This window comes from Bactrocera tryoni, chromosome 2 (genome assembly GCF_016617805.1).
Source record: "Bactrocera tryoni isolate S06 chromosome 2, CSIRO_BtryS06_freeze2, whole genome shotgun sequence".
NCBI lineage: Eukaryota > Metazoa > Arthropoda > Insecta > Diptera > Tephritidae > Bactrocera > Bactrocera tryoni.
In genome coordinates, this window is record NC_052500.1 from 49,238,551 (window position 1) to 49,310,639 (window position 72,089).

Genomic DNA, 72,089 nt, shown 5'->3' on the forward strand with positions numbered 1-72,089 from the left:
GCGCCGCCCACTTATAGACCAAAAACCATATCTCAGGAACTACTCAACCGATTTCAAGGAAATTCGGTATATAATATTTTCTTAACACCCTGATGACATGTACGTAATATGGGTAAAATCGGTTCACAACCACGCCTTCTTCCAATATAACGCTATTTTGAATTCCATCTGATGCCTTCTCTGTATATACATTAGGAACCAATGATGATAGCGGAATAAAACTTTACACAAATACGGTATTTGAAAAATATGTAAATGACGGATAATGAAATCTCGATTATGAATTTATCATGCGAGAGTATAAAATGTTCGGTGACACCCGAACTTAGCCCTTCCTTACTTGTTTACATTTGTAAAACAATTTATGAAACGCAGCTTAGATTAATCTTCCTGCAATTTCCCGTTGTTCGACGATTTGCAACGCCCACATCGGCTTCAGGGCTTTTAAAAGAACGTGGTGTATCCTCAAGATCGATTTTTCCCTAAAAAATGCTGCTTTCGGTCTTCCATCTTCGATAAGGCACCAAACATGAACTATACCAAACATGTAAGCTTAATTCAGGCGTAACCGAACATTTTATACTTGTCACATATTAGGTTGTCAAGTATCTCCCTAGAGAAACGTTCCGTAAGATTAATGGTGTCTTGGGGGATGGTACTCTATCACTTTGAACTGCGGAGGAAAGGTTTCGACGATTAAGAGCGGGTGAAAACGACACCATAGACAAGAAAGCCGGCGGAAGACCTGTAAGGACGAATACCGATCAAATCGTAGAAAACATCGAGTTAGATCAGTATGTGGCATCTCGTGACATCGCACAGAAGATGGGAGTTAGTCATCAAACCATTTTGAACCATCTGCAGAAGGCTGGATACATAAAACCGTTTGATATTTGTGCGCCGCATGATTTGACCCAAAAAAACCTTCTGGACCGAATCAACGCCTGCGATATGCTGCTGAAACGGAACGAACTCGACACATTTTTGGAGCGGATGGTGACTGGCGACAAAAAATGGATCACATAGTACAATATCAAGTGAAAACGGTTGTGGCCTAAGGCCGGTGAATCGTCCCAAACAGTGGCCAAGCCGGAATTGACCGCCAGGAATATTTTGATGGGTGTTTGGTGGGATTGGAAGGAAATCATCCACTATGAGATACTCCCATATGGCCCATATGATGTTTAATTCTACCATGTACTGCAAACAACTGGACCGCTTGAAGCAGGCGATCGACCAGAAGAGTCCACAATTGGCCAACAGGAAGGGTGTAGTGTTCCACCAGGACAACGCCAGACCACACACTACGTTGATGACTCGTCGGAAGCTACGGGAGCTCGGACGGGAGGTTTTATCACATCCACCACATAGCCCGGACATAGCGCCAAGTGATTACCACCGGTTTCTGTCCATGGCTAACGCTCTTGTTGGTGTAAAGTTGAATTCAAAAGTGGCTGTCCGAGTTCTTCGCAAATAAGGAGTGGGGCTTCTACGAGGGGGGTATTATGAAGTTGCCGTCTAAATGTTGCCGTTGACTGTATTATTTTTTATAAAGCACTGAATAAAGAACAAAAAAGCGGAGGGGAAATATTTGACAACCTTTTATTAAAAGCATGCTCTCTGGGTTTCATTAAGGTACCTCACATACGATCGCCAATCATAGAGACTAAAGTCAGTCAATTATAGTACTGAAAACCAAATATTCGGTACCTATCGGCTTGAACACTTTTTAATGGATTTGGACAATTTTTGGTGAAAAGGTGGCATTAAAAAAAAAATAATTAGTGCAAAGTTTGCACTGTTGTTTCAATTGCTTTTTGATTTGTGTACTGGAAAGTGAAAGAATCAAATTGAATTTGAAATTGTGCTGTGACACAAGAATGTAAGAAGAAGGTCACGTACCAAATTTAGTCGAAATGGATATGGTATTTGACCTACAAGTGGGCGATGCTACGAAAATTGTTCTATTTTTACCCATTTATGGGCTGCCAATAAAGCAATTTCCCATCTCGAGTGTATATCTCTGGAGAATTTCAATTTGCTCAAGTCAACCGTTGTGTCGAGAATTTTCTCAGCGACTCTGAGACTTGGTTTTCGAGAAAAACGCGCTTAAAGTTTTAGAGACCGACAAGAAAATTTTTACAATCTTATATCTCCGAAATCATTTGCCGGATCACCATTAAAATAGTCACATGTCTTATATATGAGCCCTTGATTTTGAAAGTGGTATAAGTCAAAAAATTTGAAAATCTTTTTTATCAGCTATTATTTATTAAATCTTTATAAAATAACATAATCTGAAGAGATTAGCAGCAAATTACTTCTTTAAAATGTGTTTATTTTTTAGTTGTTAACTGAAATACAGATATTGTTCGTTTTGATAGTGGTATAAGTCAGTGTGTTCACAAAGTAATTTTGTCATGTCTTCAGATAGGGGTTCAGGTATGATGAAGTAAAACTTTTAATGTAAAAACCTACTATTTAAAGTTAATTGTAGACATTTTACGGCGAATAAATATAAGTTATGCTCCCAGGAAACGGAAACGAATAAGAATGATATCGTCTTCTGATGAATTAGCTCATAGTTTAAAAGTGAATTCGGAACCTTTACAAATGGAAGAAAGCAAAATGAAATCAAGAAAGAGGACACGCAATCAACAGAATTATGCACAAGATATCGTGCAGAGGAATATGAAACAAAAAACTCTAAGCCCGTGAGTGCTAAACTTTTCGAAAATATAGATTGTTCCAAAGAGTGTTTAAATGGAATCGGATATGAAGACAGAAAAGTTAATTTTGATAATTTTTGGAATTTAGCAAGTTTCGAAACACAGAATATGTTTCTGTATGGTTTGATTAAAAAAAATCCATAAAACAAAAACGCCCCAGAAATCACAAAGGATATATGAGAAAATGGAGTCTTAATTTCATCTATATGTAAGTATGAGTTCGGAAGTTTCTGTTTGCAAAACTTTTTTTTTGGATACTTTCAAAATATCTAACGGAAGATTAAGCCGTGCCTTAAATTCTGAAACACCTGGAATGGATGGTCATGGCAAAATGGCTAGTACATCTAGAAAAACAGATGAAGAAAGAATTAAAGTAGTACGAGATCATATTCTGAGTTTTCCAGCATGTGAGAGCCATTACACACGATCACATCACACCTCAGGTCGAAAGTATCTAAGTGCTGACTTAGATATTCGAAAAATGTATGGGCTATATGTGGAAAAATGTGACGAAAATAATACATCATGTGTAAAGGAGTGGACTTATAGAAAAATATTTAATACTGAGTTCAACCTTAATTTTGCATACTCCTCGTAATGACACTTGCCAAAAGTGTGATTCGATAAAACTAAAAATTGAAGCATCCAGTAATGAAGACGAGAAGTTGCATCTTATGGAAATTCATGACTCACATCTTAAAAGTGCCGAACAGGCTAGAAAAAGTTTAACAGATCACATACAAAAAACAAAAGATAACCCGAGTGAAAATTGCGGATTCACATTTGAGCTATAGAAAGCGCTTCCTTATCCAAAACTTTCTGTTTCGGTAGCTTACTATAAGCGCAACATGTATGTATACAATTCAGGGTTTCATAATTTCAACAATGGAAATGCTAAAATGTATGCATGGGATGAAACAATCGCCTCAAGAGGATCACAGGAAGTTGCGTCCTGCATCTTAAAGCCATTACCACTCAAAAGCATATAATAGCTTACAGTGAAGCCTGCTCAGGACAAAATCGAAACATTAACAGAGCTTTAATGTGGTTAAAAATTGTTCAGTCGTCTGATAATAATGTTGGAAGAATTGATCATAATATTATGTTATCCAGCCATCTTTTTTTGCCAAATGATCGCGATTTTGGTTTGATAGAAAAATCGAATTATATATACAACCCTGAGCATTATTATAATTTAATAAAATCATGTAAGATGAGAAACCCATTTTCGGTAGTACAAATGGATCAAAAAGATTTTATTTCTACAAGACAACTAAAAGAATCAACGAATAATAGAAAGAAAAACATCAATGGAGAAGCTGTGCCTTAGTTAAAAATACAGTGGATCAGATTTCTAAAAAATGCCTCATATAAGATGTTTTATAAAACTTCCTTGGATGACAACTCCGAATTCAAAGTATTAGGCCTCTCACCTAAAAAAGGAAAACCTAGAATATACGGAAATATTGATTTACTTCCATAATACACAACCATTAGACCAATAACAAAAGAAAAACGTAAAGATATGATGGATCTACTACCCTATATTCCACCAATTTTTCACAAACACTTTATTTCCCTAAATACTAATGAATAATTTACTTAGTCACAATGAAATGAGTTTGAAAAAAATGTTAATTACTTATAGAAATTTTTCATTGGTGGTGTAAGTCATTTATAAAGTCATGCAGTTGATTTTGAAAGTGGTACAAGTCATTTAAACCTTTCAAAACCACATTTTCTTTTAAAACTGGCTATACATTTCACAATCATAATAAATACTTGTTTGTTGGGACTATTTTACTGTAGAAAAATCATAATCTATAGTGCAAAACTCTAAATATCTCGAAACAAAAAAAATATGACTTATACCACTTTCAATATATATATTATATATTATATATATTTCATCATGGGCACATATCTTATAGTGAATATTTAGATATAACTTATGACTAGCGCTTTCTCTTTACTTATCGCACGACAGTCCCTTTATCAAATGTTGTAATTCTCCACTCCTCCGGTAAAGGTTTTTAGGTAAAAGAGGGCTGTACTTCGCAACCGTTATCTGAAATTAAGAACAGGTTAGTTCGTTTTCGATATTTAGGTTAAAGGAGAGAAGAAATTGTCTCCAACTTACTAATTTTGACTATTAGCGATAACTTACAATTCAGTCAGTTGGTTCACCTGCTTATTATTCACAAGTAGTCGCCTGAAGCAAAGTAACCTCTTCAGCTAGTTTGAAGCACTGATTATAATTAAATAGTTTGATGAAATAAATCATAAATAATTAATAAAGTTGGCAGTGTTGTTCAATATTACATTATTACATTGAAGTATAAGTTCTGTAAGATTACGCAAAAAAAAGCAGTTTTAAAATACATTATTAGTTTGCCTTTCACAAAATATGACCCACACTTTGGTTTGCATACTCATAGATTAGTTACTTGATTTGATGACTGGCGCTCATTATCTTTTGTATACACGAGGTCGTTCCGATAAATATTTAGCTCTGAAAAGAAAAACGAAAATTTTGGGAAAATGGAGATTTGTCTCAACATAGATTCCCTTAGCTTGAAACAATGATGCTCCCACTACTTTAATCCGTCTAATATGTTTTCTGGAGGTCTTGTTAAATAGGTCTCCGTGGTAGCGAGAAGAGGACCCAAATATCTATCTCACGAACGAACTTATTTTAATAATTTGGGAAACAAGTAAAAGTCGCATGGCCAAGTCTGGAGAAGGATGTGGCAGGCACTTTTTCTTCGCCAAATGAACTTTTTCTTCTTTGAATCAGCCCAATAATTCGGCATTGTCGAGCCATCATTTCATTCCTTAAACTGTCGCCTGCAATTCTTGGATTACAAAGACTCAAAGGTTCGAAGCATTGTCTTCATTGATAAACAAGACATTCTCGACGCGTTTTCTGAAAACTCATAATCGAGAATTCATCGTAATATTGTAAGCCGTCTTCGATCGATTGATGATGATTATCTGCAAAAGCTTTTGTAGATTTATCAAGGGATATCTTCGTTAGAAAATAACATTTTTAGTTCTTTTCCGGTTATTGCCTTTAATCAGCGTGTATATTCCTCCTCTTTTAGTATTTTAGTATGAAAATTGCTGGTAAAACTTAATTGAAATAAATTTATCGAAGCTGAAGCGAAAAGTACACTCAAAGCAGCAAACTACTGAACATAGCCTATTAATCCAGGAAGCAAACAGAAAAATAGTTAATTGGCATACACCTGAGTTTCACCTTTAGTTCATTTGAAGCAATCGAAATTCCTAATCGCTCATCAACTCCATAAAAGTTAAATGTAAACCGAAATTCAATTGAATAGGCAGGCACCCAATTGTGTTGAACTTCACTGGCAACCACCGAGCAAATGCTGGGGCATGAACTTTTCGGCTTACTGACGAATGCCTATGTGTTGGGAGCAAGCAAGAAATATGTGTTGGATAAAGCTACCAAAATCCAACAGGCAATTGTTTTTACAATATAATGCTTACTCTGCATAGTTGTTGCATTTAAAAAGTTTTTGTTGGTTTCCATTGAGTTTTGGGTTTTCGATTTAGCGTAGAGTGCTCCACATGACCCCTTTTACCCATATGTAGACGCATAGTGTGAATTGAGGCGTTAGTAGAGCACTGCTAACCGCTCGCCTTCTTCTTTTGCATTTTACCCTTCTTCTGGCCGCTTATCATTGCATTTATTTTTGCGGCCAAACTTTAATTGAGTTTTAGCCCGTCCATTTCATTGCAAAGAACTTTTCGTTTGTGTGCCACCTCTGTCAGCTGCATGCATTAGGCAGCGCCGTGTGTAGCTGACGTCGGGTAACCTGGGCTACACGCCCGGCTCGTAGCTCAGCATTCGGTTGAGCTGCATGCTAAGTATCTTTTGTTGCTTGTATAATTTCACTACTAACTACTTTTGCCACTCGATTTTGCATTTTATATAAACTTTGCCAGTTTCCGTTTTGATTTTGTTTTTGCCAATTTCAGGCTCATTTAATTTGTTTGGCAAAACATTTTTTCGGGGGTTAGTCCAAAAGCACAGTTAGGCGTGCGCTCTAATTGTCGAAGTTTTTTGGTATGCAGTGGGGAAAAATGCAACTCAAGGATTTTGTTCTAGTGCCATTGTAACAGTAGTTTGTTTGCGGCAAAAAGCAAACCCTTTACAAACGAAACGAAAATACACGGGTTGAAGTAAAATTTGTGGAAGGAAAGTAATGCCAATCATGCCGATTTGCGTCGAATTCGATTCACAGATTCGCGTTGCGCCATTAGTTTTGTAATTTTTGGAATTTTGCTTTATTCAAAAACTTTCACTTAGAGCAAAATGTTTACTTGCATTGTGGTCATGCACGTTTCACGGAGGGTTGGTAACTCTAACAATGTTGTTGGGCATTTCAATCAGAATTTTCACCAATTTTTATTAAAACCTAATGCCGAAATTGGAAATATTTCATTAGAAGATATTTTTGGAACTATGTACATGGTTTTCAGATGAATAGACGTGCGGGTGACATACTTTATTACAATGTACAATACTGTAGTCAGTTCGTGTATTGAATAGAAAAATTTCACAAAAGAAAACGGTATGGACCAAACTTAGAGAATCCTTCTAGAACTACTTCTGCAGTGACTTCAATGTCATGATGCGTGTGCAGCAACGCCAGCCGATCAATCTAACTTGAAGCATGTTCTTTTCTTTGAATCTATCTATCAAGCAGTCAAAAAGATTTTCCATTTCTTTGGTTTTCAAAATATAAACTTTTTTTGGAAGCAGCAAACTTAGTTGAAGTCCATCCAATACTTCTCGAGAAAAGTGCGTCTTGAAATCTTACTATATAGTCACGGTACGTACCAGGCCATCACTGCCTGGGTGAACGTCAATCACACGTTCCATACGCCAAACCGACGGTGGCAAATTGGCACCACGTATTAGAACTACGTCTCCACGGTGAATATTGAGTTCCCATCCAGTCCATTTGTTCTGTGAACGAAGAGCGTTTAGATATTCGGATTACTAGCGATGCCAGAAATGCTCCAACATTTGCTGGAGGCGTTGCCAATATCGAAGACGTTTTACTGGAGCTTCAGGCAATGGGGATCTGGACGACAATTAAGTGGATGGCCGATCAGGAAGTCACCCTGTGTTACAGCTCTGCCTCCTTCATCATCATCGTAGAGAGCTATCACTGGTTTCGAATTTGAACACGCCTCAAAGCGAGTCAAAAGAGTAGACAACTCAATGTAACTCAATATGTATACCACAACGTAAGCAAAATGTATGTGCATCAGCGACTAGTAAATAAAATCAGCCATGACTCTACGCGGAATTATACTTTGATGTCGCTGATCTTCATTTACGTCGGAGTTTGTGAGACGACCGCCTACTCTCATTATGCCGTCTGCATCCAGAAAAGGATTGAGTGCAATGGCTTTAACTTCTGGTTTAAAATGATTACCTTGTGTTTGTCGAATATGCAGAAGTAACGCCCAGTGCTGATCTGCGACAGAAGCTATATCGTTCCTGTAATCGCGATATTTCGGTAGCCATCGCCTTAACCAAACAGTGGTATTTTATAAACGACTCCGTTAAAGTAGGTAAACTAGTTTTGTCTCCCACGCCATGATGAATGATCTGCTAAGACAGCGGGAAGACAAAACCTTCTGCTTGGTATGCATTCAAGTGTCCTCAACTATGCCAACCTTGAAGAAGACCTCGTCGCTCACTGGACCCAATACCTTTGTTGTTGAGTGGTACAAGTCCAGTTCTGATGCAGAAACTGTTGTACCGGTTATCGCAAATATTAATTGTCCTTGCTTCATAATAGTCGCTATATCTTGAGCACGGGTAATGGCTAGTTCGTCGCTGTCGACGCTATAGTCATCAACGTTGATATTATAAAGTATGCTATGACTCGCTGCGGCAGCACGACTTGGGTCAAAGATGACTTTATAATTGTCATTCGCACATTCACGCAGTGCGCGTATTGCGTTGAATGGGCTACAAGCCATTCCATAAGTCACCGTCTTCACTTGAAGAGGTTCATTTGGCGATTCACGCCAAAGTATTCGTTGTCATTTACTTTGCCGTCTGTCTACCAGTATTTATCGAAACATCTTCTTAATGTCTGCAGTAATCCCTACGTTCAGTTGCGGAAACGATGAATGATGTCGACTATATTGGCATGTATTTGTGGTCCAGGAAAAAGGGTATCTTTGAAGGATGTCCCTTTATACGTTTTTGCGGAAGCGTTGAAAACTACTAGAAATTTTGTGACTACCGCATGATGAGGTATGAAGTACTAATTTTCTTTGTTGGTAAAAGCTTGCTTGCTAACCGCCTTGTTATCAAGAGCAATATATCCTCGCATAAATGCGATGTGAACTGCCGATTGATGAGATTCTCTAAGACCAGAAACATCTGGTCGAAATAATATTTGCACCTGGTACCTGCCGTCTGAGGTACGGCTGACTGAGTCGTCGAAGATCTTCTCACAGTCGTCTACGTGAATTTCGGATGATAGTATGGGCTCTTCGAGTTCCCAGTAGCTTCTAAGTAATGTTTCTAGTCGTTGTTCGTTAACGCCTTGCGCAGTAAAAGATGTGTGTAATGTGGAATGAGCAGAACTCGTGACAGGTCCAAACACAACGCAACCAAGACGGGTTTTTAAATCGCAAACTTGCTCTGGAGAACCCTGTATGAAACCCTCCTGAACTGAAAGAGACCCGTTAGTATGTCAGCACCAAGTAGCAGATCCACCGGACTCGGAGTGCCAAATGTTGGGCGGTAAATTCCTTAAATGGCTGCAGGTTTCTGCGTCTATATGCGTATCTGGCGTTACTGAGGTTATTGTCAGCATGACATAAGTCTCGAGTTCGAAGTTACTTCTGTTATCAAAGGCAGCTTGCATCTGTACTGTTTCATGACTCTTACTGCAGACTGCAGCGCTAGAACCAATTCCTTCAATTCGTATCTCCCCGGGGCGTTTACGAAGACGCATACGTTTTGTAATGAGACTTACCTGAGAGCGCAATGCGCGAATTGTCCTTCGTTGTGATCAATGATGACATTCACAGTTGCTAGTAAAATGGTCCGGTCCATTAATCAGAAACGACTGGACCTTCGTCAAATGTCACTGTTATCGTGGATATACCTGCGCCACTTGTGTGGAAGGTGTGTCCACAGCTATATTCCGATCGGGCATGTGACTGTTGGTTTCTCCCTCCATAGGCAGTGAGTTGTTCGTAACGTTGCATTTGCAAAGCATAGTATGATGCCGATGATGACACCTTAAGCAATCACGCGATGTACAATCGCGAGATCCGTGATCACATCTAAGGCAGTTGAAACATAATGAAAGCCGCTTAACTGTATCCCATCGCTCCGGCATTGAAAAACTGTTAACATTTGTGTATTCGGTGTCCGTTAACGCAAAGTTGGCAAAAAAACGGTAACACTTTTCAATGAATGTAACGGCTGAGATGAGTTTATCGTTGCAACGTGAGCCTTAACGGAACGGGATGATCTCTGATGAAGAGTTTTTGTACCATTCGTAGCTCCTTGAGGCAAATTGTTCGCACGCTTTTCAGTAAATATTAAAAAGTCCTGAGACATTGGTATATTGTTCGTATGCAGGCTCATCCCTCATTCATACCTGGTGGTTGTTGGCAATTTAGGTAGCAGAAGTGATTTACCGGAAGGCCAACAACACTTAGTCGAAGCAAGCCCTTCTGGCATTCGACGGGTTGATTGCGCAAATTCAAGATACGCTGCACGTGAGATTCCACTAACAAACGTGGATTATCAAACCGCCATTTTATCTCTTGCCAAATGTCCTCATAGCCACCTGTGAAAAGTACGCTGTCTGCATGTCTGTCTCCAGATCCTTTCGATTGTGAACTAGCGCCTCGAACAAAGTTTTTAAAGGAAGCCAATGCTATGGATCACCATTGAAAACAGGAATCTTAACTGAATCTAATCGCATGTGCAATTGATTCGCTACACAATTACCACTTTCACCAGCGCCACATATACGACGTAGTCGAATACATATTTGGATATACAGCAACTCGGTAGCGGCCAAGAAGTCCTCAATTCACACCACGTCCATATGATACTCCATTAACTTTTCAAAATGTTTGTCCAACTGATCACGAATCACATCTCACTCAATGCTTTGCGGATCGTAATTAGCTGCTTCTGCCAAAGCGCAATATTGCAGCACTCGCTGAAGTATGTAGATTTAAACTAGCCATTTTCCCCATTTACCCCTCTGAGTCCGCCACTGGATATATATTATTGAAGTTCAGGGGAGTCTCATAAAATTGGGCCAATACTTTCTCTAGCCCTCATATAATTAATATAAACAATAAAGCGAAGCTAATATACCCTTCACAGGTGCATTTCTTTTAGTAACTATGTGTTCAGTTTGTATGGAAGCTATATGCTATAGTAATCCGATCTGAACAATTTTTTCGGAGATTATGTTATAACCTTAAGCAGTAATCCATGTCAACTTTCATGAAGATACCACGTCAAATGCGAAAGTTTTCCATACAAGCCCTTGATTCCGATCGTTCAGTTTGTATGGCAGCTATATGCTATAGTAAGCCGGTCTGATTGATTTTGTGATTTTTTCAGAGATTACATTGTTGCCGTAGAAAATAAGCCGTACCAAATTTCGTGAATATATCTTCTCAAATGTGAAAGTTTTCCATACAGTTTTCCGATCGTTCGATTTGTATGGCAGCTACATATGTGTTATAGTGGTCCGATATCGGCAGTTCCTACAAATGAGCAGCTTCATGAAGAGAACATGACGTTGCAAAATTTCAAAACGATATCTTAAAAACTGAGGGACTAGTTCGTATATATACAGACGGTCAGACAGACGGACATGGCTAAATCGACTCACTTCAACATATGGATCATTTATATATGTACTTTATATGGGTGTTATAAACTTCGTGGGCAACTTAATATACCCTGTTCAGGATATAAATATTCGTTAAAGACCCGATATAATTGTTTTCGACTTTATATATACATACTTGTATATACTTTAAGCCATTTATGTTAGTCAATGTACATATGTGATCTCACAAAGTTTTTACAAATATAAAAAGAGAAGAATTGATTTCAAAATTTCTTAAAGACCCCAACAAATACAAACCTTCAACTTGACTTTAATTTAAAACTTACAAATTAATGGGGTTTCCACTGCATTGTTTCATAATCCACTTCAAATCAAACACAAATTTTCGCTATGTGCAATTCGATAATAATTACTCGAGTAATTATATACTATATGTGTATATATTTCCCTTTATTGAATAGTATCATATAACTACATATATACATTTTCGTATGATAAATTTGTGTAAATATTCTTGATTGGATTAAAGGAATGTAAATAGAGAGTCTAGTCACAATAAGCACTTGGAATAACATACAAATGATGTCTTAATGCAAATGGAAGAACTTAAAAGCGATCTTGTAGGTGGGCATCCGTGGCATAAGCAATACAACTGCAAGGATGTCCTATAAAAATGAAACAACAAGTTGTGTATTAGATTCGTATGGTATGCTTTATTGAAAATGTATTGCTTAACAAAACTACAACAAAGGAAATGTTGAGAGTGGTATTAAATACATACATATATATTCGTAATCGCATATAAAATTTTAAGTACTTGAGTTTTCATACAAGGTAATAAGGATTAGGAGCATACATAAGTGATTACTTTAAAGTTTCTGCTTATTGATTGAAACAACAATAATTAGTGTATAATAATATTATATAAACATATGTATTTGTATTAGTTGGGGTACATACATATGTACTTAAGTACTTATGAGCTTATAATAACTTCAAATAACTTATCGAACTGAGCATGTATTAGTGTGTAATTAAGGACAATTAAGTAATTGTTTACATATTCCAAACATATATATTTAGAAGTGTATTTTCGAGTGATCGCCCGCCGCAAATTGTGCTCACACACACATACATACAGTGAAAAGTTTGGTACAAAGTGTATTTTCTTGCTAATTTTCAATCTAAGTACATTGGGAAACGACTCCAAACAACCTGGCCTATGCTATTTATAACAACTGCAATTGAGATTTCCGAAAAAAGAAAGGACATACAAAAAATTTAAATCAATTAAAACAAATTAAACGAAAAATGGAACACAAAACGTAACTAAGTGATGAAAATGAAGATTACATATGCATGAACTTTTTTTTTAAATACACATGAAAATAAAAATCGAAATATGTGTGATTATGTATACAAGTATTACTATAAATTACAAAAAACAAATAAAATAACCAGAAAAACGTTAACTGCTGCTGCACCGAAGCTGAAGGGTACTACAATTACAAAAGATTATGATCGTTCAGTTTGTATATCAGCTACATGTTGTAGTGATCAGATCTGAACAATTTCTTCGGAGATTACCCCACCGTCCAGGGCAATAATCCACATCGAATTTCTTGAAGATATCTCATCCAATTAAATAGTTTCCCATACAAGCACTTGATTCCGATCGTTAAGTTTGTATGGCAGCTACAAGCTGTAGTAATACGATATGAAAAATTTCTGCGGAGATTGTGCCAATAATCCATACAAAATTGCTTCAAGATAGCTCATCCTGTTAACGTTCCATACAAGGACGTGAGCTCGAACGGTAACTTTGCATGACAGCCATATGCTAAAGTTGTCCGATATCGGCTGTTCCGACAGGTGAGCAGTTTCTTAGAGGCAAAAAGAAGTGTGTAAAATTTCAAGTCGATATCTCAAAAACTGAGGGATTAGTTCGCGTATATACAGACAGACAGACGTACTTGAGTAATTCAACTCAGCTCCACACGCTGATCATTTATATACATATTTTATAGTGCCTCGAATGTTTTCTTCCTACATGACAAATACCATATTCAGGGTGTAACAAAATATTCTGCTAATATGTCTATAATATCTAACTTGCCACAATTATATTTACAGCCACTGAGTTAAGAAAATACATAACATCTCAAAATTCAACTACAGTTATTGCCAGTGTATGCATGTTTGTGTATGTATGTGTGCCTTACATGTTTCTAGTTAAGTGTGGCCCTAGTCATAGCGGTCTGAAGCCAACACCCAATAAATGAAATTGAAACATTTCAACTTGCCTCGCGGTTTGCACTGCAAATGCTCTTTTATGTACTGGCAGGGACACTGAAATTGTCCACAATGACGTCCCGGCTCCAGTGGCGTAACATCGACCAGACCACGTAACGCCTCCATGCCCCAGCGTGAGGCATAACGCAGGAAAAGCTGTGTACCACGCTCCTGTCGATTTAATTTTCGGAATTTTTTTCATTTCATTATTGGTAAATACAATAGTAACAAATTTATGGTAGTGTGGTATGTGGATGAGCAGAGAGTTTTAAAGTGTGTGCAAAAATGGTGCGTGCAAAGTAATAAACTTTTATAAGTTTAATATAATGTTATATATTTAAAAATTATGAAACAAAGCTATGATTTTCTACAAAATGCAGAATGAATTGTATGTTAAATTATGTGTATGTGTGAAAAGAGCACAATTCCTTAGCGATCTAGCTGCAATTATATATAGAATGGACGCCGAACCAAGCGCACCCATGCCGTCATTTATTTATTTAGTAAAGTCTATGAACAATGATTCTTACAGACTAATGAAAAACTAGGATGCATATTAGAATTCTAAAATAATAAAATTACAATAACAAGAGTAGATAACTTAAACTAAAAAACAGAATTGAGGGTATTAATGAAGGATACCCTAGAGTGAGAAAAAGTCAAGTAGAACTTTCTCGGAGATCGAGTTAAACTCCCGCATAGCCCTCTTGAGGGGAGCATATTCAGCAAAATTAGTACTTTCCTTTTTGTAATAAAATGGCGAAATGGATCTGAGACAACGCTGGGGAGTATTGAAGTTGAGTTTCCCTAATAAGTAGGGACAGTCAATTTCCCCGTTAATTACATTGTAGACAAATGAAAGTGAGAGAACGGACCTTCGATTTTCCAGCGATTTAAGATGTAAAAGCAATAAACGCGATGTATACGATGTTATTGGGTCAACAAACTTTAAGGAGCGGAGAGCATATTTAAGAAAGATCTTTTGAACACGCTCGATCCTGTTAATTGACGATATGCAATATGGTCTCCAAATAAACACTGCATACTCCAAGATGGAACGCACAAAACATGTGTACAGTAATTTTAATGTGTAAGGGTCGGAAAAATTTGTAGAATTTCGACGGACAAAGCCAAGTACAGAAAAAGATTTTGAAGTGATATAGTTGATGTGATTACTGAAAGAAAATCTGTTGTCAAAGATTACCCCAAGATCTTTGATTTCCGTAACGCATTTTAGGACGCAATTAGAAATACTGTAGCTAGAAGATAATATGTTGCGTCCCTACCATAGGAGATCTGTGAGCATTTATCTACATTCAGAAAAAGTTTCGATTTCAGGCACCAATTATGAAAAGTATCAATATCACATTGAAGTTTGAGTACATCTTGTGTGTTATTGATTAATGCAAAAATTTTTAAGTCATCTGCATATAACAGAAAGTTGGCGAAAGAGAAGCAACAGGAGATGTCATTGATAAACAGCACAAAGAGAAGTGGACCCAAGACGCTTCCTTGTGGGACTCCCGAAGACGCAGTGAATGAATCAGATGACACTCCATCAACAGTGACTACGCATCGTCTGTTTTGCAAATATGATTTAATCCACATCAAGAAGGCCGAGTGAAATCCTAGTGATGATAATTTTTTAATTAGAATATTATGTGATACCTTATCAAAGGCTTTAGAGAAATCTGTGTAGACACAATCTACTTGAAATCCAGCGGAGAATGCAGACATACAATAATCACTAAAAACTGCTAAGTTTGACACAGTGGAGCGCCCAGGGACAAACCCATGCTGATTGACATTAATTATTGATTTTACTGCAAAATATAATTTATTTTTAACAGAACACTCAAAAATTTTCGAAATAGTAGAGAGTTTAGAAATAGGCCTGTAATTGCAGACATCATCCTTTCTACCACCTTTATGAATAGGGGTAATGCATGTCAATTTCCAGTCAGAAATGAAATCCCCGGTGGCGAGAGACTTATTGAAGATAAGCATGAGAGGATATAATAAGGCAGTGCAATTTTTTATAAATACGGGCGGAAGCCCGTCTAAATCCAATTTGGACGAGGACTTAATGTCACAAATAGCCTTAGCAATATCGTCCTGTGAAAGACACAGTGAGCCAAAATTTATGGATGGGAAGTTATCAGCTGAAAAAGTGGAACTAGTACCAGGATCATCTTGAACATAGTTCGATTTGAAAAATTCAGCGAACAAATTGGAGATTTCGACCGGAGTGCATGCCGACTTATCACCCCAGCGTAAAGCAGAGGGAATGGCCGAACACGCTCTTTTAGATTTTACAAAGTTCCAAAAGAACTTAGGGTTTGACTTAATTGTAGACTCCGTATTATTAATAAACCTTTTGTAGAGGAACTTATCCAATTCATTAAACAGTTTTGTGTAGTGCTGATATTGAACAAAGGAAACATGAGATTTAGTTGAAGAGAATTTTCTAAAATATTTATTTCTAAGATTTTTTAGACGTTTAAGGTCCTTAGTGTACCAAGGCAACTTATATGGTTGTATGTGTTTCAGCGGGATATTATAATGACAGAATTCCTGGATTGATTTCTTAAAAATGGAGAAACTATTAGCTGTATCAAGTCCCGATAGTAAATCATCCCATTTTATTTCAAAGAGCTGATTGTTGAGCCGTTCAAAGTCGCAAAATGCAAAATTGAAACCAAGCCCATCAATTGGTTTGACAGGGGCGAAAAGATAAGTATCCACCTCAAACGCTAGCGGTGAATGATGGATGGTGGCTGGAGTAATTGGAGAGAATCCATCAAGAATCCTAAATTTTAAATTATCACTAAGAAAGACTAGGTCAAGAAATCGATCGAGACTATTTGAATATGAGTTGATTTGTATCAGATTGAGACCAAGCAAGCTATCAATGAGAAATAACTCCTGAGAAGACGAAAAATTTGAAGGAATAAGAGCAGGACTATAGGAACAACCAGACCAGACGATATTGCTTAGATTAAAGTCACCCAAAACACAAATATTATTCTCTTTCACCTTGTTTAATACCAGCGAGGAAATATTATTTGCGTGCAACTTGTACAACTCTAGCGGACTATTAGGAGGGATGTATGAGACTGCAATGAACAGAGCATCATCGACACAAAAGTACATATTTACTGTAATATTAGTCGTAATCGATTCGCCCATTCCGTGCTCGCTGACTTTGGGCTCTGCTCTCTCTGCTCTTATACTTTGAAACGGCAACCAAGTTGGCTAGTCGAATTCTATTCCAGAGAGTAAGTGCATACCTCATTAAAGTGGTATAACCTCTTACGCTCTAACGCTTGGCGAATCGAAGACAACAATTTGAGATTTATTTTGTATTTATATATAACTATAATATACTTAAGGTTGTTTGACACATTTTTATTGTTTAAATTTTTTTTGTTTCATGTAAATATATACAATTGCCAAAATATTTAGTATGCAAATAGTGATTATTAAAAATGTTTAGATTTTTATGTATTTACAAAGGCTTGATTTTATTGTTAGATCTTCTTCAAAACAGCATTCTTTACTTTCGATCAATTTTATTTCGCAAACACAAATAGTTAACTAATATACATACACAAATAAAAATTTATGTTTATGACAGGATTTATTAAAAAAATAAAGGAAAAATCATGTAAGTATCATGGTAAAGAAGACACGGGATGTGACCCATACAAATTTAAGGTTCAGGTTACATGTTATGATCTATTACAAACAGGTTCTCAATGTAACAATGCCAGTGTTGTTTTTAAACATCGCCCTGTTGTCAAATTCTAATTTTTTCAATCATAACACATTGTACGGATAATAGCTTCCAGTTGAGAATCTGTTTTTAGGTTTCAACCACGGAGCAAGCCGAAACAACTGAAGTTTAAACAATTGATATCGTGTGTTTTTAATTCCAAAAAATCGCTGCTTTTTTGGCTGTTACACTAAGTGTGCTCTTTAAGGGGTTTTATACAGTTAAAATTTTCAAAAAACCGATTTTTTTATATTTATTTTCTTGGTGTACATATACTTAAGAATACATACAGAAAATTTTATATCGTACTGGTGAATATTTTCGAAGTTGCAGAATACTTGGAAGTATAAGGCCGAACTTTAAACGCGTTTTTCTCAAAATGATGTTTTCAATGTTGGTGACCTACATTGCACGAAAACGGCTAAACCGATTATTCTCAAATTTTAACACATTTTATTTTTTATTTCTTAAAAATATTTTTTAGAAATTAATTGAAGATTTTTTTCACCGATAAAATTTTTTTTCTAAATAATTATGAAATTTGGTTCAAAAATCGATTTTTTTTGTGAAACCGCCATTTTGTCAAAAAAATTTATTTTGCTTATTCCTTTCAATGCTTTACTAGACATGACATTACTTTAGTGAATTTTTTTTTCGTTGCTTAATATCAGAGGGTATAGTTCAGAGATATGTATAGTGGTAAATCAAAACGTCTTTTATGGGAGGAGCTCACGGATATCACCTGTAGTTCTTTCCACATAATTGTATTTGTGCTAATGCTAGGTCGCAAAATATAGTTAAAGATACCATGAAGTGTGTACAAATTTTTGGATCAATAAACATAAAAGTTTTCTCAGAAAAATTCTCAAAATTCGCTTTTTCAACTGTACACTACCATAACCCCTTTACATAAGTTGTATAACCCCTTAACAGTCGATTATGCAAGGGGACAGTTTACATATAAGGTTGTCAAATATCCGCCTTTTTGTCTTTTGAATTTCGCAGCTATGTATAAAGCGCTACAGAGCTCGTATCTGATAATACTATACATCTTTGAAAGGTCTTGACATAACCTACATAACAACGCTATGCATGATTAGTTTGGTTTGATTGGCGGAGGAATGGTTTCGACGATTCAGGTGCGGGTGAAAACGACACCATGGATAAGCCAGCCGGCGGAAGACCTGTGACGACGAATATCGACCAAATTATGGAAAACATTGAGTTAGACCGGCATGTGGCATTTCGTGACATCGCCCAGAAAATGGAAGTTAGTCATCAAACAATTTTAAACCGTCTTCAAAAGGCTGGATACACAAAAAAGTTTGAAGTTTGGGTGCCGCATGATTTGGCGCAAAAAACCTTCTGGACCGAATGAACGCCCATTTTTGATGCGGATGGTGACTGGTGATGAAAAATTGATCACATACGACAATATCAAGCAAAATCGGTTGTGGTCGAAGGCAGTTGAATCGTCCCAACCAGTAGCCAAGCCGCGATTGACGGCCAGGAAGGTTTTGCTGTGTGTTTGGTGGGATTGGAAGGGAATCATCCACTATGAGCTGTTCCCATATGGCCAGACGCTTAATTCTACTATCTACTGCGAATAACTGGACCGCTTGAAGCAGGTGATCGGCCAGAAGCGTCCAGAATTGGCTAACAGGAAAGGTGTAGTGTTCCACCAGGACAACGTCAGACCATACACTTGGTTGATGACTAGTCAGAAGCTACGGGAGCTCGGACGGGAGGTTTTATCACATCCACCATCCACCATATAGCCCGGAGATATGGCCAAGTAATTTCCACCTGTTTCTGTCCATGGCGAACGCTCTTGTTGGTGTAAGGTTGAACTGAAAGAGGCTTGTGAAAAGTGGTTGTCCGAGTTCTTCGCAAATAAGGAGGGGGAACTCTACGAGGTGGGTATTATGAAGTTGCCTTCTAGGTGGAAACAGACTATCTAACGAAACGGCGCATATTTGAACCAAATCCGATCACTGTAACACTTTTTGTAAAGCATTGAATAAAGAGCAAAAAAGCGGATGGGAGATATTTGACAACCAATATATAATACACGTACTAACAGTTATCTAACCAATACTTCAGTATTTTGTATCAACAAAGCTGACTTTTTTCCGTTGTAAACTTGATAAAGACACCAATTACTTTTAAAAATTTGCTTAAAATGGCTTGAAATTTTCAGAGTATTTTAGGAAATGTTGGGACTCTAAGACGAGATCTTTCTTTTAGGCTACGCATACTTTTTAGTCCGTTAAGTACGCTTGTTTAGCAAAGTATTTTCTAAAGCAAAGTCTGTCGCATTTTTTCGGAAATCACAGTTAAGTGAACATAATGCCATTTTACTGCTTTAAACTTGTCTCTTCGTTTCATAGCTGCCTCGACAGTGGTGTGTGTCTATGCTAAGCCGCTTAGACGCAAGTAATGCTGTTTTGATAGCAGTGCTTTTGATTAGTCCTTCTAAGATTCAAGCTGTCTAAAATTAAATAAGGTTTACTTAATGGTGTCAGTACCATGTCTGCGGCACTTAGTATGTGATGTTTGGTGTGCAAATATGTTATAAACATTTTCGAAAATAACAATTGTAAATAAATACATATATAGTTATAACGTATAATACACAAATACAAGATTTATTATTACTATGTTTTTTTTTTGTTAATTTTTTTATATTTTTTATTTATGCCACACTGTTAAATATAATTGCTTGGTGATGTTTTCTACAAACTTATGAATGGGGCATAATATTTTTTACTGAAAGCAAATAGAGTATATACAAAAATATGTTTTTTTAATTTTTATTTTTTTTTCTAATTTTACGCCTACGTTCAATGTCTACAAATCGTAGATTTTAAATATGTCTTTGCACATTTTCATGTTTTGAGCCAACTTGAGTTTCAACAACAACACGATTTTTTGCTTGCGCCGTCGTTTAAGCGCGTCTAAAGCCAGCAGCCAATGCAATTAATGCCACAACACTGTTTGCCTCGCAACTGTATTTTGATTTTGTTGCGCAGCAGCTCCTCCTCGTACTGACACGGGCAGATGGACGATTGCAAATGGCGTGGAGTCTCGTGTACGCCCGCCTCCTGCACGGTCCAGTCCAAGCGACGACGCAGGAAATCCTTGCCCCAACGTTGCAAATAGCTGAGGAACAGCTCCTGTGCTACAACCTAAGTGAAATGAGCGGGCAAAGATACCCAAGTGTAGTACTCGTAGAGAAAGAGTTATTTGCATGAATTCATTTTTATACATATGTATGTGCGTGTGTATGTGTTTGTGGCAAGTGTGTTTTTTCGTGTTTTTGTGCACTTCAATGTGTTAATTGTGAGACAATACAGATGTGATTGCGAAAAATTGTTAAAAAATGCGAAAATTTCAAGTGTTCAACGCCATCTCCCCGCCGCCGTTGCACTCACCTGTTTGCGCGACAAACGCACCGGATTATTGCCTTGTATGACAATATCATTCACATCAATATCTAATTTGCGCTCCCAACCGGCCTTGATGGCTTCACCGCCATTTTGTTCGGTGTGTTCGAGAAATTCATTTAGGAAACTGACACATTGCGTCGCATCGAAATACATGAAGCACAAGTTCACTTTGTGGCACGAGATGCGTCCACGGTCGTCAAGTATGAGTAGAATTTTGTGCTTCATTAGCTGACGATTGACGCGCGCTAAGCATTTCTCCAGGCCACGTGACAAGCGAAGTTTTACCCACATGCAGAGGAAAATGGCGGCCGCATTGAGGAATAGCCAACCGACGCCGAGCGAGAAGAGCGCCACGCCTTGTAGGCCAGAGAAGAGCAACGTCAGCAGCACTGTGAAGGCTAGCAAAATCCAGCAGACAAGTATGCGCTTATAGCAGATGTTGTAGACGGTGAAGCGGTAATCGTTGACCAATGTCTCCATGGCGTTGACATACTCTTCGACGGTGAGCTGTAGTGAGAGGCGCGGATATGTTATATAAACAACAAGTAAGGAAGGGCTAAGTTCGGGTGTCACCGAACATTTTATACTCTCGCATGATAAAGTGATAATCGAGATTTCATTATACGTCATTTACATATTTTTCAAATACCGTATTTTTGTAAAGTTTTATTCCGCTATCATCATTGGTTCCTAATGTATGTACTCGTATTATACAGAAAAGGCATCAGATGGAATTCAAAATAGCGTTATATTGGAAGAAGGCGTGGTTGTGAACCGATTTTACCTATATTTTGTACATGTCATCAGGGTGTTAAGAAAATATTATATACCGAATTTCATTGAAATCGGTAGAGTAGTTCCTGAGATATGGTTTTTGGTCCATAAGTGGGCGAGGCCACGCCCATTTTCAATTTTTAAAAAACGCCTGGGTGCAGCTTCCTTCTGCAATTTCTTTCGTAAAATTTTGTGTTTCTGACGTTTTTTGTTAGTCCGTTAACGCACTTTTAGTGATTTTCAACATAACCTTTGTATGGGAGGTGGGCGTGGTTATTATCCGATTTCTTTCATTTTTGAACTGTATATGGAAATGCCTAAAGAAAACGACTCTGTAGAGTTTGGTTGATATAGCTATAGTAGTTTCCGAGATATTTACAAAAAACTTAGTAGGGGGCGGGGCCACGCCCACTTTTCCAAAAAAATTACGTCCAAATATGCCCCTCCCTAATGCGATCCTTTGTGCAAAATTTCACGTTAATATCTTTATTTATGGCTTAGTAATGACACTTTATAGGTTTTCGGTTTCCGCCATTTTGTGGGCGTGGCAGTGGGCCGATTTTGCCCATCTTCGAACTTAACCTTCCTATGGAGCCAAGAAATACGTGTACCAAGTTTCATCATGATATCTCAATTTTTACTCAAGTTACAGCTTGCACGGGCGGACGGACAGACGGACGGACGGACGGACAGACGGACGGACAGACGGACGGACAGACGGACGGACAGACGGACGGACAGACGGACGGACAGACAGACATCCGGATTTCGACTCTACTCGTCGCCCTGATCACTTGGTATATATAACCCTATATCTGACTCTTTTAGTTTTAGGACTTACAAACAACCGTTATGTGAACAAAACTATAATACTCTCGTTAGCAACATTGTTGCGAGAGTATAAAAATGTTTAAAGGTGTACTCACGGTTAGACCTTGCGCCATCAGTTCTTCGGGTACCAGTTCAGGACGGAATATAGCTGGCGTTATCCACGGCCACTTAGTGTTGGCAGGCAGCAAGGTAACTATAACATCGCCATTAGCTAGATAGTAGAATATAATTAATATTTACTTTTTTACACGGTTACACAATCATTGATAAATGACAAAAAATTGTGAATACTCTAATCATTTCACCTATTATTTCTCCCCTGTGAAAAGCCATATAATTTAGGGTTGTCATGTAACTACCAATAAGCATTAAGGGATTATATCCGTAAAGTCAGACAAAATTCGCACTTTAACAACGAAGTTCACTCTTTTGACTAAATTAAGATTCTCTTGACACCGTAGCCGATCTCAAGGAGATTCTAAGAAAAAATCTCTGGCGGGGAGGAATTTTTTTCTGCTTGAAATTAACTCATATACAAAAACTGAAAAATTGTATTATCGCTATACGTAGATAAATATAGGTAAGGCTCGAAGGCCTAATCGAAGTTTTTAACAAAAAAGTGGAATTTTGTACAAACAAGTTTACCTTTTAGAGTTTCTAAGAAATCGAAATTCGTATCAAATGTCTTATTTCTTCGAAATTACCAAACAAATATATCTAAAGAGATCGTGAGAAATTTTCTGTTCGTTTTAGTCAAACGCTTGAGATAAATTTTTAACACCGACTCTGAAAACAGCGTTTCGAGAAAAACACATATAAGGTTTTGTGTACCTCATGTATCTGAAACTATTTGCTTGATCAAATTCAATTTTCGGAGAATATTCTCAAGCATATATAGATTTGCTAAATATGCAAATTCAAAAATAGATTTTGTGAAATTCACAAGCTGATAACCCCTTAAATACATACTTCCAGTCAGAAATTATTAGAGCCTTTGAATACCGTTTTCCAGTCAGAAATTTCGATTAAAAACTGCACAGGAAAACAGGAACAGGTATAGTATCTGAGAATTTTGAGTAATTTTATAATTCCAAGTCAGGATTCCTGGCACAAAAGTTAAATAAAAAATAATATAAAAATAAAAGAACTCAATATCACAATTTATCAAAGCGCCATGAGATTATGAGTCAAAAACTTAGTCAGACATCTAGGATTTCGAATAGTGTCGTTCTGAAATATTGTGTTGATGACAATGTGAAAAATAACTATTATTTTTCTGATTTATGGAAATATTTACAAATCCGATTTCAAAACCGAAAATCATTCTTTTAAGTTTTTATATTTACTCTTTCAACCTGATTTCGATGAGGAAAATTGAGCAAAACTCTTGAAATTTTACAAGAAAATCGTCTATGCTACAGAGTCAATTTGCATTTCTGAAGACAGAATGTGTAGAAAAGGAAAAGAAATATAAATGAATATTTGAAAATTTAAAAAAGATTTTATGAGATTTGGCTTGCAAAACCAGCAAATCCAGAACGATCGTTTCCGACTTTAAGAAGAATGAAATGTTTTCTTCAGAAGTCGTCAAGAAGATGGAATAAGATGTTCAAAACCCGAAAGCCACCGTATATCCGCCACTGATTGTAGATGGCGGCAAAACCACTAAGGTACTAAGACCGGAGAGATGCCGTACAGTGTGCAGAGTAAAGAAGAATACTCGAATAAGTCTATCCGCCATCGCATCCAACGATTAGAGTTGTGCCTCTCCACTTTATGAAAGGTTTTGCTGAAATTTCTTGGCTTGTCGGCTCTGACCCCAAAACGGGATGGCCCCGACCCCGATTTTCAAAAGAAATTTTTTTTCAGAGATGAAGCTCAATTTCAGTTGAAAGGATATGTTATAAAATTGTTGCATTTGTCCATAAGTCATTGTTGAGACGCCGTTACAACTTCAAAAAGTCATTATTTGTTTTCTTTCTACCACCATGGGTAGAGGGAATCATTGGTCCATATTTCTTCAAAACAGAAACCGGCATTAGTTTTACATTCAATGGGACTCGCTAAAGAACCATGATAAACGACCTTTTCGTGCCTGAGTTGGATGATTAGTATTCTTGTGGACAACCTTTGGCTTCAACAAGACAGCGCTTCATGTTCTGCAGCCAACGAAACAATCAATTTATTGAATGATACTTTTAGTGAACGCATTATCTTACGTCGTGGGACTTTAGCGTGGTCTCCAAGATCGCACGATTTAACACCACTGTACTATTGTTGTGAGGTTAGGTGAAGTCTACGCAGATAAACCCGAGACGATTGACGTCTTAAAAGATAATATTCGGCACGTTAATGCTGACACAAGTTCTCTATTGATGCAAAAGTGGTCGAATATTGAAACTATTAGCTGAAATTTATTCGATTTAGCTTACTAAAAACATAATGTGTCTATACAACGCAATTTTTTGGGATTAAAAAAGCTACAGTTTTGTTCATTGCTGGCTTCTTTTGACAATTCACTATATTTACAACAAATTTAAACTCGACACTTTGAAATTATATTAGAAATTCATAACTCGAGTTTGCTGCTGGAGGTCGGATACCAGTATTAACTTCAGTTTGATTTTGGTGGTTGCTGGTTCTGTCTTGGATATTAAAAGGTTTACTAAGAAGAGTGTGGTAGCCTCCTAGTTCTAGCTAATTTAATGCAACTCCTCCAAATACGATTAAGTTTGATATAGTTGTTGAAAATTTTGTAAGTTTTGGAGGAATGCCACTACTGCTACTTCTGAAAGGTTGGGTGGAAGTTTCGCACTTTCTTATCTCAAAAGGAGTGATGGCAGCAACAAAAGAGCTTCTCTCTCGCAAAGCTACCGAGTTGTTAAAAATTTAAATTGTTTCAAACCTATTTATAATTATTTATTTTATCATTTTAAGCCAATTGCAAAAGTAAACCTCTCATAATACCCATAAATCTATGCGTAAAATAGACTAAATACCCCACAATACTCCAGCAGACTTACCGAAACCTTCACGTATGCGACCCGTCGACAGTTCAATGGTACGCATCGGTGGCACCGTTTCGACGGGTATTGATACGCTCGATGTTGTTGTCGCTGTTGTTGTTGCTGCCACTTTATGGCTACTACCATTCGATGGCGATGTGCCATTGTTATTTTGATAATGCTGTTGATGTTGTTGTTGTTGGTAGTGGTGCTGCTGGCCAGCACTTGCGACGCCAGCCACATTGGACGGTGACAATTTAGCCTTTTGCTGATGTTGTTGCTGCTGGTGCTGTTGCCCGCTTGGCTGTGCAGTGGGTGTGTGATGTTGTTGTAGTTTCGGCTGCGAACGACCGGATGCATTCAAATTGACATGCGTACTCTCCGTGTTCAAAACAGCGGGTGCTACATCCGGCCCTGGCGCTGGAGGTGAAGCGACGGAAACCGTTGTTCTTGCTGTTGCACGCTGTAAATGGCAATAAATGTTTTGCATATTGAATAAAGAATTGAAAAAAATGAGAAACTCTACGAGCTAACATGTGCACTTATAACTATGTAGTATATTTGTGTATGTAAATATATGTAAGTATGTATGTGTTTTGTGTATAAATTCCATAAATACCCTCCAACAATAACTTTTACCGCGCGTCTGTAGGCAAATATTGGCGCCGATAGTCGAAAATTTTAAAGTCACGTTCACTTGCAGTAATTTAACGGTACCTTTTTCGCTCGAACACTTTCAGGTTGCGCTTCTCTTTTGCTAGTTTCAATCTTATTTTATTCATTCTGTGTAATTTTTTATGTTTTCCGCTGCTTTGCCATGAACTCGGCTTTCTTCATTGGTTAATGACTTTGGTAGCACGTGCGTCAGTCATGCCTAACTTGTGGTGCTTGTTGCTTTTTTACAACGTTCGTACACGTATGTGTTTTTCATGTGTTTCCCATCTGCCTACTTATATTTTGCGCTTTTATTTGTAGGCCTACAAAGCGTTTCAATTCGAGAAATTATGAAATCAATATTATTGATTGTGTTCTCTTTCGCTTTTCGCGTGCTGAAGCTGCCACAAACATACATACATATTTACGATGTATGATTCAATAATTTTTTTCTACAAACTCGTTACATTCTACTTATACGTGTGCTAATTGCATCATGTGAGCTACGCATTTGTGGAATGCTGAAAAACGCTGGCTTATTTGGAGCGCAAAAACAAGTTGCTTGGAATTAAGCGTGCAGGGCCTTGACCACAAATAATTATATGAGAGTTGAACACAATTGCATAACTGCAGATACAGCAGTTAAACACAACAGAATAACAACAAGAAAGCGTTGTAGCGTTAAATTTTGAAAATGAGAAAAGGAAACATTATATATAGAGCACTTTAGAGTTAAAGACTATATGTAAAGCGGTATCATTAAAACATTATGCATAGTTTTGCGTAATGTATGTAATGTATACATATAATTAGTTTATGCTATAACAATTTTTCTGCAAGTATATGTACATTAGAGTGATTCAAAAAAAAAATTTTTTTTTTCGTTTGGTACTCGGAAAAATAGGTTCCTATAAGAATGAGGACCTTCCCGTTACAATTAAAAACTCATGTTTGGAGAGGCTTTCTTAGAGGTGTCTAGGAACCTATTTTTTAGAGTACCAAACAAAAACATTTTTTTTGATCCACCTTAATATGCATTGATGTTTGACGATGAATATCTCGTAAACGCTTAGCTTAATCGAAAAATCATATGAGACCATTTTTATAGAGCAGTAAATTTCCTACAAAACTATAAACTTTATCATTCATAATAATTTTTTTTCATTGAGTTATAAAATTCATAAGAAATAAAAAATGTTCCCAAAAATAATCAAACTTTAACTGTTAATATCTTTTAAACGTTTGGGTTTACGAAAAAATCATAATAGACCTTTTTTGTAGAGCATTCAATTTCCTGCAAAATCTAAGGAACGAGATATTTTATCAAGTAGTTGGAAGCGAGGTATAAATTTTTCTATCTGATAACACTGTGGAACATTTTTGGGGTTATTGTTTGGGGGGTGAGAAATTCCAAGTCAGGGTGATGGTACTAGGTCAGTATAGTAAAACCTTTTTTTTAATGACCTTTTAAATTTTTTCCTTATCTTGATGTTTTTTCGCTTAGTTGTAACATTTCGGCAAAAACGTAGTTTAACATAACTCGCGAACCACTATTATCTATTTTTCCAATCCATTAGACGGTTGTAGCAGCTTTTACACACTATATTTGGTACCCAATTTTCGTTCCCTATAACATTTAAAAGATCATAAAAAAAACTGACTCATACGAACGCCAAACCCTTTGAGGGTTTTACTATACTGACCTAGCACCATCACCCTGACTTGGAATTTCTCACCCCCCAGATTAGCTTTTGTACTGTGTAATAAGAAAAAATAGAAAACTGTATGTAGGAGGACCTTCCCGTTACAATTAAAAACTCATGTTTGGAGAGGCTTTCTCAGAGGTGACTAGGAACCTATTTTTCTGAGTACCAAACGAAAAAAAAAATTTTTTTTTTTTTGAATTACTCTAATGTACATACTTGGGTCTAAAAGCCAAGCCAAAATTCTCACTTTTAAATTATCCAAACCTGTTTTTGGCACTTTTGGAGCATATTCCCCATATATAGTATGTGTGAGATGTCCACAATAATTTCAGATTTATTATAATACAAAATACTGATACAAAGTTGATGATTGAAAATGAAAATGAAATGAAGAGCGAAAACGATGAAGCGTGCTAGCAGTCGGGATGATGCGCCAAGAAGAAGGAAAGATGGCGGTTCGTCAAGCTGACAGCTTATCCAGTTTTTGGGTTGCCATATCTATGCTTTTTGCAGAGTTGCATTTGGGGTTGCCACATATGTATTTATATATGTATGTACATATGCTAACTTCCGATGACTTTCGGCTGAGGTTTTCTTCACGTTGCAGTAATGAAGAAAACTCCCCGCAAAACCAATATTTTAGGCACAAAGTTTGACATATTTGAATAAAAAAAAATTTACAAATCCCAAGGACAGCACCTTATCAACGCTAATTCTGAATATTCTGAATAATAAAATCATAATCAAGCTACGCAATTTCTTGGTCCACTACACGAATATTGTAATTTCTTTTTTTCTTTTTGGCGCATTTCCTTTTTACTGACGTAGACATCGCTTACGCGGTTAGAGCCCAGTAATCAACTACTCGACAGTAGTTTCATCTTTTGGCTATTTGGCACCAATTGGAATTGAATCGATGAGTATCAGTTAGGAATCTTACTGTCATCGAAAGTGGAAACCATTTTGAAAGATAATTTGCGCCTAAGAAAAGTGAAAGAACAATTGGTTTCAAAATAACTAAATTATTTCGAAAAAAAGCATCGCGATAGCGTCTGCGAAACAATGCTTTTCGACTACCAGGATATTATGGCGATGAGTCTTGGATCTATGCTTACAACCTGGAAACAGACGATCAATCGGCCGAATATCGTGGCAAAGGTGAACCGATGCGGAAAAACCTCGTCAAAGCAGGTCAAAAATAAAGATTATGTTCGCAATTTTCTTCGATTATGGAGGTGTGGGCCAAGGAATACTATTTAAGTGTTATGCGCCGTAAAAAGGGGAAGGAATTATGAGTCGACTTCTGATTTTTGCACCACGCCAAACTTTCAACCAATACCGTGCAGCAACCAGCGTGTTCATCTTCTTTAGCTCCGTCTGACTTTTGGCAAATTCAAACCATCGCTCCGGGGAAATCTTTTTGAGTAAATTTAAGGCATTAGACGTGATTACGCGCATTGAAGACTGTCCCGGAAAGAGACTTTAATAACTGTTTCGAGGATTGGAATTTCTTTTAGTAACTATGTGTTCAGTTTGTATGGAAGCTATATGCTATAGTGAGCCGATCTGAACAATTTCTTCGGAGATTACATTATTATCTTAGAAAATAAGCTGTGCCAACTTTTGTGAATATATCTTGTCAAATGTGAAAGTTTTCCATACAAGAACTTGATTCCGAACGTTCAGCTTGTATGACAGCTATATGTTATAGTGGTCCGATATCGGCAGTTCCGACAAATAAACAGCTTCTTGAAAAGAAAATGACGTTTGCAAAATTTAAAAACGATACCTTATAAACTGAGGGACTAGTTCGTATATACATATACAAACAGACGGATAGACAGACGGACAGACAGACAGACGGACATGGCTAAATCGACTCAGCCCAACATACTGTTAATTTATATATCTACTTTATAGGGTCTCCGATGCTTCCTTCTGGGTGTTACAAAACTTAACATACCCCGTTCAGGGTATAAAAATCGGCCGGTAGGGCGTTTGATAAAAAATTTTACTGTGTGTATTTTTATATCAAAGACTTTTCAACTCTTGTAGTACATATTTGCGACAGCATCTAAAATATTAATAAATAAAAAAAAAATTAAGGACGGGCTAAATTCGGCTGTAAGCAAACATTTCATACCCTTGCAACTTCCAAGGATTAAAGGAAGGTAAGTACCTACAGGTACATAAAGCTTTGTGATTATATAGAGTCTAGTGAAAGTTTTCACCCGTTTTTATTCCCTCTGAGCACAGAGATGCACCGTTATCAGAAAAACACGCTCCCTCAATTTTATTGAGATAACTCACACATTGCCCGACATATGCTAAAGCTTTTAACACACAGACATATTATGATATATTGCTTCTTGATTCTTGTACAGAAAAGTGAAAGCGAATTCAGCTGAAATCGATCGAGCCAGTCCCGAGAGATCAGCCTAAAGAAAGGCGGTGCCATGTCCTTAGTGCAATTTTGACCCCGGCTACTTTTATGTCTCTTTTACATAGTTGTTAATTTATCGAGTTTTTAGTAGTTCTTGCCAGTTTAGTTTTAACTTAATATTTGTTATTTCAGCTTTCTGTTCCGATGATTTTTATTCTACAAAGATTTTTTTTTGTCAAAAATTATCTACCCTGGTCTAATCACCTAACACATTAAATGTTCAGAAGCTCATCCTGATTTTCCATTTGTAACAAAGAGATCTGTATTACGTAACTTAAGCTTTGCAATTACCGTTTCGCTATCGTCTCAAAAAGGTAGAAGAGAAATAATAGTATAGCCAACAGACAATTACTGTAAGGGAAGCTTGCTTTACCATTTAAGGGTTTCTCTATTTCGGTGAGATCCAACACTATATCGAATAATAATAGACTCACCAATTCTCTCTGCAAGAAAATTACTCATATAATATGAAGAACTCACTGTGTTTTCACTGTAACACTAATAAGCAACTCTGCGATATAGTGTCATTACTTGATGCGTTCTGAGGAGTTTATGGCAGCCGTAGCAGAGATTGTGTGATATATATATATGCCATCGTATATTATATATTTGAAAACTTTTTCTCCTCTTCTCTTCCTCTTCTCTTATTATACCGTGAACAAAGTGTACAAGTAATAAGTTTGCCACAAAATCCAGAGGGAAACGTCGGAGACCTTATGAAGTATAAGCGCAACGAACCGAGTCTATTTAGCCATGTTTGTCTGTCTGTGTATATACAAAGTAGACACTTCTTCTTCTTCTTAATTGGCGTAGACACCGCTTACGCGATTATAGCCGAGTTAACAACAGCGCGCCCGTCGCTTTTCTTTTCGCTACGTGGCGCCAATTGGATATTCCAAGCGTAGCCAGGTGCTTCTCCACTTGGTCCTTCCAACGGAGTGGTGCTCTTCCTCTTCATCTGCTTCCACCGGCGGGTACTGCATCGAATACCTTCAGAGCTAGAGTGTTTTCGTCCATCCGGACAACATGACCTAGACAGCGTAGCCGCTGTCTTTAATGTCAATGTCGTCGTATATCTCGTACAGCTCATCGTTCCATCGAATGCGATATTCCCCGCGGCCAACGCCCAAAGGACCATAAATCTTTCGCAGAACTTTTCTCTCGAAAACTCGCAACGTCGACTCATCAGTTGATGTCATCGTCCAGGCCTCTGCACCATATAGCAGGACGGGAATTATGAGCGACTTATAGAGTTTGGTTTTTGTTCGTCGAGAGAGGACTTACTTCTCAATTGCCTACTCAGTTCGAAGTAGAACCTGTTGGCAAGAGTTATCCTGTGTTGGATTTCCAGGCTGAACTTGTTGGTGGTGTTTACGCTGGTTTCCAAATATACGAAATTATCTACAACTTCAAAGTTATGGCTGTCAACGGTGTCGTGAGAGCCAAGTCGTGAGTGCAACGACTGTTTGTTTGATGACAGGAGATATTTCTTCTTGCCCTCGTTCACCACCAGACCCATCTGCTTTGCTTCCTTGTCCAGTCTGGAGAAAGCAGAAAGCGGTGTTGAGGCCGTTGATATCAATAGCATACGCCAGCAGCTGTACACTCTTATAAAAGATTATATCTGCTCGATTAAGTACACACGTAGGCACTTACTTTTTATGATATCGATCTGAAATTTTTCAAACAGCCTTTTCTTCCCCGAGAAGCTGCTCATTTGTCGGAACCGCCCTTATCCAACCACTATCTCCTATAACTACCTTCAAACTGATCGATTAAGCTCAAGTCCTTGTATGGAAAACTTTTTTATTCAACAATATATCTTCACGAAATTTAGCACAGATTATTGTCCGAGGTAAAGAGACAATCTCCAAACGAATTGTTCAAATCGGGCCTTTATAGAATGTATTTATCATACAAACTTAACGATCAAAATAAAGATAAAGATCTATGTAAAGATATTTTTTTCTTATTAAGTAAATTGATTTGATCTTATTTAGTTATACAATAGGAGCTCTCAGTATTATATAGGAGTATATAACTATAGATAACGGGTGATAACGGATTTATTTCAGTCTTTTTTAAATGATTCGTTATATAAATATAAATATAGTCACAAGTAAGCAAGACTTTAAACGGACAAAATAACACTTTATTAATTCCCCGATTTTCGTCTAAAGGAATATATAGTAAAGTCTGCAACTCTCCATGCAAATAGGGAAACAATAAAATATTTTATGAAATTGGTCTGCCAACAAAGGCTGTAGATGATATACTATACATAAGTATCTGCCCGTTGATGGTATGTATTATAAAACATGTTATTGTGAAAAATGTTGAAATGGCACCTGCTTATTGTTTTTTGTGTTTTCATTAACTTTATATTTATAAATCATATTAATTATGGTCATGAGGGCACTAAGCGCCATATTAGCGCTTTCTTTACGATTTTATCTAATATCCAGTTTTGCTCGCGAATCTGCGTTGCGAACTCTCAAAGCCAAGCAGAATACGTTTTTTGACTTGGATAAACACGAAGATTTGTTTGTTATTTTATTTTAGTAGACATAAAGAGGAACATTTAAATATTATGTAATGTAATAATCGTTTATAACAAAAATGGCCGCAACTTGTTCATTTAAGGATTGAGTAATATGACGAATAGTGCATTTAGCTTTACTTATATATAAGTACATTAATAAAATAAATACAATAACTTTAGAAAGTTTTAAAGTTAAGTGACTTTTGCTGATTTCGGAATATAATTTACACTCGTGGCCACGCAAACCTTACCACTAAAATTTTTCAAGTATTGTGCGTATTTGACTTATTTAGAAATAAAAACATGTTATTAATCAAAATTTTTAAAAATTAAAAACAAAACACATTTAGCAATAGATAAAACAATTAAAAGATAGTAAGCTTTACAAAATGAGCTCGAAATGTAAAAGACTGACATGCGATAAAAATATATTATTTTTTATTTTTTTAATTTAACTTCATTTACACAATAATTGAAATAAATATTTTATTAAATTTTTTTTAATTGAAACACGAAGTTTAGTCGGTGTATCACTTTAAAAACAATAAAATTAGCCCCTTTTGTATAGGCACATAAAAGCTTATTTTTGTTTTACTCATTGAACGTAATAAATTAGAAACTATAATTATAATTAGGTAATATAATTTAGTTTACTTATGCTTACTAAAAACATAAAATAAACAAAAGTGAAGAAAATCCCGAAAGAACGAAAAATTCCAAAAAAAAAATTTAAGAAAGTATAGTGGTAAGGTTTGCGTGGCCATAAGTGTATACAAGTATGGTTATGAACCAAAATATTGGCAACACTTTCTTTGCATATTTTCCCCATTAAATAACTGCTTGATTAAACCCATTGACCTAAAGGAGCCAAACCACATTCAACTTGTATGCAAACAATTCAGATCTGTGATGGAGCTTAAAATCTGGGTTTCTCTCAAACTTTGACTTTTATAACTAGCTTTAAGTCTAGAACACAATTCAAAACTAACAAAATCTCTTTACGACAATTAAAAACAACATTTTTAGCTGCATGTATACATTATCATTTACAATGTTGCTGGCAGTTAAATTATCCACATTTCAATGATCCGTTGTAAACAGGTACAACAAAGCGAATTTACCTTACTTAAAAGCACAGCTGTTGCAAAAATATATTTTTCCACTTTATAAACCAGACATTTTGAATAAACTTTTATTATATTCTGAACTCCATGTGCTTATAAATAAATCTGATATTGTTTATGAGTTTAATTACGCTTCACATTGTCGTCAAATTGACTATATTAAGAAATTTCAGCTCAAGTTAAATGGTAAAATATAATTTATATGGTAAGTATGCCATACTTGTCTGAAGTAAGGTCTTATTTAATGCTGATTGACGTATGCGTTATATGTACAAGGTGCTTTCCAAAGTAAACAGGACTTTTTGAATTTAGCGCCCACTGGTGGCGCCATCTATATGTCGACGGGTGCGTTAGAATCTGCTGTCTTTATCTATTGTCTAGTGAGAATTTCATGACATTTCATAAATTGGAATTGAAGTGTCAGTATGTTTGTGTCATCGGTGTGAAAATGAGCTTCGAACAAAGAGCCAACATTAATTTTTTTTTTAAATTGGTAAAACTTTTACTGAAACGTTTCAATTGATGAAACAAGTTTATGGCGATGATTGCCTATCCCATAGCAGATTACACGAGTGGTTTCAACGTTTTCAAAGTGATCGTGAGGACATAAATGACGACCAGCATGAGGGCCAATCAAAATCCATGATCACCGGAAATTCCACCGAAATTGTGCGTGAATTCATCAAAAATCAGCCAAAATCATCATTGAAATTCATGTGAATGGAATTGAACATCTCCAAAACATAGATTTATCGCATTTTGACCGAACATTTTGGCTTACGAAAGGTGACTGACGACCAAAAATTGCTCAGAATCCAACATTCGATTCGACGCTTGTGACCGATTATTTGACCAAAAATCACATTTTAACTATTAACTACTCCCCGTATTCACCTGATATGGTACCGTGCGACTTCTTCCTTTTCGAAAAAATGCATTTGCCCATGAAAGGAGACCTTTATGCAGACGTAGAGGCCATTCAAAAAGTTTGGACCGGCATACTGGCGGCCATACCGGCCAACGAGCTAAAACACTCATTCAACATGCTTCTGGACCGTGCAAAAAGCTGTATTGAAGCTGAAAGAGACTATTTTGAATGAAATAAATTGATTTCGCCGAAAAAACCATTTGTTCTGTTTTTTTTTGAGTCCTGTTTACTTTGGAACGCATTTTGTAAAGTAATATACTATATACTGGCATACTGTCCGTATTAAGGCTAAAGGCAGTCTATTAAATCCCTTTAGATATTTCAAGTCTCGTTTCGCATACGGTCAAAATTGTCTTGAACAGAAGAGCAGCGTTAGAGACTGATTTCACTTTTACAGGATGCCAAGTCTCAAAGGTATCTAGAGTAATGACATATTGGACGAGTTTGCACTAAGTGTTGTACGGGTATTATGCGCAATCCCGTTTAAATTCGCGCCAAACGCTAACATCCTAAAGGATCGTCATGGACTACGAAAGGGCAATCCAGCTAGTATCGCTGAGAACCAAAACTGGTCTATTTGTAACTTATTAATGTGGCCTATGATATATTAGTGGCCTATGATATATTAGATGCCATCAGTAAAAGTTCTCTGATGTTTTAAAAATTGGTATGTTGATGCTCCTAACAGGGTTATAAAGTAGTTCAGCTTAACTAACAGGTAATCCAAGCAGGTACTTTTTCATTAGCCTTTTTTTCCAACTTGAGACCCAGTATTCATTATTGGATATTCCACCGAATAAGCCACATCCAGCACGCAGTGAAGAAAATATAGCTGCCGTAGCTGTCAGTTTACAGGAAGGTGAGTACTCGATTCGGCGCTGTTTGCAGCTACTCGAACTGAAATATGGAAGGAATTGGCGCATTTTACGTCGAGATCTTAAATTGAAAATGTTCAAAATACAGCTAGTGCAAGAATTGAAGCCGCTCGACATTTCCAAGCGACATCGCTTCCCTCACGCAATCTGAAAAGATTTAAGAGCTGTCATTTCGTCCAAACAAACAACGGTTTGGTGTGGTTTGTGTGCCGGCGAGAACGTAACCATCGATGGCGACCGTTAGTGCGCCATGATAACCGACTATTTGGTGCCTGAGCTTGAAGCTTGTGATCTAGGCCAAATTTGGTTTCAACAAGCTGGCGCTACTTCCCACTCATCGTTGAAATCAATGGATTTATTGATTGTCTAACAAGATGATGTGATATCGCCCAGCAAACTTCTTCCTGTAGGAATATGTAAAGTCTAAAGTCTATGCGGTCAATCCCGCTTCGATTTAGGCCTCGGAGGAAAACAGCACACGTGTCATTCGCAGTTTGTAGTCAGAATTCTCGGACGAGTCAACGAAAATTAAACTCAACGAATGGATTATGCGAGACGTAGCCGCCGTCAACATTTAAAAGATATAATCTTTAAAAAATGAATGCGAAAATATGTCCTTTCGAATGATAATAAACATTCCCCATTAAGTTTTAATTTTCTATGTTTTTTCTTTAAAAAAGTAGAGAACCTGAAAATGGATTTCTCTATAAATAAATATTGATATCTTTATTTATCCTTATTCGTCTATTATTCCTATCCTTTCATATATGTAACCCCAAATCTTATGAACTCTAATTGATATTTTTTAATACATTGCTTTCTTGTATTTGAAGAAATCGAATGACCAGTACACATTTTTATTAAGAAACTTTTTACGGTAATGCGTTCCACATATATCTCTTCAACTTCTGAAAACCTGTCATGTATGGTCCAAACCTTTTGATTCTTTAATTTATATATGAAGCTAACAATAAAAGTTCATGAAAGATATTAGGAAACATATTAAAGTCTTAAAAAAAATATATTTTTTTCTTAGCCTCAAGAAATAGCAATAAATTATAAAAAGTCTTCTTGGTAACCCGATCAATATATAGTAGTTATTTCGCTATCTGATTTGATGTCGTTTTTTTCATTTCCCAGCATCAAAACAACAAAAGACGCATCTTTTGCCTGAATGAAATGCCGCTGGGCAACTGAAAGATGAATAAAAATTGTGCGATATCTCGATGTAGTAGAAAAAAAATATTCATTCTTAATTCTAAACAAATTACCTGCTATGAACGGAGTAAGTTTACTAGAATGCGAAAAATCACACAAAAGCAAATAAAATAATGAGTTGAGGAAAGATAAAACACATGGAAGTCTCTACATATATAATATTAGTAATATATGTATATGTACTTATTCATAAAAATGTAAATGCAAGTGGCGCGATACAAAAAGCACGAACGAGTCACACTTGGTGCAATCGAAAGTGGTTAACTGACATTAAGATGCGTGTATGTATTATAGAGAGACACACACTCGCTAATCCGGTAACAAGCTACTATCGTCGTAGGAGAATTTGTGCGATTATGCGCTCCCGAAAGCTCTACGCGTGGCAGTGCAACAAAAGAGCTTACGACAAGCTAACTGTTCTCACTGTAACGTTGAGAATAAAGCGCCAGAAAAAGAAAACTTCGAAATGAAAGTTGTCATTGTTTGATTACTCACCTGAACAGGTGCTGGTGCTGACACGATCGCTTCGGCACCGCTTGCACTCTCTGCGCCGCTGAGTGGTGAGCGCGGTCGCGCTATGGCTGCTGTTGTTGCCGTTGTTATTGGTATTGACGCGGTAGCCACAGATGTTTGCTTACGACTGGGCGGCGCTGGTAGTAGAGCGGCGGGGGCTGACCGGTTTGCCGGTGTTGGCGTCGTCGTTGCTAGTTCTGCAGCCAGCGCGTCGCGGCCGCTGCTACTGACGGTGGTAGGGCTAATGCGTGTGGCATTTCCTATGTTGTCGTCGCCGTTGGTGTTTCTGTTGTTGTTGTTGGCATTTTTATGGGCCGCCTCGTCATCGTCGAATCTAACCCAGTTTTGTTTGCCACCGGCAGCATCGTCCGGCACATCCAAGGCGATATCCTGCAGGGGATGTGAGACGGCGGCCGGTTGTGTGGGCGCTTGTTGTTCACCGTTATCGGACATGTTCGGTAGTTTGTTGGTTGTGTTGTGTAATGTATGGTGAATGTTTTTATAGTTTTGCTGTGTACTTATTTCGTATTTTCTTAATTGTTGCTTTGGTTGTTTATGCGTTTTGAACTGTTTTCTTTTCTTGTTTTTATTCGCTTCGGTTTCGCAGTTTCAAGCAGCTACTACGGTTATAATAGCATTCGAAAACAACTTGTGCTATTTCATTTTTTCACTTCTATTTGCTTTTGCTATCTGAAATATTTCATACACAGAAATATTTATTTAACCTTTTCTTTTCTTTTCTAGATAATTGTTTTATCTTATTTGTCTCTGCATGTGCGCATAGACATCTGAGATAATTATTTTTTTTTTGTTTTAAATTGCTTTCTTCGTTTCTATTCTCCGCACTAATAACTACAGAAAATGTGTAAAGAAAAATTGCCAGTTTCTAATTCCACTATTTGAATAATTTAAATTTCATTATTTTGCTTTTAAAAGAACCATTAACCTTTAGTGATCTACCCGGGCGTCTAGTATTAAATGGAAAACTCACGAGTTCTAACTATTAGGAATAAAAGGTTATGAAATACTTGGTGAATAGACTGCAGATCTAATCTGAACTTAACCTTGAAATTGTAGTTATTAAATATATAGGAATAGAAGAAGCATAAAAAACATCATATCTCGCAGCAGACATTCAAGCGATTCTAGTTTATAATAATTTCGAGATTCTTCAATTACTTATTAAGACGTCTAATACCAAGCCAATTGTTAGGATTCTAACAAGTCACTCTTACAGTTGTTTCAGCATAAACCTTTAAAACCAAGTTATCTTCTACAAAAAGTAGTCTGGAGTCAAATTACTTGCGTGGTCAGTAGACAACTCTCAATAAAACGATGGTTTCACGTACTGTGCGACTTCTTGTACCGGCCTGCTGAAATAATTCACGGTTTCTCTTAAAAGATTGATATTGACGCGGCAAACCTTACAAGCTTAGAATTATATCCTTCATATACTACATATCGTTAACTATTGAGAGTTACGTTGACTCTCTCTTCAGTTTCAAAAAAATATGGAACAGTACTGACTTCGGCATGCAAGACGATCTACAGGGTTTTTTATCACTGGCGTGCTCGGAGTGCTCCGTAAGTTTGCAACAGAGAAGAAGATTTCCATTGAATTTCAGCCAGCGTTTCGGTACTGTCTTTGCCGAAAAGATGTCTTCTCTTTCGCAATTGTTTTGACAGATTTCCCATGGTGAAATTATCTACCTAAAAGCAACTGCATCCTTTACTAATGTACTTAAAAAGTTGAATAATTTAACTGAATATAGTTACAAGTTAACACTTGAAGAGTTTGTAATTACGCCTGGTGGAGCATTTCATAGTTTAATGAAAGCAAAAATGTAAGTGGATACTTCTCATACTGTACTCGTTATTACGTGTATATATTATCTCTCTAGCCAATTAGTATGTTTATTAAGGCGTAAAATTATATTCATATTATTCATATTTTTATGAACTTTATTGTTAAAGCTTTTAGGAAAACAAATATACCGAAATGAAGCAGCAACGCCTATTTAAGATTAACATAATCTAATTGATATTCTCATTCTTTCTATTTAGAAATAATCAGCACTATTTAACAGGTTAATCGCAAAGTCCTAGTCTTGCCATAGTAAAACACATTTTTTGGCAAAATTCAACGATGGTACCCTGATCATAGTGACCATTTTCGTTACCATTTCTGTTGTACGATTTGTCGCTTCCGCGATCACCCGTTCATTCGACGAAAATTTCTTTCCATAAAACATTTCTTCGAGATCTGAAAACAGAAAATAGTCGCTGGAGACCAGATTTGGAAATACGGTGAATGCGAAAGCAATTCGGAGCCCAACAGATGCATTTGTGCCATTGTTTTCACTGATTTGTGATATTGGCTTGATGAAACCGCACTTCCTTATTCTACAAATGCGGCTGTTCTTCGGCGATTTCGTTCTTCAAAAGGTCCAATAAAGACATGTATGATTCTTCCTTTTTAAGGTAGTCAATAAATAGTGCGCATTTCAAAATACAGACAACATAACCTTGGCAGCCGACTGTAGTCTATGCTTTGGAGCGGGTTCATGGTGTGTAGTAATTCACTTGGATAACTGTCAATTGAACTTCGGGGTGAAATGATAGAGCCATATTTCATCCCTTGTCACATGTAGTCGCAAAAACTCGGGTTTATTACGCTTGAAGATCTCCAAACACTGCTCTGAATCATTAACTCATCGCAGTTTTTGATCAAAAGCGAGCACGCGCGGCATCCACTTTGCACAGAGCTTTCTCTTACCTAAATATTCATGGATATTATGGTGTACGCATTCAATTAATATCTTCAGAGCGCCTGTGATCTTGGTTTTTTTTTTTTGTTTTCTTCGGTAACATCTTCTTTTGGACGTCCATTCCATTTACCGTTCATTTATCGTCATTCAATTATACAATATTGTAATGTTTACAACAATAGCATAACTTCATAAAGACTAGTATATTTGGCGGCTTCAGATGAGATCAGCTAATTATAAAAAAACGCAATATCTCTTAAAAGTCTTTACTTGTATACCCTGTACAGACATATTAGGTAGTCGAAAAAGACTTTTCGTTTTTCTAATAAAACTGCAACTTTTCTTTATATTTATAATGAACTTTAATGTACCAAATATGTACCATTTTGGTCGACCACGTTTTGCTATTTTTTCGCTGGAGACATTATTCCATCATGGTGGATGCATCAAAACTTCTCAGCCAAGCTCTCCCAATTTTTGCCTAGTCATCAAAGATATATGTGGTCTAGCGTTGTACTGATGGAAGACGAAGTCCTTTCTGTTGATCAGTTCCGACCGTCTTTTCGATTTCTTGTTTCAATCTCATCAGTTGTAGACACTAAAATGTAGAATCAATCGTTTAACTAGGCTGCAGTAGCTCATAGTGGCTGATTCCTTCCCAATCCCACCAAACACTCAGCATAACTTTTTGAGGCGTCAGTGCTGGCTTTGCGACCATTTGACGCATCTCATTCAGCCAGCCATTTCTCCGACAGATGTCATCAAAAAATTCCGAAAAAATTTTTTTATACACTCCACCTCATGATATGTGCAAAAAGTGCCATTGTATGTAGAATAAAAGTTTCTATGAAATAAAAAATGTAAAAAATACAGGCCAGATTACCCTACTGACCCCTTAACGAAGTCTTTATTAGAAACGTATGGGAAGTCCCTATACGATTCATAAACACTCTGGCAAGCTAGCCAGTTATAGTTAATTTCTTCTCTTCGGCTGACCGCAAACGATAATTGGACGTACATATGTTTATCTCCTATATTGAAATTGTTATGAGTTATTATAATACAATATTCAGCTCGCTACCTAAAGCAATATGAAAAGTTTCGCAGAACAATGTGTCTGAAACCTACACATTGTAAGAAAATAATTGTTTAGTTAATGTTTCAAGAAATTCTCTTTGCCAGAGACTTTCTTCCTTTTGTAGCCGCGGCATTAATATAAAAAACCTTTTGATGGGAATACCAACACTCCGGGTTCTGACATAGTTTGGCGATCGATAATAAAAACTGTTGATTATCATTATTTCGAAAAGGATTGGGTTAAGTTTTTCTTAATTTATTGTATAAAAAAAGAAACATTTTTAATGTAAAATGTAATTTTAATACAAATTAATGTACAATTAAATCTTTTTAGAAATTATTTCCAATACTTTTTTTAATCACGCATTTCCCTCCATTTTCCTATGTGCACAACTTTCATTATACATTTGTGAATAAAATAGTAGATTTCACTTTCTGAAACTCATCGAAATTCTTTCAAGCTATTACCTGTTAATTTTATTGCTAGTAGAGCTTGCAGCATTGTATCTAACTATTTTCTCAACCTTCATTTCCATACACAGACCTTACTAAACACATGCGCACTGTCGCTTTGATCACATCATACCTAACTATCTGGTATTTTTTTTGTTGTAATATTTCTATACGCTTTTGCATATATTCACGCTGTTTATACACGTTTTGCTTCCACAGATTATCAATATTTTCACATCCACGTAGGCGCTTCGAACTCAACTACTAGTATTTTGTAGTTTACACTTTCGAATAATATTTTACCCGTTTATATTTCTTGTACAATTTGTTATACTTGCTTATATAAGCTTGCCTTGTGGCCTGACATTTGTGGCATTTTCGAAATAAATTTATGAAAAACGAAAACTCGCACAAAAAGCAATTAGAATAAGCCACGAAAGGGAAATGAAATAAAGGTATATTCAAAAAGTGATAGACGTTAAGTGACGTACGCACACGCCGCCAAAAACCGCTAGACAAAACGCTTTTCCGAAAAGTGGTACGCGTTTAAGCCAACAAAGCTGAAGCACAACTGAGCGCGACAAATGTGGCCGTAAAGCGGCACACCCAGCGCACACAAAGTCAAAAGCGTTGCTCTGCCATTCCAGCCAAGCGCTCAGAAGCTCACCGAATCGTCACAAGTTTAATATTTACATTTACATGGGCATTGGAAGTGCCGCCACGCTCGCAAGCCTCTTTTGTGCGCGCTCTCCGATTCTCAGATCTTTGAATGACACACCACACCTTCGCTTTAGTTTTGAACGCAGTGCTACGCCAATTCATTTGCGCTAAAAGCACGACCAACAGTTTATTATGCGACTCACTTTATTGCTACCGCTCAGTGCGAGCAGTCTACCAGCTTACCTTAGATGTTAGCATTAAATTAAGTTTACTTTTGTTTTTGAGCTGCTCATTTACCAGAGCGTGCCGCCACAGCCTTATTCACCTACTGCCGGCTAAGCTGATCGTTTACCTGCTATGTAATCGACGTTCCGCTACATGTGATCGGCACTCGCTCTTTCGCTCCATTATTACTTCAATGCGAAGGTAGCACTCGTTCGACGTGGTAACAAGCACGAGGCGTATTGTTGCATGAAAGTTATTTTGATTGTTCCTCCACTCGTTTGTGAGTGTATGTACTTAGGCGTATTTAGCTATAGATATCGGTCATTGAACGAAGTTCAGTCACAATTCTGCATTTCTTTTATTATTGAAATATCTTTTGACCAATTCTTCGGAAATTAGGTCATACGAATTGAATGTTTCTGCGGGCACGTTCAGTTTTGGATACACATACATATAGATATAATAAGTATACGGGTGTGTTTAAAAAATAACGGGAATTTTCATTTCTTATTTAGCCAACATTAATGTTGTCACCTTCAAAATAGTCCCCGTTCGATATCATGCACTTATGCCAGCGCTTCTTCCAATTGACGAAACATCTCTCAAACTTGATCTTTGGAATAAACTTTAGATGTTTCAAGGATTTCAGCTTCTTGTTAAACGGCAGCTCTTGTTTTTAGCCAATAATTCATGAACAGCAACAAACTGTGAGCTTTTAATATTGACGATGGACTACTCTCACCAGCGAAATTGTGTATTATTTCTCCCTTCCGTCTTTTTGTCTTTTGAATTTCGCGGCTATGTATAAAGCGCTACAGAGCTCGTATCTGGCAATACTATACATCTTTGAAAGGTCTTGACATAACCTACAAAACTCCGCTGTGCATGATTACTTTGGATATAGCGTGTAACAGTTATATACGTGTAAACTTGGAGTTCACTAACGCCGAAATTCGTGCCATTTTAAAGTTTTCCTTCGTTAAAGGCAAATGCGCTAGAGAAACGGTCCGTGAGATTAATGGTGTTTTGGGGGGTGGTACTGTATCACTTTGAACTGCGGAGGAATGGTTTCGACGACTCAGAGCGGACACGACGCCATTGATAAGACAGCCGGCGGAAGAGCTGTGAGGACGAATACCGATCAAATCATGGAAAACATCGAGTTAGACCGGCATGTAGCTCTCGTGATATCGCCCAGAAAATGGGAGTTAGTCACCAAACCATGACGGAACTAGATGGACGGAAGAATTAGTGAAGATGATGTTAAATTATACAAATGCTATTCTACACCCTAATTGTGGAATACTACTGAATCTGAATTACAGTTGTTGGAATAGTCATATTTGCTTTGTATACAGTAGCAGAGCTTTGCCAGTTTACTTTGTGGCAACCCCAAAGTAATGTGGCAACCACAAATGCAACTCTGCAAAAAGCATAGATATGGCAACCCAAAAACTGGATAAGCTGTCAGCTTGACGAACCGCCATTTCTCCTTCTTCTTGGCGCATAGTCCCGACTGCTAGCACGCTTCATCATTTTCGCTCTCCATTTCATTTTCATTTTCAATCATCAACTTTGTATCAGTATTTTATATTTTAATAAATCTAAAATTATTGTGGACATCCCACATATTGGTGACCCCGACGTGATCGAAAAATTACGCAAAAAGAAGCGGTAAACCAGGTAATACAAAATTTGCAGCATCGAGGCCAATTGGCAGAGGACATCCAAACCCGCAACGTGGAAGTGGCCAAACTTTCCATCAGGATCCCACCATTCTGGCACGCAAATCCAGAACTGTGGATGGCGCAGGTCGAGTCACAAGTCATCGTTGCAGGTATAACGAGCGACAAAACAAAGTACCACACCGTCGTGGCCGCGATCGAAAGCAACGTGCTACCTCAAATAAGCGACATAATTCTTAATTCACCGAACAGTGAACTGTATACCACGCTAAAAAATCGTATAATAACACAATTCGCGGACTCGGAGCAAAAACGTGTAAAAAAGCTACTGCAGGAACAAGAGCTTGGTGATATGCGTCCATCACAGCTCTTGCGCGAAATGCGAAGTCTAGCCGGCAGCGAGATCAACGATAATATACTAAAGTCCATTTGAATGAGTCGGTTACCTTCCAGCATGCGACTAATAATTTCCATTGGCAACGAACCGCTCGACAAAGTTGCCCTGCTCGCGGACAAAATATGTGAGTTTAGCGCCTTCCCACAAGTACACGTGGTCGAAACTCCAAACACAGCAAAACCCAATCAATCTAGCATCGAGCAGCAGCTAACCGAAATCACGAAAGAGATAGCATCAATAAGGCGAACATAAATTGTCGGCCTAGAAGTCGCAGCAGAAGCCGTCCTCCGTCACGTTCCGGTATGCAAAACAACAATTCGAATGGTTTTGTGCTGGTAGCATCACAAATTTGGTGACGATGCCAAAAAATGTCGTAGCCCTTGCGCAAAAAAGTTAAACTAACTAGTCTGTCGTCAATGGCGATCGACGACAGGCTCAACGACAAAAACCGCCGCTTAATCGTTCGAGATAAAAAATCCACAATAAACTTTCTCATCGACACGGGAGCTGAAGTCAACGTAATTCCACCGACGCAACAAAAACGTAGATGCCCGGACAAAAACAACTATCGGGTGATTTTTTTGAGGTTAGGATTTTCATGCATTAGTATTTGACAGATCACGTGGGATTTCAGACATGGTGTCAAAGAGAAAGATGCTCAGTATGCTTTGACATTTCATCATGAATAGACTTACTAACGAGCAACGCTTGCAAATCATTGAATTTTATTACCAAAATCAGTGTTCGGTTCGAAGTTCGAATTGGCAGAAAATCCGCTCTTTTATCGACAAATTTTGTTCAGCGATGAGGCTCATTTCTGGTTGAATGGCTACGTAAATAAGCAAAATTGCCGCATTTGGGGTGAAGAGCAACCAGAAGCCGTTCAAGAACTGCCCATGCATCCCGAAAAATGCACTGTTTGGTGTGGTTTGTACGCTGGTGGAATCATTGGACCGTATTTTTTCAAAGATGCTGTTGGACGCAACGTTACGGTGAATGGCGATCGCTATCGTTCGATGCTAACAAACTTTTTGTTGAAAAAAATGGAAGAACTGAACTTGGTTGACATGTGGTTTCAACAAGATGGCGCTACATGCCACACAGCTCGCGATTCTATGGCCATTTTGAGGGAAAACTTCGGAGAACAATTCATCTCAAGAAATGGACCCGTAAGTTGGCCACCAAGATCATGCGATTTAACGCCTTTAGACTATTTTTTGTGGGGCTACGTCAAGTCTAAAGTCTACAGAAATAAGCCAGCAACTATTCCAGCTTTGGAAGACAACATTTCCGAAGAAATTCGGGCTATTCCGGCCGAAATGCTCGAAAAAGTTGCCCAAAATTTGACTTTCCGAATGGACCACCTAAGACGCAGCCGCGGTCAACATTTAAATGAAATTATCTTCAAAAAGTAAATGTCATGAACCAATCTAAAGTTTCAAATAAAGAACCGATGAGATTTTGCAAATTTTATGCGTTTTTTTTTTAAAAAAAGTTATCAAGCTCTTAAAAAATCACCCGATACCTCTACGCAGTAAGCAAGCCCACCATAAAAACTTACGGCGAAAAAACTATGTTCCTCAATCTGGGTCTACGCCGCCAATATTCCTTGAATTTCATCATTGCCGATGTGTCACAAGCCATCATCGGAGCTGATTTTCTATCGCATTTCAACTTAGCAGTCAACCTACGACAACGCAAACTCATCGACGACGTCACAAACACCAGCAAACTATGTTCAATATCAACAAATAAAAAAGTAGTTTCCAATTTATCTTACACCAAAGATTATCAGCCGTTCCACGATTTATTGAGGGAATTCGAAGACATCACGATGGATAAGTCTACAGTCAAAAAACCACAACACTTTGTCACTCACCATATCGTCACCAAAGGACCACCAGTCTTCTCTAAACCTAGACGCTTATCTCCCGAGAAGTTTGAAGCCGCAAAAGCCGAGATACAACTCTTGCTGAACGCAGGCATCTGTCGTCCATCGCGCAGCCCATGGGCAAGCCCGCTGCACATGACAAAGAAGAAAAACGGCGAATGGAGGTCTTGTGGGGATTTCAGGCGACTAAACGTCGTCACCGAGCCTGACAGGTACCCCCTGCCACACCTGCACGATTTCACTCATTCCCTGCATGGTTGCAAAATTTTTTCCACACTTGATCTGCCTCGGGCCTACCACCAGATTCCTGTGGAGCCAAACGACATACCAAAGACTGCAATTACAACGCCATTCGGCATGTTTGAATTTCCGTTCATGTGCTTTGGTTTGAGGAATGCCAGTCAAACGTTCCAAAGATTCATGGATCACATCTTCCGTGAATACGACTTCGCCTGGCCATACCTCGATGATATTTTGATATCATCGAAGGATATGAATCAACATCAGTTAGTATTTAAAAAGCTACGCGAGTACGACCTTGTTATCAACCGTTCGAAATGCACACTTAGTCAGCCGCAAGTTGAATTTTTAGGTTTCCAAATAAACAGCAGTGGAGTTTCACCCACAGAAAAACGAGTACGGGCAATTTCTTTCTCGGTATGGTAAACTTTTTTCGCAGATTCTTGCCTTGCGCCGCAGAAAGGCAGATGACACTATTCAACCTCATAAAAGGGAACAAGAAAAACGACACATCGCCAGTTGATTGGACAGTTGAAGCAGAGGAGGCTTTCAACAATGCAAAAACGACTTATGCAAAGCAACTTTACTCGCTTACCCAAAACATAGGGCGCAACTCAGTTTAACGGTTGATGCATCTGGAGCTGCGGTAGGAGCTGTACTACAACAACTCGACAACGACCAGTGGCAACCACTAGGTTTTTATTCCGAACGCCTTACTGAAACACAAACAAGATACAGCACTTACGATCGTGAACTATTAGCGGCATACAAAGCAGTCAAATATTTTCAACATATGCTAGAAGGAAGAGAATTTTTCATCCTCACTGACCACAAGCCATTGCAGTACGTGTTCCAGCAAAAGCTTGAAAAGGCATCTCCGCGTCAAATGCGTCATTCGGAATTTATCGCACAATTCACAGCAGACATTCGGTACATCCCTGGAAGAGAAATCGTAGTAGCTGATGCAATGTCACGTATTGACGCTATTCATACTCCAAGCACCAACGATTTCGCCAAACTTGCGGAGAGTCAAAAGTCTGACTCAGAGCTCAAAAACTTACAAGACTCGAATATCAGCCTATTAATCAAACCTTTCACGATTCCAGGCACCGCTGTAGACATCTTCTGTGACGTAAGCACCAGCGAAGTCCTCGAAGACATGACGACAGAGACCATTGCTTTCAATTTCTACACGCACTGGATCACTAGATTGGGAGTACCGAGTAGAGTAACAACGGATCAAGGCAGACAATTTGAATCTACACTATTCCGAGAACTATCCAGACTTTGAGGCATCAAGCACTTACGTACCACTGCGTATCACCCCGCGTCAAACGGAATTATAGAGCGATGGCACAGATCATTAAAAGCAGCGATAAAATGCTACATGACAGACAACTGGGTCGAAGTTCTCCCACTCATCCTCCTAAGTTTTCGTTCCTCATGGAGAGATGATTTGAAGGCGACACCCGCAGAGATGGTTTATGGAAATACACTTCGATTACCTGGCCAATGGTAATCGAAGTCCCAATGGGGGGGAGTGATGTGGCAACTCCAAATTAATGTGGCAACCACAAATGCAACTCTGCAAAAGGCAACCCAAAAACTGCATAAGCTGTCAGCTTGACGACCGCCATTTTTCCTTCTTCTTGGCGCATCATCCCGACTGCTAGCACGCTGCATCATTTTCGCTCTCCATTTCCTTTTTAATCATCAACTTTGTATCAGTATTTTATATTTTAATAAATCTAAAATTATTGTCCCACAACTTGAAAACCCAAATAAAAAATTTACTTTATATTTTTGGGCAGCACTGTTTGTATTTTTTCTTAACATTGCTCAAATTTATGACAGAAATAGTAAAATGAAATGTAAAGAAACAGAAATCAGTCACTTTCATTAGTATTTAAAATTATTTAGTAGATTTGAATTAATTTTTACGTTCGTTGTTATTTAAAAGGTTGCAGCGTTTAGGCACAATTAATACAATTATAAATTTGCGATAATCATCTTAATGAGTCAACAAACAATGGAAATTATTAAACAATTGTTATTATGAGGAGTAATGGGGTATAGTCATGCTTCTGGTTAAGCAGGTACAGTCGTAGGGCTATCCTAATTCCTACTCTTGCATCCTCGCCGCGCACCCTGTAAACTTGAGTTACCCTTGTGTAAGATGCGTTAGCCAACCCGTGTGGAGGTTGAAGTCAAGGCTAAACGAAAGGAAGCTTCAGCGGTGCCACTCCAATATATTCAGTTTAAAGATGCATTGAAATTTAATTGCAGCGTCAGTTCACCAGACGTGCGGCTGCGAGCGGGCGTCGGTCTTGAAGCAAGCGGATCGCTATATAAATGTTCAGGGTTTAGAACCTGCCACGTAGAAATCACTTCCAATGAAAAAAGAAATCACAGCCTCGAGTAAAAGACCTCATTTTTGATGACGACCAGAGCAAACTTAATAAAGAATATTATTAAAGAGCATCATCTCGAATGTTCGGTCCATAAATTGGGAAGGTGCGATGGACGTTACAATGATGGAGACGTGTAGATCCTTCTGACGTTTACTACAGCGGCCAAATAAGTGAACGCGAATTCAGTGTGGGATTCGTGGTGGGAAAGAGACTCCGACGAAGTTCTTCAACATATCGCTGATTGGCGCCCAAGCCCCGATGAAAGAGAAAGACGATGTGTGTTCAAAGATGCCTTTTATGGCAACGGGGCAAAGGAGGCATGGAAGGCATTTTGTACAACAGTCGCGAAAAAATCGACACACACTGTTTCTTTGTCGATTTTAAAGCCGCCTTCACCGGCACTTTGGACTAAATAGCAAGTGAAAAGTACAGTCCTCTCTTGCCGAACAAAGATCTAACTCTACAAGCCCCTCAACATTGCCGTATGGCTATATGGTGAGGAGGCAAGGACAATGACACCATTTAATGTGCCTCTCTTAAGAGTATTCGTACGTAACAGCGAATTCCGCAGACAATGAGCTGTACGATATAACTAGGCTATAACCGCGTAAGAGGTAACTATGCCAGTAAAGAATAAGAAGGCGTTATTATGAAAAAGTGTGAAACTAAATATTAAATGAAAAAAGCGAAAGTGTTTAAAGATCAACCAATCGAGATAGATATAGAGTTATACAAGTACACATACTTATGTGTATTTATTTGATCGCGATGACAAGACAGGTTGAATTCGAATAACGTGGTCACGACCTCGCCCCTAATGGGTTTTATTTAAAAATCTCCGGAGCTGATAAAGCTAAATCAACCAAATACACTTGATTCATATTTTTATCATCAATTCCGACAGCAGAAAAATCTATGAAATCAGTAGATAATCGCGCCCAACTCCCATATAACAGTTATGCTGAAAACTGCTAGAAATTTTCCATCTAATTTGTTGCTCAAATTTATCTTAATGTTATGTTTTCACGAAAAAATTAACCAAATCGGACAACAAGCACGCCCACTACCCAAATATCACAATTTTAAATTCCACTTTCCAATCTATGAATAAAGGTAAATAATGAGTGTGTCATATTCTCTTAGATATACAAGTATTAGTACAATTTAGAGCGCATCTCTTCCTGATATCAGCTTGATTTGAACCAAAAGCGGATACAAGCAAGTCAAAACTTCCCCTAGTCTACCTATACCTCATATATTTTCGAACTTCAGGATGACTTCATACTGTACTATATATCTGATAAAATTAAGGCAATACTTCTCTTAGCTAATATACCTAATATAAGGATATTTAATCATCCGTTTGACTTAATTTGTCGTGTCCTCTGTAAATGTCAATTATACTCGTATTATTATATCGATATTCCTAAGTATTAATAAAGATTTCGAGATCGAAATTCAAAAAGATGACGGAATTTGAAAGTTGAAGTATAGAAAATTGTTGTAATATAGTATCAAAGATTTAAAATAGGTTCTTAATATGACTTACAAGTTACACTAGAATGGTTTTGTTGCCATGGGTATAAGATCAATCCTTATTTTCATTTCACATCAGAACAGTCAAAAAACATGAACAAAATAGTTTTGTTTTGGAAATTTAAAATGCAGTAAACAGAGAGAAAAATAACAAACACATAAGTAATATTTGAATTAATTAGCGTTTCATTCATAATTTTTAGTTAACAAACTCTTTCTAAGGACCAGCAGAAATCTGCCGACATGACGCGATGACATCGGCTTTGATATTTTTTCTTTTTCTCGCTTTTGCTCACTATTATTTCGTTAATTATCTGCAACTTTATAGAGATGATTGCGGGGAATATGTAGCTGGGTACTCATATCTGCTCCTGGAGTCTGAAAAATTGTCAACGTATTTTTCACCATTTATTCATAATATGGTAACTTGGAAATATTTTATTGCCAACACAAAACTATTCCAAGCTTCACTTTCCGGAGCAGTCATAACCTTATTTAAATCATCCTCAAGTTCAAGAAATATTTCTCCTTTCAACTTTCCTTTACTAAGGCTCCAAATTTTGGAATGTAACTATGTACGTAAACTTTTCGCATATATTTGGTAAGGGGCCTGGACAGGGAGATCACGTGATGTTTATATGTGTGAAAATGGGGCGCAGAAACCTAATTGCGATTGATAGAAATAATTTTATTGCCAACAAGTCGATAATTTATCAAAATAAAACATATGAAAATCTTAAAAACAAGACCACTTTCAATACTTCCACGAATAAATACTTAATCTGGGCGTTTGAATAAATTTTTTAACAAATCTAGGGCAACAGATGTTTTTTTGGTTTTTGTATATAATATATTAACAGCGAGTCCTAGATGGCAATTACTTTTTGAATCCAGTCATACGATTTTTTTTATGAAGTGCTGTATGGAGACCAAATATTGTTAGGAAGTCGGATAGGGGAATTAACTCTTCACTTAATCAATAATTGATGTAAGGAATTATAACGTGTGATACATTTCAAACTTCTCTACTTAAAAAAAAAAAAAAAACAAAAACTCAGATACAAATTTATTGGGGAATGTTTATTACCATTCGAAAGACCATTTTTTGGCATTTATTTTCTTAGATTATCTCCTTCAAATTTTGGTCACGACAACGTCTCAGGTTCTATCCGTTGAGTTCAATTTCCGATGACTCTTTCGAATGACACGCGTGATGTTTTGCTCCAAGGACTGAATCGAAGCGGGATTGTCCGCATAGACTTTAAACTTTACATATCCTCACAGGAAAAAGTATAAAGGTGTGATATCGGCCTTAGAGGCCCATCGACCGGCCCAAAATAGTGAAATTATCTGCTCACCGAACTATTATCTCAATATATCCGTAGATTGATGCGATGTGTGGGAAGTGGCGCCATCTTGTTGAACCAAATATCGCCGAGATTACCGGCTTCAATTTCAGGCATCAAATATTCGGATATCATCCCGCGATTATGGTCACCATTGACAGTTGCGTTCTCAACGGCATCATTTTTGAAGAAATATAGACCGATGATTCCACCGGGCCACAAACCACACCAAACCGTTGGTTATTTCTGGATGAAGTGGGAGCTCTTTAATCTCTTCAGGTTTTTGCTTGTTTACTAACCTATTGAGCCAGAAATGGGTATGATCGCTGAAAAAAATTTGATTCGAAAACGATGAATCTTCTTCTTGGAACCTTTCAAGAGCCCATAGAGCGAAGCAATGTCACTTGGATAGGTCGAACGGGTTGAGATCTTGCACAAGCAGTATTTCGTACGCTTTTAATTAAAGATCTCGACGTAAAAAGCGCCGAGTCATTCCATACGTCAGTTCGAGTTGCTGCAAACGACGCCGAATCGATTCTCCATGTTCTTTGTGTATACTTTCAGCTACGGCTACTATATTTTCTTCACTGCGTGCTCGGCGTGGTCTATGCGGTAGAACATTATTCAATAATGAATGCAGGGTCTCAAGATCGGTGATGGTGTTTCGGATAGCACGCACAGAGAACTAATTTTGTTGACCATAAGTTGAGCGAAGCATGCGAAACACATTCTTTACAGAACGTAAATTTTTGTAATAAAGTTGAATGCTTTGTAAACATTATTCAGGCCTTATCTGTCAAATCTGCCACAACTTGTATCACCCGTTATTTAGTAATAATTATTTGATATGGCTTAAAGAAAATTTTTATTTTAAAATTTTCTGCAGCTTCATATTCGTACTTCTTTGTTAACTAAATTTGGAAGAAGAGAAGATGAAAACAGTACACATTAATAAGAAGAAAAATATTATTAACGAAAGACTAAAACTCATTCCACAGATTTTACTGCCTACCAATAAACCGTGTCTCTAAATTATGCATTGCAAGAAAACAATGGATAGGTGTTAATTGTTTTTCTCAGACAATTAGCCAGCATTACAGCTGGGGCCGTACACTTTTAATTAACATAGCGGAGTTGACGGCGATAATTAGTGTGTTTTCATGCATTCAGTTCAAGTGCAGTTCAGACATACATACAAACACATACAAAAACACCTATTCGACTGAAATAATTTCTCTTACAATAACAGTTTTCAAGCGTGCAAGGGGTGAGGGTGATTAGGTGTTTTTGAATAAGTTTAAAGAAACTTTAATTGATTTAAATACACAAAGTTTAAAATATTGTTGAATATAAATAGAGACTCTACTGTCAAAAATATAATCGCTTAATGTCCTTAAATAAAATGAGCAGTTGTTAACTATTTATGGGCATACAGACACACCAAAAGGTATATATTCAGTACTGAAAGCTTTTAAAATTTCAAATGGTAGAAAGGATCTATATAATATATATACTACCTTCGTTTGAGGCAAGAAAAAGTTAAAAAGCCAATTATTAAGTAAGACTTAAAATCTTCGATTCGATTATTTAACAGCATTACGAAGAAAATTGTTATTTTAATCGTATTTGAAGAGGTCATTGAACAAAGTAAGCGAAGTTGAAGTAGTTTCCATAACTTACGTAGTAGTTTACGAACTTACGTACTATAAGGTTAACCGAAATTGATGATAATAATTTCCTTTTACTCTATCTGAAAAGATTTTAACCGACTTGTACATTTCAACTGTGCGATCAAATCAAATCGATATAAAATTTTTGTTAAAAAATGGGCAGAAATGTTTTGAAGAATCTATCTTACCACAAACGCAAGTACTTGAGTAGTGAAAAACCAGAAACTTATTGAATAGAGCTTCCAAAATGTGCTTGAGTCGGAAAACCCAAAATGCGCTGAAGACGCTGAAAGCCATCAGGAGCCTATTTGATAATAAAGATGTGTACTCAAATAAGATGTATTTTTTTTTTCGTGAGTTCGACTCAGCGCCCATGAATTAGTGGTTTACCGAAAGAATACTATTCTCTGAAAGATTTTACTTTAAAGAAAGTATATTTGGCAAAATGTTCGGCCCCAAATATGGTTATCTGTAGCATTAGATTCTAGCATAGCAAAATTCACCAAGCTACCTGGCTGTCTCGGGATCGAAAAATCACCGATCGAATATGTTGTGATAGACGGAAGACACATCTCCAGTGTTTTAGACGTGCGGACGCTCCGATGCCCTAGCATAGACTTTGACTATTATCTTGTTACAGGGAAGATACTCACCCTCCTCTGTGCAGCAAAAAACGCACGTCAACAAGCACAGGGAAGGTTTGTCGTCGAAAAATTGCAATCACAACAGACAGCCGAACGATTTTCTACTCGGCTTGCACTCCTGCTCTCAGAGAACAACAACTCGGTATAAGGAACTGTGGGACGGCATCTCAAACTCCTTACGTTCAGCTGCAACCGAAGCCATTGGTTTTACGGAAAATGCAAAAGAACAGCTGGTGCGACGAGGCCTTAACCACATTTAAATAAAAGTTAAACATAATTTTGAACGAAAATAACATCAATTATAGTCTTATATTGATCTATATCTATATAAATAAAAATGAATTGTTGTTCGTTAGTCTAATTAAAACTCGAGAACGGCTGGGCCGATTGAGCTGACTTTGGTATTAAAATGTTTGTCGTAGTCCAGGGTAGGTCTAAACGGTGAGCAAATAAGGAAAAATTACAAATAAAATAGAGTAAAACGACAATTCCATTTTCCCATATAAAAGTTGACCACTTACTTGCTGTCAAACATTTGACGGTATTTGTACTCCCAGTTCCACTCGAATTGAAGAACGCATTAAAACAAGACTTTTGAATCGACAACATAATATAAACTTTGCTCATAACATCGTGTATTTAAATTTCAATTTCAAATTTCAAAATATATAAATATAATTAATGTGTTGACATGTTTGATGGTGCCAACCTTACAGTGTTACCAACTCTCAAAAATACTTTTATTATAACATCTCTGCCTGTGCAGGCTCCACATTGCTCATTGCTTACTAGATATAGAATACTACATAGTTTGCCGTATATGGTAAGCTAGAAGCTGTCTCTTCAGCAGTTTAACAGCGCAGTTTTCATTTATATGAAAATTTCGAAGAGGCAACATATCCCATTTCCACATATGCCGACGGCATTTTAATTTTGGTAATATGAAAATTAGAAGAGCGAATTAAGACGGTTGTGTTATATTATAAAAATAAAGTACATTTTCAAAATAACATTTAATATTTAGTATAATATTGTTAATTTATAGAAATATTATGCAAATTGGGTTGGGAAGTCTTAAATTTAATAAACTTATACAAGCATAAATCAAAATATCATTTTAAATTTATTATTTTAATTGGTATATAAAAGTTATGCCACAATTATTATATAGTAGTCCAAAAATATAAATTCTTATTTTTCCCAGAAATACATTAGTAAAAAAAGGATCTGAGGTAGCCCTAGCGTTGGCTTCATCTGGAATAGCAGCAACTTTATTAGAAGGCGGACGAACTGCACATTCAGCCTTAAAATTACCATTACCATTGCCAAAAATAGCGCTATGGCGAAGACTCTCCAAGTATGCAAATTGATAATTTGGGACGAATGCACAATGGCCCACAAGAGGTCGCTGGAGGCACTAGATAGGACATTAAAAGATTTACGTGATAACCAAAACATTTTTGGGGGAGCTATGATACTGTTGTCAGGTGATTTTCGTCAGACTCTTCCAGTAATTCCTCGATCGACTGTTGCTGACGAAATAAACGCATGTCTAAAATCATCAAATTTGTGGCGGCACGTAAAGACACTACAATTAACTACTAACATGCGAGTGTTTTTGCAACAAGATCAAACTGCGACTGTGTTTTCGAAGCAGTTGCTGGATATTGGCAATGGTTAAGTCGCAGTTGACAGCTCGACCGGATTAATGACTTTTCCCACAGATTTCCGTCACTTCACAGAATCGAAAAAGGAGCTTATTCAGCGTGTTTTTCCGGACATTAAACAACAATATAATAACCACGATTGGCTAAGTGAACGAGCAATATTGGCAGCAAAAAACAAAGATGTCGATGATCTCAATGCTACCGTTCAGAATTTCCTTCCAGGAGAGTTGTTTACGTACAAATCAGTTGACAGGGCCACAAACCAGGATGACGTAGTCAACTATCCTACAGAATTTTTAAATTCATTGGACTTGAAATTTGAAATTAAAAGTAGGGTCAGTTGTCATCATGCTGCGTAATATTAATCAACCTCGACTTTGCAATGGAACGAGATTGGTTGTGAAGAAACTCATGAATAACATCATCGAAGCTAAAATAATCAAAGGAAAATACAAAGGAGAGGATGTCTTAATCCCACGAATACCTATGATTCCAACGGATTTGCCATTTGATTTTAAGAGGTTGCAATTTCCCGTGCGTCTGGCGTTTGCGATGACCATAAATAAATCGCAAGGCCAATCGTGGCAAGTTTGCGGAATAAACTTAGAGTTTCCCTGTTTCGCACATGGACAATTATACGTTGCGTGTTCGCGTGTCGGAAAACCAACATCCTTATTTATTTACGCACCGCAAAAAAAAACTAAAAATATTATCTACCAGAAAACACTATATTAATTAACTGTATATGATCATAGTTGTGTTGTATTTAATTTAAGCAAAGATTTGTTTATCATGTTCACAGTCCAGAAACGAGCACATCCAAGAAAATTTTAAATTTTTGTATATGAAGTGTATAAATATAAATAAATGACTTAATATGTATATAATATGTGCATTTGGATCCTTAATGTCAACGTGTATTAGTAACTCTTTATTTCCATCAACTCTACTTGGGAACCACTTGGCTCGCCAGGCTATGATAATATGGTGGAAGTACTAGGCGACACGGACAAATCTGATTCGATCAGAACATTATCAATGTTGAGCTGCTGGCTGTCTTCAATAACATCAATATCTACCAGAACATTCTTGATGTTGGGCTTTTGGCTGTCTTCAATAACTTGAATGTCCTGTATGTCTTCGGCCGATAAATTTAATTCACAGAATGTCTCCTCAGATGATGAAGATGGCATTGTAGAAACGTTTTTTGGTTTAGATAGCAGCTTTTTCTTTAATATATATTTTTGTACTTCTGCCCTGTTCACGCGTATTATTCGTTCTACATTCTTACCACACTTGGTACAAAATCTGAAGGTAACAGCGATTATGTTGTAGCATTCGTCGCATCTTAATAATAATTTAATACAATCTGGACAGTTATTATTTTTTTTCTGCCGTTCCATCCACTTTTTACAAAACGGACAATGCATTTTAAGGAGTTGAGGGATATATGTATAGCTTCACTATAACTATATTATAGTTGTTTGAATTCTTTATTTTCTCGATGAGAGATGTAGTTCTTCTTCTTTTCCTAACCATGGCCATCGTCAAAAAAAAAAAAACGACAGATGTAGTTTGATAGTTATAGTGTAAATATTTGTCAGTATTCACTCAAAAAAAATTGTCTATGGTAAAATGTCACTTGAAATGTTAACGTCTCTTTGCTGTGCATCTATACTATTATTCTTTAATATTCCTAAAAATCTAAAAGCAGCAAATTTCAATAAAATTGAAAAAGTATTGTGTCGTGTGTTTGTGACTTACTAAATATGCCTCCAATAATTAGGCGGTGCGAAGTTCGCCGGGTCAGCTAGTAGTATAATATATATATACATATATCACACATTGGCAGCACACGTGGACAAGCATGATATTCACTAAAGATCCCATCTGGAAATAATGAAAGCACATTACTATCCGCGACACGCACCCAAATACACGCATCTTTAAATATAAAGTTGTTATTCCTCTGGCAACTCTACTTTTCCGATGTTAATCTTTACGTATAAACTCGCTCATTCAAAAATCCTTTTGTAAAGCTGACGCCGTCCGGCTTTCAAGTACACAAATGTTCATACATGGGTATGTAAGTAAATTCATGGGCTCATTCAACATTTAAAGCGAATTTAATGAAAAATATGTTCAATACTTTTAACGGCTTGAGGAAAATCAGCATAAATGAGCTCGCATAACGGAGTTTTTTGTGGCTATTGTGTCGCGGCGGTACTTGACAACTTAATGAAGTTCACTTCATTATTAAGAGAGCTATAAAGAAAATTATGAACAAAGCAAAGAAATTTTTTGTTACCAGAAAATTTAATACGAAAATACGCTTAAAGTCACAACTATTGAAATATCAGTCTACATAAAAATCGATTTATGGACAATAAGCTTTAAAGTACTTCAAAACTTTCATTTATGAATATGAAAACATTTGAAAGCTTTCGAAAGCTTTTCGAAACATGATCGCGCTTTACATATAATGATCGAACAAATTACCACAAAACATACTAGAAAGTTTATCAATACATAAGGTTATTTCTAAAGTTTGCATATAATACCGTTTAAGTAATAGACTTAACAATAGACTTTTTTGAACACATGTGGTCTCTTTTCATATAGTTGCTGAAATGCTTACGACCTTTGCTTTCTCCTACTCTTTAACCGTCGCTTATAAATTATTGGGAATCCACGTTTGGAGATTTGCGGAAATCTGAACCTAGTGTATGACAAAAACCTAACAGTTCTTACAAAAATATATAAATATAATATTATATTGTACCAAACGAGGTTTCAGACAAGGCGACTCCCTTACGTGTGACTTCTTCAACTTACTTTTGGAGAAAATAATTCGAGCTCCATAGCTTAACAGAGAATCATAATTTCGTCTATCTTGGAACCAGCATCAACATAAACAACAACGTCAGCCTCGAAATCCAACACAGAATATCTCTTACCAATAGCTGCTACTTTGAATTAAGTAGGCAATTGAGAAGTAAAGTCTTCTCTCGGCGAACAGAAACGAAACTCTATAAGTCATTTATTATTCCCGTCCTGCTATATGGTGCAGAGGCATGGACGATGACAACATCTAATGAGTCGGCCTTTGGAGTTTTCGAGAAAAGGGTTCTGCGAAAGATGTATTATCCTCTGCGCGTTGGTCACGGTGAATATCGCATTCGATGGAACGATGAGCTGTATGTGATATACGACGACATTGACATAGTTCAGCGAAACAAGAGAGAGCGGCTGCACTGGTTAGGTCATGTCGTACGTTTAGACGAAAACACTCCAGCTCTGAAAGTATTCGACGCAATACCCGCCTGGGGAAGCAGAGGAAGACCTCCACTCCCTTGTAGCGACCAGGTGGAGAAGAACCTGACTTCGCTTGGAATCTCCATGTAGCGAAAAGAAGAAACGACTGGCGCGCTGTTGTTAACTAGACTATAATAGCGTAAGCGATGTCTACGCCAATAAAAAAGAAGAAGATATTCTCTCTCTAACTCATTCACGCAGTGTGGTTCTTCCGAAAATATCGACCGATCTGGGAAAGGCATCAAAGAAGAAGAGAACTTGCGAAGAGTACTACAGGGCCTCAGTGTAAAATCTTCTGCTGGATACAATCGGCGAAGATTTGAACACACGTTTTTCTAAAAAATTATTGGATGATTTCCTGCTTCCAGAAAAAGTATGCGCTTTAAAAATTCTTTAAGACAGATTGATTGGCTTGACGTTCCTCCTGCACACGCGTCATAATCTTGAATTCACTGCAGAAGAAGTTGTCGAAAGATTCTCGAAATTTGTCCCACATCGTTTTGTTTTGTAAAAATTTTTCCATTCAGTACACGATGTTGTACATTGCAATAAAGTATGTCACCCGCACGTCTACGATGAATAATAAGTTCTTTGAATTTAGTAGGTGTTTTGTTGTATGTGGCACCTTTTTCGCACTCACCATATAATTTCACCCAAATTGTTATTAAAAAGAATTCGTTTGCACTTCACTTCAAGTGGTTATTAGTTTTGAAATTTATTATTTCACAAGGTATAAAATATATGTCTTTGAATTTAGCAAGCGGAAGGAACGTTAAAATTTATTTATGAAGATAAGTATAAAAAAACTTAATGTTAACGAGATGTTCGCGAAAAGAGGTAGCCAAAACCGGAATCGTGTCGATCGGGTCGATGTCGTAGCGCCAGAATGTTTTTTGATCAGTTGTCTGTCCTTTTGTACTTTTGTTCGGCGAAAGTAGATGATGGTTAAAGCGTGATGTGTAGCGAAGAAAATGATGATGAGTGTGGGGAATGTGGCGTACCAATGTTGCCTACCAGAATGTGTGGGATGGTGTTGATGGGCAGAAGTGGGAAGGCTGATACCCATTTTGCCAGAGGATTTGATATTAGGAGGTCGATTTTAAAATTTTCCACCATGATGTTAAAGTGTAGAAAGACTACCATATTCAATATAATATATTTGATGTTTCAAGTAAATGTTTATTATTTTTGGTACACAGATATACTACTCTCAGGAAAGGACTCTCTCTGAATTTCAATTACATACCTTATACATTTACCGACTTTTTGGGTAAAAAGTCAACTATAAGCACGGGTTCAACATATTCAGTGCCTAGAGGCTTGAACAATTTTGTTCATTATAGATCTATACACTGGAAAGTGAAAGTTTCAAATGGAGTTTAATTTGGTTATATGAGTAGCAGGCGTTGCTGTAGTCCACCTTCGCCCCTTTGCACACTGTAACATAAACATTTCAGGCAAAAGTCACGGGCCAAATTTGATACAAGTATAACCCTCTCGATTAGTTTTAGGTGATACATACAACCGTTAAATGGACAAAGCTATTATACTCTGTAGCAACTGGTTGCAAGAGTCTAAAAATTAAGTTCGTTTATGGAATCTTTGTGTTTTTACGGAGTAGTATGGCTTCGGTGTAACCGAATTTAACATTTTTTTGTTATTTTTGCATAAAAATCTGTAACTAAAAGACAATAAGTTCTCGAATGTGGTCAAAAGGAGAACTTTGTACAGTGATGGTTTGGATCGAAGTATGCAATTCGGAGTGGCTACTTTACATTTTTGGAAACAGAAAATAAAAACCTGAAGTTAAAAAAAATTTTAGTAAAACGATGCGTGTGTGAATGCTGTTTCACCACGATTTCGCCCATACCCCCTTTCAGTGCCTCTAAGGTAAGCGACTTCTATGTGATTGAATTCAGTCGGAAGACTTTCAGTGCATTTAACACTTTCGATGTGCTGCATCATCAGCGATTTTTCTTGTCTGAATGTAAGAGCTTTTGTGCTTTTCGTTGCTGGTTGCATGCTGTTGTCGCCATTTTCATGCTTAATGCGTTTGTAGTCAATTTTTGTTGCCTCTTTCACTGTCCCTGCTGTCCTTTACATATCGCGTGTTGCCATCAGTCATTCACTCGCTCACTCGTCCAAGCATTTATGCATTCATTCGCCGATTCACTGATTCACTTATTCTTTTATACGTGCTTATTAGGGCCCGTTTCTTTGTTGCGGTCACTCGTGGTTGCTGTTGCCGCTCCTGTCACTAAATATTTCACTACATCCGCCGGTTGCAGGCGAACACCTCCCACTTGCGGCTACAGTGTCACCGAGATCTTATACATATCTTCTACTGAACAAAACCATTTCTGTTTTACTTGGGTTGATGGGGAGTTGCTCGGGATGACAAAAGGAATTAATCGTCGATAACATATTGGTAGTTTTCCAAGGGCTGCTTTTTCAATACAAACTCTTCTGCACCTCCTTTGAAAATATAGGTTTTCATATATCAGAAATATATACCATTTTTACATCCGATATACCCGTAACTGAAAACGTGCTCATTGCCACATATGCTGATGACACTGCTCTACTTGCTTCAAATCATTCTCCAACTGAGGCATCAAATTTAGTTCAAAGAGAACTAAACGCAATACAGACTTGGCTAGACCGCTGGAAAATTAAAGTAAACACAAATAAATCTGTGCATATTGTATTTACACTAAGACGAGGTGATTGCCCCCCCCTTCGCCCTAATGCCAATATCATTCCAAAATGTGATAGAGTTAAATACCTCGGCATGCACTTGGATAAACGTTTAACATGGAAATGTCATATTCAAGCCAAAAATAATCAATTATATTGGCTACTCGGACATAAATCCCCGCTATACCTTGAAACAAAACTACTTTTATACAAAGCTATATTAAAACCTATATGGACTTATGGGGTGCAACTTTGGGGTACTGCTTGTAATTCAAATTTAGAAATTTTACAAAGATACCAGTCAAAAACCTTAAGGCTAATTACAAATGCTCCCTGGTTTATCACTAATAAAGCCATTCATTCAGACCTTAACATACCATTTGTTAAAAACGAAGTAAATAAACTTAGCTCAAATTACTTACGCAGGATCAGTTATCATACTAATCCCTTGGCAATTACGCTACTAGATGAAACTAACGAAATTAATAGACTCAAACGATATCATGTATTAGAGCTTCCGTTCAGGAAATAAATGTAAGAACAATAAACTATGAATTAAAAGATAACTTAATATTCTGAATATATGTAGGGGTGGATTCGTATTTATTATAAGAAAAGTTTTTATTTTACAAAAGTGTTCTTATTTTATTTTACATGAAATGTTCTTAAAAATGTCTTAGTTTTAATTTCAACTGGCACCGTGCTCGTCCGCGTATCGACTGACTGTCGTTTTCAAAGTCTTCGTTACTTGTTTCTTCATCGCTACTCGTTGTCTTCGTCGCTACTCGTTCTCTATTGCGATCAGTGTTGCATGTTACTGTCCGTACGTTCGCCCACTTCTAGTCTGTCCTTTATTCGTTCCCACATTCGGCCGTCCTGACATTCGTTCGTCCTCGAACGACGTGCACCATTTTTTCATGAACTCAGCAGCTGTTGTTGTTGGATACGGTCCTTCGTGTTCGCTTATTTTTTCGACATCACACCTACCGTGGTTCAATTTCTTAACAATTTTGTACGGTCCTAACAACTTGTTCTTAACCTTTGATGCGGGACTATATTGTGTACGCTTTATAGCTACTAACTCATTTTCTTCATATGTTTGTTCGGCTTTTCTTGTTATATTAAAATTTTTTCGATTTTCTTCGTGTGTTATTTTAATATTTTTCTTAGCCATCTCTCTAACCTGGTCACGTTCTGTTTCTAGCTCTTTCATTACTTCATTTTCAATGTACTCACTGAAGCCTATCTGATCTTCTACATGCAAGTCAAGCCCTGTTAACAGCTTGAATGGGGACACCATTGTGCTACGATTTGGATTATTGTTTAAACTTTTTTGTATATTATCAACCTTTTTATACCACTGATCTGGATTGTTCATTCCCCTATTTGATGACATCCCGCCGTAACCACCTTGATTACCTCCTGACATACCCATATAATTGTTGCCCTGTCGCATGCCACCAAAGTTGCTGTTCATCCCACCGCCTTGTGGCATGCCAACGTAGCCATCGTTCATGCCACCTACTTGTGGCATACTACCAAAGCCAACACTATCACCCCCACCATTATTCATGTTTATACCCTTACCACGTTGCATTAATGACATCATACTTCCACTACCACCACCTCCACTTTCACTATTTCCGTAGTCACCACTACCACTACTTCCTTGATTCCGATCATTCGGTGCATTTACGTCCCAAGAGCCTAAACCCCCACCACCTCCACTTCCACCTTGATTACCTCCTAATCTCCCTCTACTGTAGCCAGGTGGTGAGTTGTTTCTACCCCTCACCAACTGATCCAATAGATCGGCCAAATTCCTTACGTTTGATTTATAACTGTTTATCAATTCCTGAATAACTACGTTGTCACTATATTCCCCTGCACTCAAACATAACTCCTGAAACTGTTTTAATAACTCTATTCTTTTTTCTTTGCATCTTTCTTCCACTTCTTGTTCAACATTACTCCTCTCTATGAATTCTGCACCTTCTGACTTTATATTAATATTGACTTTATCTAGCACTGATGTGCCTATGAATACTGAACACGGAATATCGGTTTCGCTGGTGATGTGAAACTGTTGTAAGAATTTTAAACCATCAACCTCCAATTCTGCGACAAAACTACCATATGTTGAAAATTCTTTAGCGCATTCGCCATATAAAGTGCGCTTGTCATCGACCACTTCACCGTCAAATTTAATTTTTTTGAAAACGTCGCTCCTTATTAAGCACAAACAACACCCAGTATCAACCAATGCATCAACTTTTAGTCCTCTCACCTTCACTATTTTCACCGGTAAACTTATTTTTGATTTGTCAAAATTCACAACATTAATCTTATCTGATTCCTTCTTTACCTTTATACCCGCAGTACTATTGCATTCAAAAGACTTGTGTCCTATACCATTACATTTGAAACATTTGGTTTGTTGACTGCTGCAGTCCCGAATGAGATGTGTGGAGCTTCCACACCTAAAACACGATTTTGAGACTTTCTGATTATAAGCTGTATTTACAACTTTCTGTATTGACTTGTCTGCTTTACTATGGATTTTTTCGTAAACTTTTATCTTATCTTTTAACTCACTAATTGTTTTTGCTTCATACAGAACCGCTTTGTTTAATTTCGTATCTATTATACCCTCAATGAAATATGATATTAAACTTTCAGTATCGATATTTACTGGCTTTCCAATTTCTGTAAGAACATACAAATACTCGCGAAACGTTTCGTTTACCCTCTTCTTACGACTTCTCAACTGACTATGCACTTCTGATGACGACACCTTTTTCCCAAATTCACTGACCAATTCTTCTTTCAGTGATTCCCAACTGACCAAGCCTCGTTGACTTCTAATAAACAATTTAGCAGCTCCTTTCAGCAACTGCTTACTGTAAATAAATTTCTGCACACTATTCCACCCTACTACTAATGCATTTTCCTCAAAGTCATTTATCCATTGTTGAATATCGATATTATCGTCACCGCTAAATTGTGTAAGGCTTTCTTGGATATCATTAAACGTAAAAACAGATCTACCTATCGGTGCCACAGTGGCAGTAAAATTTGTATTTGGTACATCGTCGTAAGAACTAACTGATTCAGCATTTTCATCATCCTCATGTGTCTCATGTCCATGATGCAACAACAGTCTCTTTTGCAACTCTGCTTTACGTCCAGTAGTGGAAATATTTAGTTCACGTAGTGCTTGTTGCAATTCCCTAATATTTAGTGTCAGTATTGCTTGTCTGTCCATTGTCGCAATGCACTGTTACAATTTAAATTTGTACTTATAATTAAAAAGTATTTCTAAACAAACTACTAGGAATGTAAAAATAATGAAAAATATATATGTATATAAATATATCGATATTCTGTTCAACTTATCTGCTTTCTGCGTCCAACTTCTCTGCTTCTTCGTTCAACTTCTCTGCTTCTCGCTTTTAACTTCTCTGCTACTTCGTTCAACGTATTCAGCTTGTCTGTTTCTCGCTTTTAACTTCTCTGCTACTTCGTTCAACGTATTCGACTTGTATGTTTCTTCCTTCAGCTTATTCAACTTCTCTGCTTCTCGCTTTTAACTTCTCTGCTACTTCGTTCAACGTATTCGACTTGTCTGCTTCTTCCTTCAGCTTATTCAACTTCTCTGCTTCTCGCTTTTAACTTCTCTGCTTCTTCGTTCAACGTGTTCACCTTTCATTACTTTCAAATTACTGGTCGATGCCACCAATTGGTTTCTATTGCTTACTTCTTTTGTTTGCCACACGATCGTCGTTTTTTCTCGTACTCGAATTCGCTGCTACCACTTATCGCTGGATTTGTATTTCATACGAATGGAGTACATTAGCTGCTTTTTCGCCGTTAATTTTGAAATGGCGACTTCGTATAACGACGCACAATTAATGACGCTTCCCGAACTTTCCAGAATTTTAGTATGTTTGAAAATTAAGAAATTTTTATAGCGTTTGAAGACGCTTTTTTTTTTACTGGCCGACACTTGAAATATGTTTGTGTATTGCACTGCGTTTGACGACACTGACAATTACAAAATAACGGACGATTTAATATTGAATGTTTTTATAGCGTTTGACGACGCAATTTTTCAACGCACTACCAACAAATGATTTTTAAAACTTTTTTTTTTTCTTTCACAATTCCACCGGTTGAGCCCCCAATTTGTAGGGGTGGATTCGTATTTATTATAAGAAAAGTGTTTATTTTACAAAAGTGTTCTTATTTTATTTTACATAAAATGCTCTTATTTTATTTTACATGAAATGTTCTTAAAAATGTCTTAGTTTTAATTTCAACTGGCACCGTGCTCGTCCGCGTGTCGACTGACTGTCGTTTTCAAAGTCTTCGTTACTTGTTTCTTTATCGCTACTCGTTGTCTTCGTCGCTACTCGTTCTCTATTGCGATCAGTGTTGCATGTTACTGTCCGTACGTTCGCCCACTTCTAGTCTGTCCTTTATTCGTTCCCACATATATATGTTTGAAAAACATATTGGTATATTATTATTGACCTCACTGGAGATCAATAATATAAGTTATATTGTAAACAGGTTATTTAATTTGCTTATTATTTTTAAGATAGATTGCAAATAAACAAATTATTACAAAAAAATATATCAGAAATAGGGAAATGAAAAATTACTACCAGTCTTACTTGTATCTGACTTGGTCTTAATATACCTGTATTATCTGTAGTAAAAATTAATATTTTTGGTTTTTGAATTTGGAAAGTAGGTATTTTGGGCTCAACTAGCACTAGCTGTGCCATTTTGATGCACTAGACGTTGACCTTTTTGTTATTTCTCTCACGTTTCACGTTTCTCTTTCAAACCATTTTGTGGTTTCGATGAAGCTACTATTGTCCGATATGCTTTTTGTAGACATCCATTCAAGGCCTGGTGCTTGATGGATTCCAAGTGTTCTGTGTCGGATCTGCGATAGGGCTGGGCATTCACAGAGAAACTGAAATTGCTTCCTTATTCCATACTAGTTCGCAGCCTCGGCAGATGTTATTGTAGGGCATTGTTCTCTAAATGGACAGTTAGTTTGAAGCAGTTAGCAGTTAGTCTGAAGATAATTTTCCTGGACCGATTTAATAAGTCGTTGGTTCTTTTCTTGTTATATTTTGGCCATAACTGTTTAGTTATATTGCATTTTGTTGTACTTTTTCATCTGTTATTTGCAACTTGTTGAAATTGTGTATTGAGCTCTCACCTGATCGATCCTAGCGGGCTTGGTATTGGCTCTGCCTCGGATTCATTTAGAAAAGCTCCTGCCCTTGCTAACTCGTCTGCTTTTTCGTTGCCGAAAATGTTCCTGTGACCGGGAACACAGATCAAGTCAAGGTGGAATTTGTATTCGAGTGAGCTCAGTGCTTTCTTGCAGTTAAGGACTATGCTGGAATTAGTAATGGGCAACGGCAACGCCAGGAGAGCCCCCTGGCTATCCATGTATATTTCTAGCTGAGTTCGGTAGGCGGAGAGAAAGAGAATTTGAAATAATTCAAACATAGAAATTATCTTAAACGCCACACACCTATTTTTGGAAGTTATCTTGAATATTTTTTAATTTTCCAAATTTAAATAAAAAGAGTCTTCAAAAAAATCACAAAAATACGCAGTTTTCTGGCTTGCAAGTGGATATAACCTCTTGAGTATCCTTATATTTTGCACAGCTTTTGTCGATTGTATTGCAGGAAATTGCCCTTGTGCCGGTTGAGTATAACTGAATAGCGATTTTTTGTGCTAGTAACACTGCAACATGCTCTTATATCGAAGATCTTTTGATCAGCTAATTCCCATTTTTGTTAAACTACTGCTTAATTTTGCTTATGACGCTCCATTTTGCACACGGTTCAAGAAGGTCAGGATTAACAGTTTAGTCGAGAAATGCGCTGACATTATAATGCATCACACAGTGATTTTAATGGTTCTAGTAAAGGTCTAAGTACCTGCGCTTGGCTGTACTTCATTATGCTAACTATGAGTGTCTCTCTCAACCTGCTAGAGTAGAATGCCAGGCCTGTCTCTAGTAGCTGTCTATTGCTCAAAAGTTCCCAACGACCACCGAAGAAAAGAGTAGATTCGTCTACCTGCTTTCTAAGCTATTGAATTCGTTCTTTAAAGTGCTTCTTGGAGCAAATGAGACTGCTTCCAGAAAGTTTATACTTGTTGGAGTAGATATTGTATATAATCTATTACGCAGTTTTGTGTAGTCTGGTTACTTTTGTGATCAACAAAATGGATTCATTGAATTTTTTGAAGCTCTCTCGTTTAGCACTCTGAATCTCCTTCATGTTTTCTGTTAAAGTTGTCCCACATTCCTGCCAATTGCTTTCAGTGCTAAGAGTTTATTTGAACATTCAGAATCTGTGGAGTTCGATTGAGATTCTCGCAGAACACATTAGGCATTCTATGGGTGCATCCACTCAGTATTTCGTGACCGTCAAGTCATCTTCAAAACATATTGAATCGGATATAAGAGAGTATGCGGATGTGATAAAATCGCCTTTCTAAATTTTTAAGTAATTTTTCATTAACTTATTTTGTAATTCGGGGAAATCTACTAGAATGTATCAGGCTTGAAACGGTTTTCGAGTATTTAGTAAATTTTTTTCCACCTTCAAGCCTATTTATAAATCTGTATAAGGCTTTAGTTTTCTAAGTGCTTTTCCTGCATACATATTTAAAGGGGTTTTAGGCTGACTCTGCGACCGAATTCTGTCTCATTCAGGCGATGATTTTGTAACTAATCTCTGAAAATGTGTGTGCATACTTATGACATGCCATACATATACATATACATATGTATATGTATATTTGCAGGCACATGAATATGGTGTTGTCATGTGTATCAATGGGTTAGTGCACTCATGGAACCTTATATAATATTTTAAACGAGAAATTGTAGTGTGAAATACATGCTTAACACATTTTGCCCGTAGTCAAAACTGCAGCAACACTGGCAACATTAAAAACAATAATAAGAAAAAACAATAACAACGATGGCAGGCTGCAACACAACCATACACATTGATATCAGCACTGAACAGTTTTGGCAGCAATTACAATAACAAAAACGTAAATATTTTGCAAAACTACACAAAGCGGCAATCCAGAGCAGCGACTGCAGCCGAAAGCGCAGCAGATGCAGAAACAGAAGCTGCAAACAGTTTAAACCGCACAAATTAAAAGCATACGCTCTCGACACCCACATAAAAAACTTATATGTATGAGTACCGCGCCCGCTAGCCCGTTTGCCGAAATTGAAGCCTGTACACACTTGGCGCAGCTACACCGATTCTGGCGCACTCTCGACTAATGCACAAATGCAGCCACATTAACCCTGGAACGGAAGGGGCAGCGTGGCAAATCGAGCTGTGATGGCTACGCTTACAGGCTGCTGGTGTTATGAGCTCAAAATTATAAGCAAAATTTAATTGTTTTTGACAAATTATGACAAAACTCGCATATCTTTGGAAGAAACATTGCAACGTGCCTACACATTTGCATATCAAGCGCCTGAAAGTATACTAGGATGTTGGAGAACCGCGTACGCAAGCCATGCAAAATAATGCTGGTTTCCAAAAAGCACGCATATTGGATATACCATAAGTACATACGGAAATTTGATAAATTGTAAAGGAATCAGAATTTAGCCTTCTAGTATTGCGAAAATTATTTTTTTGAAGAAGGCGGCTATTAAACTTATATTAGGTTCAATAGCGTTTTATTTTATACAATAAAGTAGGATCCATCGATCATAGAATACACATTTAACGGGTGATCCTCTAGTAATTTTTGCATTAACCAATTTTTGACACACCATGAGTTAGTCGTGTAAGTCTGTCATATTATTTGTTTTCAGTATTGTTTGGCATTGCATCATGGAATGACTTACGGCAGAACAACGTTTTCGAATCGTTCAACTTTATAACGCAAATTAGGGTCAACATAATCCACCTACAGAGCATACTTTTCGCAACACCATTACCCATCTTGAGATCCAGCATTCATCTATGTATATAAATAAAAATGAATACCAAAAATGTATGTACGCGCATAACTCAATAACGCCTGGACCAATTTGGCCAATTCTTTTTCTTAAATGTTTGTTGAAGTTCAAGGATGGTTTTTACGGCGAGAAAAATTCGAATAGTTTCCGGAAAACCCCTAAAAACAGCCCTTTTCTTTTCCCCATACAAACGTTATACATAAATACATATGTATGTATACATACATATGTATAAAAATGAATGTTTGTTTGTTAGTAACACTAAGAGAACGGTTGATGAAATTTTTAAAGGTTGTTTGTTGTGGATCGGGAAAGGTTTAGAAACAAATACCTTATACTTTTCATGAGGAGAAGTCGAAAAATTGGACAATTCCAAAAAGTAACATTTTTCATACACATTTTTTTCCAATTTTTGTTTGTTTTGTTTTTCAATATTTTGATTTGTATGTAAATTATTTGAATCGTTCAATTGCGGTCGCTTGCTTTTTTATTCCGGCTATCCAAAGGAAAAATTATTGAAAATTATTCAGTGAAAACTTTATGTGTGTTTCAGACGAAGTGATCAATTACAGAGTGAAATTTGTTACAAAGCCACGAAGAGGTGACGCTAATATTGGTCGGCGTTCTTTTTGCCATCAACGTATGGCAGCCCAAAGAAAGGCAAGAAGTACTCCCAAAATGCGATGACATACGTGCGGAATTATGGATCGCGGTCAATCAGCTAGCGATCGTAACGATGTTACAGCACGATTTTTTAAACACTAGCTGCGATGTTTGATGGTCTTTATCTTGAAGCAACCTATGGTATATAGTATGGTGCTGTTAATTGCTGAATGTGTTCTGTTGAGTAGCAAAAAAGAGGTTTGCCGCACGCACACATTCTTCTTTTGATGCGGATGGTGATTACACCAGATCAAATTGATTAAATAATTTCAGCGGAAATTCCTGATTCAAAGATAGATCCAGAATTATACGAAGTGGTGAAAGCCAATATGATTCATGGACCTTGCGAACCTTACAATCCCACTTTGGTTTGTATGTTTGACAATAAATGCACGAAACACTACTCATGTGCTTTTCTTTCGGAAACGGGAATGGGAAATGATGGATATTAACTGTATCGGCGTCACTCACCAGACGACAATGGCAGAACATTTAGCATTTAGAGGCGTGAATATCGACGTTAACAACACATCGAAGTTGACAACCATATTCGCCCCTTTTGTCTAATTCACATTCAAAACTCATGTCAATGTTGAATATTGCAGATTGGTGAAATCGATCAAATACGTTTGCAAGTACGTCACCAAAGAAAGCAACATAGCGGTTATTGGCCTTGAACGATATGAGATCAGCAGTATCAAATGGGTCGATATGTGAACTGCAATAAAGCGCTTTGTAGGATATTTACTTTTGCAATTCATGAAAGTTTTCCGACTGTTGTGCGTCTCGCGGTTCAACTTCATTTAAGTCATCGCGTATTGTGAATGGTACAGTGTGTTGCAACATTTTGAGGAAGCATGTCAAAAGCGTTGCCATTTGCTGGAACAGCAGTAATGCTGCAAACAAACGAAGGACAAGTGCGATAGTTACTTCGCATGCCACTGAAGTTCGCATACTTTT

At 37.2% G+C, this 72,089-nt stretch overlaps 1 protein-coding gene and 1 pseudogene across 9 annotated transcripts; both read right to left on the reverse strand.

Annotated features, from left to right (window-relative positions):
- Window positions 1-8,423: 8,423 nt before the first annotated feature.
- On the reverse strand, window positions 8,424-8,861 carry LOC120767931 (annotated as a pseudogene).
- Window positions 8,862-12,051: 3,190 nt separating this feature from the next.
- LOC120767941 lies at window positions 12,052-42,608 on the reverse strand. 9 transcript variants are annotated; one of them, XM_040094317.1, is made up of 7 exons: window positions 42,063-42,602; window positions 37,732-38,439; window positions 25,765-26,209; window positions 22,837-22,952; window positions 21,122-21,643; window positions 13,924-14,083; window positions 12,052-12,285 (listed from the first exon to the last, which is right to left on the reverse strand). In XM_040094317.1, the coding sequence occupies exons 2-7, from the start codon at window positions 38,200-38,202 to the stop codon at window positions 12,227-12,229; spliced, it is 1,773 nt and encodes a 590-aa protein (XP_039950251.1). In that variant the 5' UTR covers window positions 38,203-38,439; window positions 42,063-42,602; the 3' UTR covers window positions 12,052-12,226. The 9 variants fall into 9 exon arrangements, with proteins under 9 accessions (XP_039950251.1, XP_039950253.1, XP_039950252.1 ...); XM_040094318.1 differs by lacking the exon at window positions 12,052-12,285 and adding an exon at window positions 12,307-12,858; XM_040094319.1 differs by lacking the exon at window positions 13,924-14,083.
- Between the last annotated feature and the right edge of the window lie 29,481 nt (window positions 42,609-72,089).

Coding starts and splice junctions, on each gene's coding strand:
- LOC120767941 (XM_040094316.1), bottom strand. CDS start 38,202: ATGTCCGATAACGGTGAACAACAAGCGCCCACACAACCGGCCGCCGTC. Junction 22,953..25,764: donor TCGCATACGTGAAGGTTTCG/GTAAGTCTGCTG, acceptor TCTACTATCTAG/CTAATGGCGATGTTATAGTT. Junction 20,876..21,121: donor TGCGTTTGTCGCGCAAACAG/GTGAGTGCAACG, acceptor CATTTCACTTAG/GTTGTAGCACAGGAGCTGTT.